Source organism: Lolium perenne, chromosome 2 (assembly GCF_019359855.2).
Source record: "Lolium perenne isolate Kyuss_39 chromosome 2, Kyuss_2.0, whole genome shotgun sequence".
NCBI classification, from domain to species: Eukaryota; Viridiplantae; Streptophyta; class Magnoliopsida; order Poales; family Poaceae; genus Lolium; species Lolium perenne.
In genome coordinates, this window is record NC_067245.2 from 81,340,608 (window position 1) to 81,412,696 (window position 72,089).

A 72,089-nucleotide genomic window follows, 5' to 3' on the forward strand; every position below is an offset into this window, starting at 1 on the left:
TTGTCGAAAATTTGTTTACGACAAAGTTCAAAGAGTTGACTACGATAAGATTAGATCTTCCGTAGCAATGCTTATAGTCTATGTGGATTATTCTAGTAATCACTATATATTTCTTTTATGAGATATGCTAGTAGGATGGCAAAATACACTACTTAACAGAAGTGTGTATTAAAGGTGTATACAAGATACAACAAATTGTTTTGCTAGTCCGTGGAATACTAGATAGGTATACGAACTTCATTTGGATGAAATGAGTATCACGGAGTTGGAATCTTCACCAGATGAAATAGTCAAAGAGTTTTTTGATTTCATCAGAGACGATGAAGAGGCTTGCATTTGCAAGAAATTAAGTGGGAGCGCTGAGACATATTTATAATACTTTATGTAGATGAGATATAGTTGGTTATAAATGATGTAATTATATACTTGATTAAGAGGTTTCATTGAGAAATTAACTTCAATGAAAGGATATGGACTGGAAAAAATTTAGTGTCAAGATCTATGAAGATAGATTGAAACACATAACAAGTTTAAGTCAAAGTACATAGAATGGATATTGAAGTAGTTCAATATAGAAATATTAAGAAAATGTTCTTGTCATGTGAAGTTTTAACAAGACTTGAGTGTATCTGACACTCAATGAGTAAAAACACATGAGTGATTATAGATCACAAATAATATGTACACAATCAGATGTCATATGCTCTTAAAAATGTTATGAGCATGTACCAGAATGATTCATGTGATGATCATTGAAAAACAGTAAGAAAATTCTTGAGTACTTGAGAAGAACCAAGGATATATATATAGTTTTGTATGGAGAAATGACAAAACAAATCGCTGCAAGGTGTTGCACCGATATTAGTTTTGTCATATATGAAAATAAAATTTCAATCTCAAATTAGACTAAGTGTTGTTTAAAAGGTAGCACAATGAGCTAGAAGTTGTCTATGCTAGATTTAGAAGAGTTCTAAATATTGTGACGGATTCTACAAAAGAAGGCAAAGTATGTCATTGTTTTGACAATGACAAAGGATGTTAAAGTCAAGAGGTTCTTTGAGAACTTGGTGTAGTTCCGACAGAATCAGAACTTTGAAGCTATATTGTGTGTGACAATATTAGTGACATATTTCAGACCGCGGAATTAAGGTTCCACCAGAAGAGCAAACATATTTAATGCCGACTCATTTGGAAATGAGTGATGCGTTGAGACGAAAATGAATTACAAAATACATACGTTTCTGAGCATGTCAGATCTGTTGACTAAAACCTCTCCCGTGAGCAAAAACATGATAAAGCACCGGAAGGCCAAGGTGTTATATCTTTACAAATGTAAACTAGATTATTGACTCTAGTGCAAGTGGGAGACTGTTGGAGATATGCCCAAGAGGCAATAACAAAATGGTTATTATAATATATCTTTGTGTTTATGATAATGTTTACATACCATGCTATAATTGTATTAACCGAAACATTGATACATGTGTGTTATGTGAACAACAAGGAGTCCCTAGTAAGCCTTTTGTATAACTAGCTTGTTGATTAATAGATGATCATGGTTTCGTGATCATGAACATTGGATGTTATTAATAACAAGGTTATGTCATTATATGAATGATGTAATGGACACACCCAATTAAGCGTAGCATAAGATCATGTCATTAAGTTATTTGCTATAAGCTTTCGATACATAGTTACCTAGTCCTTTCGACCATGAGATCATGTAAATCACTTATACCGGAAAGGTACTTTGATTACATCAAACGCCACTACGTAAATGGGTGGTTATAAAGGTGGGATTAAGTATCCGGAAAGTATGAGTTGAGGCATATGGATCAACAGTGGGATTTGTCCATCCCGATGACGGATAGATATACTCTGGGCCCTCTCGGTGGAATGTCATCTAATGTCTTGCAAGCATATGAATAAGTTCATAAGAGACCACATACCACGGTACGAGTAAAGAGTACTTGTCAGGAGACGAGGTTGAACAAGGTATAGAGTGATACCGATGATCAAACCTCGGACAAGTAAAATATCGCGTGACAAAGGGAATTGGTATCATATGTGAATGGTTCATTCGATCACTAAGTCATCGTTGAATATGTGGGAGCCATTATGGATCTCCAGATCCCGCTATTGGTTATTGGTCGGAGAGAAGTCTCAACCATGTCTACATAGTTCACGAACCGTAGGGTGACACACTTAAGGTTTGATGTCGTTTAAGTAGATATGGAATATGAAATGGAGTTCGAAGTTTTGTTCGGAGTCTCGGATGGGATCCAGGACATCACGAGGAGTTCCGGAATGGTCCGGAGAATAAGATTCATATATAGGAAGTCACTTTCCAAGTTTGGAAATGATCCGGTGAATTTATGGAAGGTGGTTTCTAGAATTATCCGGAATAAATCACTATGGAAGGAGGAGTCCCGGAGGGACTCCACAAACCCTAACCAGCCAACCAAGTGGGAGGGTGGAGTCCATGGTGGACTCCACCTCCTTGGCCGGCCAAGAAAAGGGGAAAGGGGAGAGTCCATGTCCCTCTTGGTTTCGTCCATAAGGCAGTTTTTCTGTTGGGGTCTTATTCGAAGAATTTGGGCAAACCCTTGGGGTTCCACCTATATAATGAGGAGGAGAGGGAGGGGGCAGCCCATGGCTTGGCCGCACCACCCCTGCCCCCTTGAGGCCGGCGCCCATGGCACCCCCTCTCCCCAAACCCTAGCACCCCTCCTCCACTACTTCTCCCGCATATGCTTAGCGAAGCTCCGCCGGAGATCTCCATCGACACCGCCACCACGCCGTCGTGCTGCCGGGATTCCGAGGAGGATCTACTACTTCCGCTGCCCGCTGGAACGGGGAGAAGGACGTCGTCATCAACACCGAACGTGTGACCGAGTACGGAGGTGCTGCCCGATTGTGGCACCGTCAAGATCTTCTACGCGCTTTTGCAAGCGGCAAGTGATCGTCTACCGCAGCAATAAGAGCCTACTCTTATAGGCTGTGGAAATCTTCAAGGGTTAGTCTCGTTCATCCCCTCGTTGCTCCCATCTTCTAGATTGCATCTTGGCTTGGATTGCGTTCTCGCGGTAGGAAATTTTTTGTTTTCTATGCAACGAATCCCTACAGGAGGTTAACATTGGCATGCTCCATCATGGAGCTTGACATTGGGATGCTCCATCATGGACTTGACATTGTCAAGTCCATGACATTGCTTGACATTGGCATGCTCCAACATGGACTTGACATTGGCATGATCCAACATGGACTTGACATTGGCATGCTCCAACATGGACTTGACATTGGCATGCTCCATCATGGACTTGATCTTGTCATTGCCACTGAAGCTCACAATGCAAGTATTGCTAACTCTTTTGCATCTCATTGCATCTGCAGAACTGGCTCTTCCTGGGAACCTTCCCGGACGGGCCCATTCTGGACGCAAGGGACATAGCCGTCCGGGTGCAGCTTCGTGACCCCAATGAAGGGTTCATGGAAGCCCACCGATAGATCACCGCGCCAAGGGTTCACGCCATCCGTCTTGCGGACTTGGGGCACGCTCCCAGGCATCGAGTGCTAGCGTTCTTCGTGCAGCTAGAGAGCCCGGACCTACTGCTTGCCCTCTTCGTGCCGCCCTCCATGGAGCGGCATCTGATCAACAAGTACAAGTTGAAGAACAATGGCCCGTCGGTGAAGGTGTGCTTGTACACGGGAGAGCGCTGCGAGAGGAAGGTGCAGCTCAAGTGGAGGGTCGAGCGCATCGGCTTCATCAAGTCCTGGAGTGAGTTTGCCGCCAGGCTTGGCCTCCGCATCGACTACACGATCGTCTTCACCCCTAAGGACGACGGCTTCAAGGTCGACGTCTTCAGGAAGGAGATTCCGTGCTTGTCGTCGTGGTGAACGAGCAGATGCCATAGGATGGCTTAGATTGGGGCCGAATGGACGCAAGAGGATTCGGGGGAGGGTTTGTGATCAGGTGGGACGAACTTCCGGATGGTTTCCTCAGGAACTTGGCCAAGGCCAGAGGTTGAAGAAGAAAGACACAAGGAAGAACTCGCTCTAGATCACCATGTTCATTGATTCACACAAGTTACAGGCTCTGCCTACCTACATACACGCGTGCCCGTGAAGAAGGGCTGCCCCCTCTCCTTTTATAGGGGAGAGGGTGGCTTACAGTGCAAGAAACCCTAATGGCATCTTTGACTGGACAAACTACTTTACAAGGCTACTGTACAAAGCTACTTTAATCATAGATGACACCGGGGTCTTCTTTAATCAGGGAGGCTGACGTCCTCCGGCTTCTTTCTCCGTCATCTTCTTCTTTATCGTCAGCCCTTCGTTTAAAGCTACTTTGCTTAGCTCATCCTTGTCTTCTAGCTCTGGAGAGGATCTTTGACCAGCTTTGCCGACAAGCCCTTCCTTCCGGTGGCCCGGTACCTTTTCTATCCGGTTCCGGTATCCCTCTTATGAGGATACCGGCTTAGCCTGTCCAGCCAAACGCCTATCTTAGACTCCGGCATGAACATCTAACCGGTATCCTGATGGCTCAAACCATCCGGTTTGGCATGCCTTTGGCATACCGGGGGTCATCCCCCCAACATTAGTCCCCGAAGCTGGTATAGTCTGGCGGATCTTATCCAACAGACCATGCCAGGTTCTTACATCTTTGGATACCGGTTTGATCCATCCGGCGTCACGCTCGGATCCGGCATCTTTGCCCGGATCCTTCTTATCTCTTCTTCGTAAGTCATTCCCCGGTATCTTGTCTTCCGGTATCTTAACCATTAAACGCCTCCTCGGCGAAGTCGAGAATATCTCGGGCCCCGCGCCTGACAAACATGCGCACTGTAACTGACGCGCCAGTGTCAGTTGTCATTTCGCTTCGACTCCCGCGCGCCCATTTAATGCACCGCTGCGGATCCCACTAGCCGTTCCAGATCTCTGTGTGCCCCCGTGTGGCCTCCTGTTTTTTCGCGTGTATCTCTTCGACACGTGGCGGCCCATGGTGCGAACCGCCGCGGGCCGCGAGGCGAACCGCCACGGCCCAGCGGTTTCCAGCCCACTTCCCTTCTTCCTCTTCTTCGCATTCTCCACTTCCCTGCGCGCAGAGCTCTTCGCCTCTGTGCCTTCGCCGTTCTTCGTCCGCCGTCGCTCGCTCAAGCTCCGGCGCCCGGCGAACTCACGCCTTCGCTCCGCCGGACCTCCTCGTGTGGGAACCTTCTGCAGCGCGCTCACCGCGTCCGCTGCATTCGTGTTTCCTCAAGGACTTTCTCGCCTCGCCGTCGACGGACTCCCTCGCCGGCCGCAGGCTCACCATTCCTCCAGTGAACCTCTTCCTCCGCGACTCCGCCGCCTCAGGTTAGGCCCGATGCGCCTTTACCCCTTTCTTTCTTGCACTTCGGATCTTGGGGGCGGTAGAGTATTTATCCGTTCTTTGTTTTGCTTTTCCTCTTACTCGTAGATCTTCGCGTGAGGGTCCATTTGGGGAAAACTGTTTCTTGGTAGATTCCGGCGTCCCTAGATCCTCATGTCTAGCGAAGGGTCTCTCCCTGCTGCCACCTCTAGCAACCAAGATAGTAGCGCTTCCGACGGGTTAACCGACGACCTCGCCCGGATGGATCTGGCATCTAGCCGGAAACAAGAGGCCGGCACATCTAGCCGGGCCTCCGGAAAGGACAAGACACGCGGAGCCTGGAGAGGTTCCGACGTGACCCAGTTTGAGATCGACTGGCTTTACCGGTCTAGGAGGATTCCGGAAGGAGTCATCTGCCGGCTTCCAGGCGACGAGATCCAACCGGTGCTCGAACCCGGTGAGGCCGTTGTTTTCCTTGCTCACTTTGAGCGTGGCTTCGGCCTTCCTGCTTCTGATTTCTTTCGCCAATTCCTCAACTTCTATCGTCTCCAACCTCATCACCTCCCCGGCAACGCCGTTTTTTATCTTTCTTGTTTTGTGGCCTTCATGGAGGGCTACATTGGCATCCGTCCCGCTCGCGAGACGTTTGCCCGCTTTTTCTCCCTTCGGATCAATTCGGTCCAGGGCAAGGACATTCCTGCGCCCAAACCCCCCGTTCAATGCGGGTCTTGCATCATCGGCTCCCGCCAAGGGAGCCCCTTTTTTAAGTTCAACGGCCTCGAGTCCTGCCGGTTGTGGCAGACGACGTTCTTCTATGTGAAGAACACGGGCGACGACGACCTCATCAACTTGCCGGCGTTCAACCCGGCGCCGCCCGCCAAGACTAATTGGCAGTACAACCCCGGAACGGATCATGCCGAGACGAACCGGGTTGTGCGCTTCATGCTGAGGTTGATGAAGGATACCGATATCTGCTCCGACGATATCATCCGCACCTTCATCTGCCGCCGGGTGCTTCCCCTTCAACAGCGTGCTCACAAGATTAGTGAGATGTACGGCCCCGGTGATCCTACCAAGATCACCGGCTTGCCCTTGAGCAAGGCTGACGTGGTCCTGAAGGCTAGCCAAATTTGCCAAACGGACATGCCGGATGACTGGGAGTGGGGCCTTTGCCCTCTCAGCTCCAGAAATCCTCCGTCCCAAGATGTAAGAAACTGCGCGGCTCAGGTCGTATTACCGGTAGCTTTTGTACTTGCGTCTAATCTTTCTTTTTTCCTTTGTTTCCAGGCCAAGGCCCGCTTCCCCCGGATTGATTCTGACCGGCGAGGCCCTTGCCGGAAGAGGCCTCTGGACAAGTACGATCCGGATCCCGTCATCCATTGGCTAGATCTGAGGATGGGCCGGACTGCATCTTCTCGCCTCGGCAAGTCTCCGCCGGAACCAGCTGGTTCGTCTGATGACTTGACCATACTTGAGGTAGCTTTTCTGTTCGTTTTCTTATACTCTTTTTGCTACTTCCATTCTGTAGACATTCCCTCAGCCAGCAGCAACCCACAGGTCCATGAGCACGAGCCCCCCCTACAGGCCGAGGTTGGCAACGAGTTCCTGGATAAGCTCATGGCCGAGGGCCAGAAGAGCGATCCTCCTGCTGCTGGCGCCGGCCCCAGCCATGCTCCCTCTGGCAAACGTCCTCGGACTGAAGTCATTGGAGGGAAGCAGGTTAGCACCAAGCGCTACAAGCAGAAGCGGATGCCGATGTCTTCCGGGTAAGTTTTTATCTCTCTTTATGCTCTTTTTGTTTCCACCGAGTTCTTCTTCGGTTGCTTTTTTCCAATTTGCTCTCCTTTTCCCTTCTTTCAGCCCTGCGCTTGAGCTTGGCTCTGCCGGCTCCGCGAGGACCTCAACTCCTCCTCCTCACTCAAGTCTGGTACCATCTGGTGCCGGCAACAGCTCTGCCTCCCTCTCGGGAGGCACTACAAGTTCGGGGCGCGCGGCCCCAACACCTCCAGATCACCGCGCGGAGGAGGACTTCACCTCCCCTCCAGAGACCCAAGACACCGGCGCCAGCAACATCGGCGCCGGCCAGACTGATGCCGGGCAGGCGGAACCTCTGGTTCCTCCTCCCCCGAAGAAGAAGAAGAAACAGCCAAGCTCTTCCCCTACCGCGCCGGATACTTCCGTGCCGGTACCTTCTCCTCCTCCTGAGGCCACGCCGACACCGCCGCCCAGCCAAGGACCTTCCGCGGCCAAGCAACCGGCGCCGTCCGAGACCCCCAAGATCACCAAGTTCCTCAAGCCCGGGGCTTCCCGCGGCAAGGCTGTGGAGGGCGCCGCCTCAAGCGGCTCGGGGGACGTGGTGCTGCACGTCGGCCCCGCTGCCATTGCTGCACAGGACAAGCCTACCGGCCTCCTGGGCCGGATTGTTGACCTGAAGCGCGCGGGCAAGGACCTGGGGCACCTTCTCCCCCTATGCCCAGAAGTGGAATGAGGCGGATATCTCCGCTTCTACCCGCGGCCTGGGGAAGGATCGCCTTCCGGCACCAGATCCTGCCGGGGCTCGGTCCACTGAAGAACATTTCACGCGGCTTAAACGCGCCGTGAAAGAGTTCGACAGTGCCTGGTATGATGCTACCAACAACGTGGTGGTAAGTTCTGCTAAACCCCCTGTATTTTTGTTGATGCCGGTTTCTTTTCTTTCCGGATCTAATCTATTCTCCCAGTCCCCGAGTTTCGTGGTGAAAACGCAGTTTTCAGCGCGAAACTTTAACTAGAGGCATGTGAAACCGGCATAGCCAGTCCCCGAGTTTCGGGTTGAAACCTTGTTTCTTTCTTTCTCACACCCATCTTCCTTTGAACAGAGCACTGCTGACGCCCGGAAGCAACTCTTTGAGGAGCTTCTGTGGGAGCATCGGGACCTTGCTGAGGCCCACAGCCACTGCCAAGGTTTGTTTCTTTTTCCTCCGGCATCTTTTCACCGGAATGTTTCCTTCTTTAATACTTACGCATTCTTTTGCTTAACAGTTGTTCCGGAGGCTACCATCGAGGCCCTGAAGGCCCAGGTCACCAAGCTTCAAGGTACCATCCTTTCTTTTTCTGCTAACCCGTTCCTTTTTTCATTTCATCTATTGTTGCTTGCTAAGACTTTTCTTTCCGGTACTTAGGCGAGAAGGAGCAGCTCCTCAAGGAGCATAACGAGGCACTGGAGGCCCAGAAGACCGCCTTGGGGGAGCTTAAGGAACAGGCTATTCAAGCCGCGCTCCGGCATGAGCAAGCCTTGAAGGACGCCCGGGTTGCAGCGGAGGCCAGGCTGGCGGAGGTTGTGGAGGATTCCACGAACTCCAACACCGTCTTAACGGCAGAGCTGGAGGAGGAGAGGAAGTCGCGGAAGGCAGCGGAGCGCCTTATTGAAACCATGACCACCGATCACCGGGAATACGATCGGCTGGTTATGAAGATAGACGCGCTGGCTCTCCGTAAGTTCCTGCCTTGCCCCTTCTTTCGCTTATAAGCTTTCTCCTTTTGAAGATGTATTTTTGTTTCTTGCTTTTTTCCGACATGCTTTTTCCGGTGTCTCGTTTTTATGCTTTTTTCTTCTTTCTGTAGAGCATTTCCCGGAATCCCAGGTCTATGCCTTGAAGAAGGTGAGGGAGGATCGGATTGCGCGGGAATTTCCCAATCTGGACGCGCACTGGGATGGGTACGACTATCTTGTCGCCCTTTCCGCGCGTGTCCAACATATGCGCTCTGTCGACCGGCTTCTTGCTGACCTGCCAGCCGCCGCCATCCAAGTCTTCAAGGTCCTGTGGCCTGAGGAGGAGCTGCCAGGGAACATCACCCTGACTGCCGCGTGGCTCAATGATGCCGGGCACCGGATTCGCGAGTGGCAATGCTCCGCGGCTCGTGCCGGAGCTGACACGGCGCTGCGCTCCGTGTGCTCGTGGTACCCTGCTCTTGATCTGGATGCTCTCCAGGGCGTGCGCGCAGATGCTCCCACGGACACAGATCCGGCGCTCACCGCGAAGCGGCAGGACCGGGCATACCGGCTTGCTGAGTATGCCGAGGTCCGCACCTTCATCCCTCCCCCTCCTGGCGTCAAGGACTACCTCAGCGATGAGGAAGAAGAAGACGAGGGAGATGAAGATGAGGCTGCCGAGGACGTGCCGCCGGAAGCTCCCGAGGCCGGCGTTGCTCCTCCTGAAGATGCTGAAGCTGGTGACGCTCCACCCGATGCTCCTGCTGCTTGATGACCCTTTGTCAAACGTTTGCCTGTGATCTATCTGTTGGCCCTGTTTGCTCTAAAACAATGTCTGTTAAATTCTGCCCCGGTATGCCGGGGCTTATGATGTAAAACCTTAAGTTTGCTTGTGGTTGCCGTACAACATTTTCTGCCGGTAAGTTATACCGGTAGCTAAGTATTTCTAAGTTTGCCTTAGCATATTTGCTTTTGGTTCTGCTTTTATCCTGCACTGCAAAGATTTCCCAATTGTTTCCGCATCCAATTTGATGCACACTTGGTTCTTTTGCCTTGGCTCTGCCTGCCTTCTCTGGGCGTTCTTTGGCGTATGAGCACAAGGTTCTTTCACCAAACAAGCATCTTCTTGAACTTAGAAATAACTTTGAAATTTTGCAAAAAACCGGTTTAACCGGGGTTAGTTAAATTTTTCGGATTGTTCTTTCCTGCTCTCCCTCTTCGCAGTTCATGTGCTTATCTCCTACCGGTTTATCTTGCTTGCCATGAAGCCGGTCTGCGGACAGCAGCAGAGTCGAAGACTCTGGTAGGATTTAGCACACTACTAAACCGGAAAGAAAAAACATTCAATAAGCAACCGGTAAACTGAAAAAATAGACAGGTTACATGCAACTTAAGTTGGGGTAGTCCCCAAGATTCATTCAAGGTTCCGGCATCTTTTATTCATAGCATATAAGGTACAAAAAGGAACTTCTTACACCACCACTTCAAGAGTAGAAAGGACGCAACAGAGCTACGTTCCATGGACGCTTGCTCTCCTCTCTGGACTTGTCCGCCTTTCCTTTCTTCCATTCCTGTGCATCGATTAAGTAGTATGCATCATTGTGAAGCACCTTGCTTACAATGAAGGGACCTTCCCATGGTGGCAAAAGTTTATGCCGGCCTTCAGTGCGCTGCACTAGGCGAAGCACAAGATCTCCTTCCCGGAAAACTCTCGGTTTAACCTTCCGGTTATGATAGCGTCTTAGGTTTTGCTGATAAATGGCTGTTCTTGCCAACGCTAGCTCTCTTGCTTCTTCTAGCAAGTCCACATCATTTTCTCTGGCCTCTTTGACCTCTTGCTCAGTATAGAGCTGTACCCTTGGTGAATCATGAATGATGTCAGTTGGTATGACCGCTTCTGCTCCATAAACCATGAAGAAAGGAGTGTATCCGGTAGACCGGTTTGGAGTTGTTCTTATACTCCACAGTACTGATGGTAGCTCATCAAGCCAACATCCCGGTGATTTCTCCACTGCATCAATGAGTCTAGGCTTGATACCGGAAAGCACCAAAGCATTCATTCTTTCCACTTGGCCATTGCCTTGTGGGTGTGCCACTGAGCACAAATCCAACCGGATGTTGTTGTCCTCACAGAACCTTTTGAACTCGCCTTGAGCAAAGTTGGTTCCATTATCAGTGATGATGCTGTGCGGGTATCCATACCGCAGAATGACATCTTTCAAGAATTTCACAGCTGTATGCCCATCACACTTTGCGATAGGTTTCACTTCTAGCCATTTGGTGAACTTATCCACCATAACCAAGATATGGGTCATGCTGCTTCTTGCTGTTTTGAATGGGCCAACCATGTCAAGGCACCAAATGGCGAATGGCCATGTTAACGGTATTGTCTTTAAACCGGATGCTGGGGTATGATTTTGCTTGGCGTACCTCTGGCAGCCGTTGCATTTTCTTACCAAATCCTCAGCGTTCTCCAAAGCAGTGGGCCAATAAAACCCATGCCGGAATACTTTTGCTACTAGCGCCCTTGATGAAGCATGGTGCCCACACTCTCCTTGGTGAATTTCCTCAAGCATTTCTTTCCCTTCCTCCGGTTCCACACATCTTTGAAGGACACCGGTAACGCTTCTCTTGTACACCTCACCATTGATGAATGTGTAAGCTTTGGACCTTCTTTGTATCCTCCTTGACTCATTTTCATCAGCCGGCAAGGTGCCGTTGATCAGGAATTCCTTAATAGGTTTAACCCATGACGGTATCTCTCGAACCAGGAACACTGGTGCATCTATCTCCATGCTATCCACCAGCATCATTTCTTCCGGTATGGGTACAGCAGTCCCCGAGCTTACCGGAGCAGTCCCCGAGCTTGCCGGAGCAGTCCCCGAGCTTGCCGGAGCAGTCCCCGGGTTCCCTTCATCGATATCCATGGGTACTACATGCGATTCCGGTACGAAAATTGATTCCGATTCCGGGCTTGGTTTGATCGATGGTACTCTTAAGTGAGCCAAAGCTATTCCGGGAGGAATTTCTTGCCTAGATGAGCCCAGCTTGGACAAAGCATCCGCGGCTTCATTTTCCGCGCGTGGCACATGGTGAAACTCACAACCTTCGAAGAATCCGGCAATCTTTTGCACGTGAAACCGGTACGAGGCCATATTGGCATCTTTTGCATCCCAATCTCCGGAACACTGCTGTACCACAAGATCTGAATCTCCATAGCAAATGATCCGGTGCGCACCGATTTCTCTTGCGACCTTAAGCCCATGGATCAAAGCTTCATATTCAGCGACATTATTCGATGCCCTGAAATGTACTTGCAAAACATACCGGAGGTGGTCTCCTTTTGGTGAAGTAAGCACCACACCGGCACCTAGACCCTCCTTGAGCTTAGATCCATCAAAGTGCATCTTCCAGTACTCTATCCTTTGATCTGGCGGTTTGTATTGCATCTCCGCCCAATCAACGAGGAAATCAGCCAAAGCCTGTGATTTTATGGCATCTCTTCTTTCATACACCGGCACGTATGGTGATATCTGGATCGCCCATTTTGCAATCCGGCCGCTGGCGTCTTTGTTGCACATGATGTCGGAGATTGGTGCTTCACTCACCACTTTCATGGGGTGCTCCTCAAAGTAATGCTTGAGTTTTGTGGCGGCCATGTACACGCCATAAGTCATTTTCTGGAAGTGAGGGTAGTTTTGTTTTGAGAGGGAGAGCACCTCGCTCAGGTAGTATACCGGCCTCTGGACGGTTTTTCCTTCCTCTTCTCTTTCAACTACAACCACTACACTCACAACCCGGTTTGTTGCCGCTATGTATAACAGCATAGGCTCCCTTTCTAGAGGTGAAGCCAGTATAGGCGCTGTGGCTAGCATTGTTTTTAGCTCTTTAAACGCTGCGTCTGCCTGAGGGGTCCAGACGAACGTGTCTGATTTTTTCATCAGAGCATATAGTGGTAGAGCTTTTTCTCCCAACCTGCTTACGAACCGGCTTAGCGATGCCAAGCTTCCGGTAAACTTTTGCACATCTTTTAACTCTCGAGGGATAGCCATTCTTTCTATCGCCCGGATTTTTACCGGATTAACTTCTATGCCCCGGCTTGATACCAGGAAACCGAGCAGCTTGCCGGCAGGGACACCGAAGGTGCATTTTGCCGGATTGAGTTTCATCCGGAACCGTCTTAGGTTATCGAATGTTTGCCGGATGTCATCGATTAAGGTGTTCTTTTCCTTAGTTTTTATCACAATGTCATCCACATAGACTTGCACATTCTTTCCGATTTGATCAAACAAGCATTTTTGCATACAGCACTGGTACGTTGCACCAGCGTTGCGCAAACCAAAAGGCATAGTGACATAGCAATAAGCCCCGTGCGGGGTAATGAACGCAGTTTTTATTTGATCTTCCTTTTTCAAGGGAATTTGGTGGAAACCGGAATAGGCATCCAGAAAAGACAACAACTCACACCCAGCGGTTGAATCAATCACTTGATCGATTCGTGGCAAAGGAAAAGGATCTCTTGGGCAAACCTTGTTTAGGTTGGTGTAGTCGATGCACATGCGCCACACCTTCGGAGCTTTTGCCTCCAGGTTCTCATCTTTCTTCTTTTCAACCATTACCTGATTGGCCAGCCACTCTGTGTGCGTGACCTCCACAATGAATCCGGCAACAAGCAGTTTGGTTACCTCTTCTCCTATGATCTTTCTTCTATCTTCAGCGAACCGGCGCAGTGGTTGCCGCACCGGCTTGGCATCTTTCCGGACGTTTAAGGAGTGCTCAGCCAGCTCCCTCGGAACACCTACCAAATCATCAGTTGACCAGGCAAAGATATTCCGATTCTCACAGAGGAAGCTGACGAGCGCGCTTTCCTATGCTTGGTCCAGTCCGGCTCCGATACGAACGGTGCGCTCTGGGTAGGCCGGATCCAGCACGATGTCATTTGTTTCATTGGTTGGCTTGAATGCCGGTGAGCCCATGTTTTCACTCATTGCCGCTAAGCTCAATTGTGAGGACTGAGCCAGCGCAACAGCTGTTTGCATTCTTTTCTTTTCCTCCGCGATCACCAGCGATTCCGCTAGGTTCGATCCGGCAGATGCAGTTTCCAGCGAGACTTTATAGTTTCCCACAACAGTCAATGGTCCACGAGGTGCCGGCATCTTCATCTTGAGGTAAGCCGTATGAGTTGTGGCCATGAAAGCTGCCAACGCCGGTCTCCCCAGCAATGCATGGTAGGGACTGTCTAGATCCACCACCTCAAACTCAACATTTTCAACCCGGCAATTGTCACGTCCTCCAAATGCCACGTCCACCCGAACTTTTCCTATCGGGGCGCAGGACAAGCCCGGAACGATTCCGTGGAACGTTGTGCGCGTTGGCTGAAGCATGTTTTCTGTTATGCCCAACGTACGCATGGTGTGCTTGTACATGATGTTGATGCTGCTGCCATTGTCTATCAGCACCTTGCTGAATTTTACTCGAGCTTGCGGCCCCTTCATGATTGGGTCCACAACAAGAGCATATCCACCCGGATTCGGCATGATCTTAGGGTGATCCTTGAATGACCAGGTAATTTCCTGATTGGACCACTGCATGTACTTGGGGACTGCCGGCATCACAGCATTGACCTCCATGGAGCGGCGGTGCAGGCTTTGCCTGTCTGTTGGCTCAGTGACAAAGACAACACAGCACAGATGCGGGTCTTCGTAAACATTCCGGCCTAAAGGTGCCGGTGGAGGTGGTTGATCATCTTGCTCCACCCGGTTAACTTGCTGGTACTGCTGCCGGTTTGGCTGCACCGGTAAGGCGTTTGCCCCGGTAAGTGGCGGTGGTGGCGGTAGCTGTTGCTGCCGCGGCATGTCTTGTGGCGGTTGGGCATCTTTTACCGTTCCTTTCTGCATCAAGTACTTTGTCCAGGTACAATCCTTCGTCAGGTGGTTTGACGGGTGTGCCGGATTCGGTGTGTGCCACCGGCAAGGTTGATCCATGGCAGCTTCCATGGTGTATTTTGCGGGTTCTTGCCAGTTTCTTTTCTGGACCCAGGGTTTCTTTTCCACCCATTGTTTCTTAGGACCCGCGCATGGCTGCGATCCGGTTTTTTGCCTCGATCGCGCTGGCCTCGAGTTTTCCTCGCACAAAGAAGCAACTTGCTGCGGACCATACCTTCGATCCGGAAAATCTTCCCTTCTTTTGTTATTCCGGTTATCCCGGTGTTGTTCGTGGCGCAGCTGTTCCGGCTCAGGTTGCACTGCCGACTGCGTTGGGTCTCCCAACGCATAGCTATCCGCCACACGTATCATCTCTGCCAACGTTGTCGGCATGTTCCGCTGCAATTTTTGCCATAGCGGTGAACCTCTTCTGCATCCACTGCTAAACCAAGCAATGGCTTGTGCCTCGATTACCCCTTCACAGGAGTTCCTTGTAGTGTTCCACCGGGCCAGATAATCCCGGTCTGTTTCGTTCGGGCGCTGCACGCCTGAGAGCAAAGTTCTTTGCGGCTTTGTTTGGCCTCTGATAGGTGCTGCTGAAATTGCTCATAAAAGCCTCCTCAAAATCCAGCCAGCCATTTATGCTTCCTGCCGGCAAGTTGTTTAGCCAGATTCTTGCCGATCCAACCAAAAACGATGGTATGATCCTCACGGCCCAACGCCGGTTTCCTCCTCCTGCTACGGTTCCTCCACCGCCTGCAACGTATACCGCGGTCACGTAATCCGCGAGCCAATCTTCCGGCTTTGTGGTGCCATCGTATGTTTTTGTGTCACGGGGCAACATAAAGTTGCGAACTGGTGGTTTTTCTTTCATGATCCTTGGGCCAAAGCACTTTGGACCTGGAGGACCTTCCTCCTCGATCATTTCTGACAAGTATACTCTATCCAGACGGTGCATCGCATCCCGTTCCGGTAGGTATCTCTCTCCCAGGCGTTCTCCCAATGGGTTCCGGTATGCTGCCGGTCTTGCAGAATCAGCTTCATCGTAACATTCCGGTACCGCGGCCCTTGCCTGCCGGTACCTTGGGGGATCTATTTCCTCCTCATCGTACGCTGCCCTTGCAGCTCGATAGTTTTGCCCGGTCTCATATCTACCGGCATGATTGTTTCCGGCATAGCCTCCTCTGGCGTAGCCTCGCTCTGCCCCTTGGCTTTTTCTACCGGCATCATGTTGCCCGGCTTGTTGCTTTCCGGCAAGAACCGGATCATACACAGTCATCTGCTGCGCATTCACATCTTTTTCTCTTCTTCTATCCGGATGGGGGGACGATGCCTGCCCATGGGACTTGCTACCGGCATTCTTTGTTGAACGCGCGGATTTTGAGGCCGCTGCCTTGTTCAGCTTAGCCAGCTGCTCAGCATTTTGCTGCTCAATAGTTTCCAGCAGCTCTCTAACACGCTCTTGCTGTTTTGCCAAAGCTTCTCCGGAAAGCGACTCGCATAGCTCTACAGCAGCTTTAGCAGCTTTTATAGTTTTATCCGGGCTGCTATACTTAGGTTTTTCCACGATGCTAACAGATGCAGAGGCACTCTTGCCGGTAAGAATCTCTTTGCGCAAATCTTGATCTAGGTTGCGAGCCTTTAGCCGGTTTTCCGGCATCCTAGCAGCATGCGCGCTAACAGAAGCAAAGCCATGGGCAGCGTTATACTCACATACGGTTAGGTTCAGCTCGCGCTGCGCCCTGACGATGTCCTTGCCGCTCTCGAGCATCTTCTGGCGCTGCGCCTCCAGCTCCGCCTGAGCCGCTGCCGGGTCGATGTTCTGCGCGATGGGGGTGGCGAGGACGTTCATCGCCGCCTGGAGCGGTGTCTCCGGTGGCGCAGATGATGCTCCCGCTGCGCCTGCGCCGCGCTCCAGCGGCGGCTTGGCCGCACGGGTCGAAACCGCGCGACCGGCACCTTCAGCCGCAACCTCCTTTCCTGCACCAGCCACACCGGTCATCATTACCTCGACGCTGCCGGCGGCGCGACCAGCACAGAGCCATCTTGGCGGGTCCGGTGCCACCAGCACCGGCGAGAGGCGCTGGCGCACGGGGACGGTGCCGAAGTAGACGCGGTGGCTGCCGAACTCGATGATGCGGCCGTTCTTGGGGAAGACGCCGCCGTTGGCGAAGCAGCCCGCGTTGTCGTTGATGAAGTCCATGGCGTAGATGCGCTGCACCAACGCGGACACCGTGCGCTCGCCGGAGATCTCGAGGACGCCCGCCCGAATGTGAACTCCATCATACGCCACTTCTCGCCCCACGGTGGGCGCCAACTGTCGTCGTGGTGAACGAGCAGATGCCATAGGATGGCTTAGATTGGGGCCGAATGGACGCAAGAGGATTCGGGGGAGGGTTTGTGATCAGGTGGGACGAACTTCCGGATGGTTTCCTCAGGAACTTGGCCAAGGCCAGAGGTTGAAGAAGAAAGACACAAGGAAGAACTCGCTCTAGATCACCATGTTCATTGATTCACACAAGTTACAGGCTCTGCCTACCTACATACACGCGTGCCCGTGAAGAAGGGCTGCCCCCTCTCCTTTTATAGGGGAGAGGGTGGCTTACAGTGCAAGAAACCCTAATGGCATCTTTGACTGGACAAACTACTTTACAAGGCTACTGTACAAAGCTACTTTAATCATAGATGACATCGGGGTCTTCTTTAATCAGGGAGGCTGACGTCCTCCGGCTTCTTTCTCCGTCATCTTCTTCTTTATCGTCAGCCCTTCGTTTAAAGCTACTTTGCTTAGCTCATCCTTGTCTTCTAGCTCTGGAGAGGATCTTTGACCAGCTTTGCCGACAAGCCCTTCCTTCCGGTGGCCCGGTACCTTTTCTATCCGGTTCCGGTATCCCTCTTATGAGGATACCGGCTTAGCCTGTCCAGCCAAACGCCTATCTTAGACTCCGGCATGAACATCTAACCGGTATCCTGATGGCTCAAACCATCCGGTTTGGCATGCCTTTGGCATACCGGGGGTCATCCCCCCAACAGTGCTCTAGCATCTTCAGCTGCAAGAAGCATCGCAAGGGTCCTTATGCTGATCATGGCTGTTAAGGTTATGTGCTTGATCCCTGTCTCTAGTGTTGTTTGATCGTCGTTGTTAGTAGTTGTGCTAGCCTCCAGGAGGTTGTTAAACACTTCCTTTTGTGCATATGTGATTCTAATGTTGGTGAGGAGAAGCACAACCGGAGTGCCCAAAATAGCAACTAAACACATGTGCTAAACAGAGATGGAACACTTTATCCAGGCATCTAAACAATCTGCACTTCTGTTCGGACCGATGCAATACAAGATACCAAACACTAGGAAAAATCTGTTAGATGTATCATAAACAGTTACAACTAGCTATGACCTAGATGTACCTCTTTGCATGAAGTTCTAGGAGGAGCATTCTTCACGAGGCTCATCCAGGTGTGGTGAGGGGTGTGTCGACGTAGCTGACAAGAGGGGAAAGTTGGAGGTAGATCGTCTACCCTAACGGGTGAAGAACGAACATAGTAACATGTATGTTTGTATTTTTTCTAGAGATATCTACTTATGATATTTGTTAGACACATTCACCATAGGATGCTATCACTGGTAGAAAAACAGGCTTCCGTCCAGCCCCATAAGTCGCGAAGCTATAGGAACCGCGACTAATGGGACCTTTAGTCGCGGTTCGGGAGGCGAACCGCGACCAAAGGCCTGGGCCCAGGGCGCTCGGTGGCCAGCTGGTGCACGTGGGGCGATTTCCGCGCGGTGGGCGTGGCCAACCGCGACTAAAGGTGCCCGAAGGCCTTTAATCACGGTTGGCCAGGCCAACCGGGACTAAAGCCCCTCCCCTATATATACCCGTCCAGCAGCCAACACTTAGCCATTTGGAGCCATTCTCTCCACAAACTTCACAAGTGGGTGTTAGGTTTGCTTTTGGTTCCTCTTATGCACATAAGGTGTTTGATGAAATGCCCCAAGAGCATGAAACAAACATGATATGAAGTGTTGGAGCCACACTTGAGCTTTCTCATTTATTTTTTCCTCCTCGATCACGGTTAGCAACTTGAACCTTTGATGTGTCATTGATAAAATATGCATGTGTGTAGTTCATTGTTTAATTTATATTGTTTGTAGCTAGTTAGTTTAACAAATGCATGATGGTTAATTATATATTTTATATTATAATAATGCAGATGAATCGGCAATGGATGTACGGTAACCGACTCTCCAAGCGAGTTCAAGACGGGTTTGAAAGATTTCCTCGTAGTGGCTAATGCGAACAAGCGAGGGGTTTTGTTATCTCATTCCATGTGTTAACTGTAAGAATCAGAAGGGTTACTCTTCCTCAAGAGATGTTCACATGCACCTGCTTCGGCACGGTTTCATGCCAAGCTATAATTGTTGGACCAAGCATGGAGAAAGGGGGGTTATAATGGAAGAAGATGAAGAAGGGGATGATTTCATCGATGAAAGCTATCTTGCTCATTTCGGTGATACTTTCATGGAGGATGCTGAAGGTGAAGGGGAAGGTGAAGGGGAAGGTGAAGAAGAGGCACGTGATGATCCCATTGATGATCTTGGTCGGACCATTGCTGATGCACGGAGACGCTGCGAAACTGAAAAGGAGAGGGAGAATTTGGATCGCATGTTAGAGGATCACAGGAAGGCGCTGTACTCGGATGCGATGATGGTCTGAAAAAGCTGGGCTGCACACTGGATTTGCTGAAATGGAAGGCACGAGCAGGTGTAGCTGACTCGGCATTTGAAAACTTGCTGAAAATGTTGAAGAATATGTTTCCAAAGAATAACGAGTTGCCCGCCAATGCACGTACGAAGCAAAGAAGGTTGTCTGCCCTCTAGGTTTAGAGGTTCGAAGATACATGCATGCATCAACGATCGCATCCTCTACCGCGGTGAATACGAGAATTTGAATGAATGCCCGGTATGCACCGCATTGCGTTATAAGATCGGAGGTGATGACCCTGGTGACGATGTTGAGGGCCGTAAACCCAGGAAGAGGGTTCCCGCCAAGGTGATGTGGTATGCTCCTATAATACCACGGTTGAAACGTCTGTTCAGGAACAAAGAGCATGCCAAGTTGTTGCGATGGCACAAAGAGGACCGTAAGTCGGACGGGAGTTGAGACACCCGCAGATGGAACGCAATGGAGAAAGATCGACAGAGAGTTCAAAGATTTTGTAGCCGACGCAAGGAACATAAGATTTGGTCTAAGTACGGATGGCATGAATCCTTTTGGCGAGCGAGCTCCAGCCATAGTACCTGGCCCGTGACTCTATGCATCTACAACCTTCCTCCTTGGTTGTGCATGAAGCGGAAGTTCATTATGATGCCGTGCTCATCCAAGGTCCGAAGCAACCCGGCAACGACATCGATGTGTACCTAAGGCCATTAGTTGATGAACTTTTACAGCTGTGGGTCAGACCTGGTGTCCGTGTGTGGGCTGAGCACAAAGAAGAGGAATTTGACCTACGAGCGTTGCTTTTCGTAACCATCAACGATTGGCCTGCTCTTAGTAACCTTTCGGGACTGTCAAATAAGGGATACAATGCATGCACGCACCGCTTACATGAGACCGAAAGTGTACATTTGCCAAATTGTAAGAAGAACGTGTACCTTGGGCATCGTCGATTTCTTCCGAAAGGTCATCCAAGAAGAAAGAAAGGCAAGCATTACAACGGCAAGGCAGATCACCGGCCGAAGCACTGCGGAACACACCGGTGCCGAGGTATTTGATATGGTCAAGGATTTGAAAGTCATCTTTGGAAAGGGTCCTGGCGGACAATCGGTTCCGAAGGAGCTGACGGCACGCAGCCATGTGGAAGAAGAAATCTATATTCGGGAGCTAGAATATTGGAAAGTCCTAGAAGTCCGCTCTGCAATCGACGTGATGCACGTTACGAAGAATATTTGCGTGAACATCCTAAGCTTCTTGGGCGTGTATGGGAAGTCAAATGATACAAAGGAAGCACGGCAGACCAGCAAAGTTTGAAAGACCACGATGACCGGCATCCGAACGGTTTCAAGGTCGTGCCGGCCTACGCTACGACCAAAGAAGAGAAGGTCATCTTTTTTGAATGCTCGAGCAGTATGAAGGTCCCGTCGTGATTCTCGTCCAATATAAAGGGAATAATAAACATGGCGGAGAAAAAGTTCCAAAACCTGAAGTCTCACGGCGCCACGTGATTATGACGCAATTGCTTCCGATTGCTTTGAGGGGCTCTGTAGGAAAATGTTCGAGTAGCCATTGTGAAGCTATGTGCATTCCTCAATGCAATCTCTCGAGAAGGTAATCAATCCAGAAGTTCTACCACGGTTACAGAACGATGTGATCAAATGTCTTGTCAGTTTCGAGTTGGTGTTCCCGCCATCCTTCTTCAATATTATGACGCACCTCCTGGTTCACCTAGTCGATGAGATTTCCATTCTCGGTCCTGTATTTCTACACAATATGTTCCCCTTCGAGAGGTTCATGGGAATATTAAAGAAATATGTTCGTAACCGTGCTAGGCCAGAAGGAAGCATCGCCAAGGGCTATGGAAATGAGGAGGTAATTGAGTTTTGTGTTGACTTTGTTCCTGACCTTAAGCCGATTGGTCTTCCTCGATCGCGGCACGAGGGGAGACTAAGTGGAAAAGGCACGATCGGAAGGAAATCAACGATATGTATGGACGGCCATTCTCCAGAAGCACACCACACAGTTCTGACCAATTCCAGCTTGGTGGCTCCGTACTTTGAGAAACACAAGAATATTTTACGCTCGGACAACCCTGGGAAGCCTGAATCTTGGATTAGGAAGGCCCACATGGAGACTTTCGGCAGTTGGTTGAGAAAACATTTAATGAGTGACGATCATGTTGTAGATCAGTTGTACATGTTGGCCAAGACACCATCTTCGACTATAACGACTTTCCAAGGGTACGAGATAAATGGGAATACATTTTACACGATCGCCCAAGATAAAAAGAGCACCAACCAAAACAGTGGTGTCCGCTTTGATGCAGCAACCGAGAATGGGCAAAAGGTCACATATTATGGTTACATAGAGGAGATATGGGAACTTGACTATGGACCCTCCTTTAGGGTCCCTTTGTTCCGGTGCAAATGGTTCAAGCTAACAGGAGGTGGGGTAAAGGTGAACCAGCAATACGGAATGACAATGGTGGATTTCAACAATCTTGGTTACCTTGACGAACCATTCGTCCTAGCGAAAGATGTCACTCAGGTTTTCTATGTGAAGGACATGAGTAGCAAACCGAGGAAACGGAAAGATAAGAAAACGATCAGTACATCATGCGATGATCCAAAGCGCCACATTGTTCTTTCAGGGAAAAGAAACATCGTGGGAGTGGAGGACAAGACAGACATGTCAGAAGATTATAATATGTTTGCTGAAATTCCGCCCTTCAAAGTGAACACCGACCCAAGCATTAAGTTAAATGATGAGGATGCTCCATGGATACGGCACAATCGTAAGCAAGCAGGGACACAAGGGAAGAAATGATGTGTAATAATTTATTGTACCAAACTTTGTTGAATGAATCATGTGAATTATATTACCCGTGATGTGTTTGGTGTCCATTTTCGAATGATTCAATTGACTCGAGATAGTACTGATGATACATGAAATTTGGAGTGATTCAGTCATACTCCTGCATACAGGAAATTTGGAGTGACTAAGTCATACTCCTGCATACATGAAATTTGGAGTGACTAAGTCATACTCCTGCATACAGGAAATTTGGAGTGACTAAGTCATGCTCCTGCATACATGAAATTTGGAGTGATTTAGTCATACTCCTGCCTAGGCGTATAATATGCATACTCGTAGTCTTCATAGCCGCCATTGTTGTCTTGTAGTCGTCGCCTTCTAAGTTGCCGGCGTCGTCGTCGCCTGCTGTCGTCGGCTCGTCGGGCGGCGCTCGTGGCTCGAATCGAGGGTAGCGCAGCGGGTGATATCGCCGGCCGTGATGTAGTCCATGACGCTCTGCAGAGTCCGGCCGTACCACCATAGCCGACGGCCGGCCTCGTGGAAGTTTCCAGGAGGCAGACCGTCCTCCTCATACCTGGCGAGCGCCCTCTCACGCCGATTGATGAAGAAGGCGTCCCAAGTATGCTGGTTATCGGGATGCCAGCGGGGATTCATCCGCTGCTCCGGCGTGAGGTCGAGGTAGTAGTGGTTCGTGATGGCCGCCCGGCGCGCAGCACTCGAGGACGGGAGGGACCGGCACGCCGCCGGCGCTTAGGCTCCGGCCAGGCGGACGCGGTAGCCCGGTGGGCACGGATAGATCGAGGCGCAACGCTCCTCCACCTGCCGGTAGGTTAGAGTGGGTGCGGTGGAAGCCATGAGAGAGTGATGAGAGATTGTAGAGATGTGATAATGCTGGCCAAGCCGGGCTACCTATATGTAGTGACAAATGGCGGGAAAAATGGGAGCGGGAAGACAGGAGGCGGGAAGAAAGAGGCGGGAAGAAAGTGGCGGGAAGAAAGAGGCGGGAAGAAAGTGGCGGGAAGAAAGAATTTTTTGATATATTATTTTTCTGATTTTTTTGATATATTATTTGTATTTTTAAGAATTTGAATTGAATTAGTTTTATTTTTCTGAATTTTTTGATATATTATTTGTATTTTTAAGAATTTGAATTGAATTAGTTTTATTTTTCTGATTTTTTTGATATATTATTTGTATTTTTAAGAATTTGAATTGTATTAGTTTTATTTTTCTGATTTTTTTGATATATTATTTGTATTTTTAAGAATTTGAATTGAATTAGTTTTATTTTTCTGATTTTTTTGATATATTATTTGTATTTTTAAGAATTTGAATTGAATAAGTTTTATTTTTCTGATTTTTTTGATATATTATTTGTATTTTTAAGAATTTGAATTTTATTAGTTTTATTTTTCTGATTTTTTTGATATATTATTTGTATTTTTAAGAATTTGAATTGAATTAGTTTTATTTTTCTGATTTTGAAAAAGAAAAATATTTTCAAAAATACCTTTAGTCGCGGTTGGCCAGGCCAACCGCGACTAAAGGTGTGAGGCTGAAAAAAACCTGCTGAAATACCCTTTAGTCGCGGTTGGTATGGCCAACCGCGACTAAAAGTACCCTTTAGTCGCGGGTTGCCTCCCCAACCGCGACTAAAGGGGGGGCTATAAATCGGCGCGGCGCGAACCGCCGCGCAGTTCTTCTTCTCCTCGTCGCGTCCGCTCGTCTCTGCGCGCCGAACGCCGTCAGCTGCTCGCCGCCGCCGACCATCGCCGCGCCTCACGCCGAAGACCGCCGCCGCGCTCACGCCGAAGACCACCGCCGCGCCTCACGCCGCTCACGCCGAAGACCGCCGACCGTCGCCGCCCTCGCCCGCACCGCCGACCACCGCACGCGCGCGGCAGAGTGCGTAACCGCCGCCGCCGCCGCGGCCAAGAAGACACCGCGCGCCGCCGCCGCCATGCACACCGCGCGCGCCCGCAACCCCGCTGCCGTTCGCCGCGCGCGCGTGGTTCGCCGCCATGCGCGCGGGCGCCGCGCATACTGGCCGCGCGCGCCGCCGGGAAAGAGAGAGAGGAAGAGAGGAGAGAGAGAGCAGAGGATCTCCGGCCCGGCCGTTTTTTTTTGTTTTTTTAACTAATTAATTGACTTAATTTGTAACTTAATTTGTAACTAAGTTTTTTAACTAATTAATTGACTAATTAAATTGTAACTTAATTTGTAACTAAGTTTTTTAATTTGTAACTAAGTTTTTTAGTTAAAAATGTAACTTAATTAAATTGTAAACGTGTATTATGTGACTAATTTGTAACTAAGTTTTTTTAATTAACTTAACAAAAAAATTAATCGCCGTCGATTATGTGACTAAACGTGTATTATGTGACTAATTATGTGTATTATGTGACTTAGTACATGCGGCGCCGCCCCCGGCCCCCCCCCCTTTCTCATCTTTTTTTAATTAACTTAACAAAAAAATTAATCACCGCCGACGCGCTGAACAACGTCGCCTCAATGCAACCGCCGCGCCCCGTACGTCGCCGCCCTCGCCGCAGCCGCCGCCACTCACAGGCGCCGCGCCGCCGCCAGCCAGTGTACACGAGAGAGAAGGGGCGCCACGCCGTCGGCCAAGAGAAGGGGCGCCGCGCTAGCTTTAATTGGTGCGCCACGGAAAACGGATCCATCGCCACGTCTCCGGCCCGCTCCCTTCCGTTTATTCTCCTTCTTCTTTCTTATAAAAAAAATGAAAGAAAAACGCATGCACAAGTTTCTTTTTCGCCCTGTTGGCCCATCGTCTTGATTCGGCCATCCATCCACCGCGACACCCTCTCCCACCCCTTCCTCGCCCCCTCCTTTTGCCACCGCCCTTTCGCCACCGCCACCGCCCCCGGCGTCCCTTAATTAATTTGTTTTTTCTTCATGTTTTCAGATCGACATATGGCGGACGATAGAGCTGACCCGATTCTGGACAACTATGATCCGGACCTTGAAGACCATATGTTCGGCATCATAAAAGGCGATATTCTATATGTGCCGACCGGACAAGAAGAAGATGATATCTCTTCTTATCTGAACCTTGAGGGTGAAGATGAAGGGCGCCGTCAGCAAGATGATGCCAGAGAAACGTCGATAAACGACGATCTTCAATTGGAAGTAGCAACCACCTCCGGCGCCGAGGTATATATATACATTGAGCCTCTGGTGATACAAACTAACTGATTTGAATAAATATATGTGTACTAACGCGCGCGACTCTCTTTCTTATTTTAGCCCTCGGCCGGATCGTCGAAAAAATTGAGTACGTCGTCAAAGCGTGGCGCAACCAAGACGATGAAACCAGGAGAAACATGCACCATCGAGGTTGTCGAGGAAGCAACCGGCAGGCCGCTGGAGCCCAGCAAAAACGCCACCAAGTTTATCAGCCAATGCGGAGCCGTTGTTAGAGACAACGTCTCGATCACCGTCCAGGAGTGGAATGAGCCAAAGAAGGCACGTCTTGGTTTCACTTTTGTCGATAAGAGAACAAAAAAAGATTGCTTCAACAAGCTTATGGAACATTTCGTTCTACCTCCGGAATACCGCAAATACGATGAGAAGGGTAACAAGATTCAGGAAAACAAGGAGAGGTGCAAGCTAGTCAAACAGTTCGCTCTTTCTAAGATGTCCAACGCATTTCGGAAATACAAGCAAAATCTAGCCCATGACTTTGTCAAGCAGGGCAAGACTCCGGATTTCAAAGGACAATATGAGAAACTGCAACATGATTGGCCAGAATTTGTGAAGCAAAAGAAATCGGAGCAGTTCCTTGAAATATCGAAAAAAAATAAGGATAATGCGGCCAAGAAGGAGTACAATCATATTATGGGGCCAGGAGGGTATCGCTTTTGGCAGCCTAGGTGGGAGAAGATGGAGAACGAGCTGAGGCGCGAGGAATCCGTCCGGTGCACGGAGGGATGGGACCCAAGGGCCAAAAGCTGGTGGTACGGGCATGGGGGATCGCTGAACCCGGAGACAGGGGAGTGTGTTTATCAGGGCAAAATAATTAAACCCACCCAAAAGCTTATTGAGGCAATGAGGGATGCTCAAGAGGGGAGGATCAAGTTCAACAGAGAGAACGACGCCCTGACAAAAGCCCTCGGGAATCCTGAACACGGAGGACGTGTACGAGGCATGGGGCACATTCCGTGGAAAGTAGGGTTCCCCCAGAACGATGACCCGTACGGTTACAGAAGCCGTAAGAGAAAGATGGATCGGGAAGCAGATGTTGTGGCGCGGTTGGCATCGGAAATGGATGTCATGAAGAAAACTGTGAGTGTACTAGTAGCCGAAAGAGATGCAGCTCGGGCGCAGCATGAAGATCATCCATTGGATCTCGGAAGCCAGCAGCGGAGAAGCAGCGTGGCTTCCACGGAGGCCCCACCGGCTGGTGCACCGACGATCGAAATTACTGCACCGGAGCCTTTGGTGGTCGAAATTACTGCACCGGAGCCTCCTCGCTACCCCGTGGACGATATAAAGGAGATGAAAGCATGTCATCTGTATTATCCTATCGGGAACATGTCCATGAAGGTAGCCATCGGCAGTGCTTTACCACCTGGAGCACTCCACCACAACAACCCCATTCAAGATGGCTATGCTCGTGTCACGGTGGAGGAGATAGTCCAAGGGTTTGAGGACCTGGACATTGACATTGCTACACCTGAAGGGGCGAAAAGACTTGGAGATGTCAAGCGCCAGTTCATTCTATGGCAGAAGAAGTTTATCAAGTTTCCAGGCGAGGCGCCAACAAGTCCACCCCCCTACGGTGGTGGTGGTGGCGGCGGTGGCGGTGGTGGTGGTGGTGCTTCACCTACACCTCCTTCACGTCAGCCGACGCCGCCCCCCAATTCACCTCCGGCGGGTAAGCAGCCGCCTCCCCCTAGTCCGCCCCGGGCGGGTGCGTACGCCGCCCCCAATCCACCTCCGGCGAAGAAGCGAAGCGGCAGTCCTGGATTATTAACCCGGACCCTTACGTACCTAAGAGAACACAGCTACCGGAGCCATCACGCAAGCCTCTCCCCACGAGGCATTGGGAACTTACTGCCGAGGAAGTCGAGGCGGCCGCGATCGCTGATTTAGAGAAATGGAAGGCGGCCTGCAAGAAGAAAAGAGAGCCCGAGCCAAGCCGCATTTTCTGATGAGCAAAAGAAGTGGGCTAAGTCATTTTTGAACGCACTGTCCCAAGCCGCGAAGAATCTGCCTGACGACTATGCACGTGAACTAAAGAATCAGGCACGCATATTCAAGGAGAAGAATGAGGAGGCCGATAAAGCGGAATTACAAAGTGCACAAAGCGGGAAACGAGTTGTTGCCCAGCTCGGGGAACAAAGTAAACAATCGATTGCCCCGCTTATAGTGACAGCCGCCGGTCCGGATGCCCCCGAAATCATAGAAGCTGCGGCAGACAGGATTGACCGTAACGAGTGCCAGAGAACAAGCGGCCAACTTAGGTATTACTCTTCGTGAACTGTTAGGCCTTGATGAGGCACCAGTGAAGGAGGTAGTACTTACATATGTGAAGAATGGGCCTCTCGTCGAGCCTGCGCAGGAAGAGGATCTACCTCCACAAATGAAAGGTCTGCTGAACTGGTACAAGGGTTACATAAAACATAAAAACGCCAAAGATTATATTTATGCGGAAGTTGGATATGAGCATCACTTCAAACAATACTGTGTACAAATTCATCTGAGTGAATTGTTCCAGCTTTTCAATCTACGCGAGCTCGACAAATCTATCATCAGTTGCTACGTTCTGTAAGTGATTTATTTCTACCCCATCTCGTTCATATTGCCTGCACTATATATATATATATATATGTCCTAACTATATTGTTGTGTCCGCTATTATACATGCAGATTGAAGATTAAGGAATGCAGAGTAAGGAGCATCCATGATGTTGGGTTCATTGACCCACACATCGTTAATGGATATACGTTAAAGCATCACCCCGCCGACGTGGAGAAAGACCTGTGGCGGTTTCTTGATAAGCAGGAACTCAAAAGTGATATTCTATTTCCTTACCATTTTGGGTGAGTGTTTATGTCTTGAGCACATTCTCTTTTGTTTACTCCATGCATGGTATATGGCCGGCTAATCGATGAGTTATGCATGACGTACTGTGCATGTATCGTGTCCGCTGGTTCCACTGGATTCTGGTAGTAATTAAAATTGACAAATCAGAATGTCTCATCCACGACTCTCTGGATATGGATAAGGCGGAGTGGGCCGACATAAGACAAATGATTCAAAAGTAATTGTTTTCATTCATTTGCGCTCTATATCGATCGGCCTATTTCGTTCATTTCCTAATTAAGCTTCAAGTAATTAACTAATAACTCTCTTGTTCATTTAATTTTCTTTGCCTCGTATGGTTTGGAGACGGTTCGCAGATACAAAGGTCGGTGAATTCAAGAAAGAGCTAAATTTCATGCGGTCAAAGGCTAAGAATGGTAGTGATATGCAGCCACCGGGAACCAATCTGTGTGGATACTATGTATGTGAGATGATCCGGAGATACACCTCTGAGCGCGTTCCGAGTGATCTCAATGCTCAGAGGAATAACCTCCGGATGATGCTTAGTCCAGAAGCTCGCTTCCGACCACTTCAAGAGGAACTAGCTGGATGGTTCAGGAGGGAAGTCCTCCATCCTAAAGGAGAACACCATTGCGACGACGTAGAACTATACATGCATTAAATTATGTATGGAAACTTGTTCAAACTTGTATATGGTCATCCGATGATATTGAATATATATTGTATATTCCTCTTGAATTTTTTTGGTTCTAATTTCAAATTTGTTTGAAATTGTACATTCATATGCATGTATATATGTAGTACCGTAGAATATGTGAAACTCCTTCAAAATTACAATAAAGCACAAAAGAAATAAAACAATATACAAATTAAACAGAAAATATGTTTAGGGGGGGGCAGGTTTAGGGGGGGCCTAAAACCCTAAACCTGCGGCGGCCTTTAGTCGCGGTTGGGCAGAAGAACCGCGACTAAAGGTCCTCCGCCTTGACGGCCGCCTGGCGCCCACGTGGACGGGCCTTTAGTCGTGGTTCGTAAGGAACCACGACTAAAGGGGGGGGCCTTTAGTCGCGCTACTTTGGTCGCGGTTGCGCAACCGCGACTAATGGCAGTTGCGAACCGCGACCGAAGGCCCTTTTTCCACCAGTGTATATTAAATTATCAATATACATATAAATATAATTAAATAGATGCAAACGCAAACAAATACATTGAGGTTACACATATTATATTTAGAGTAATGCTATGTTTGTGATAGACACGTAAGGAAGGTTAACTAAAAATGTCTCGAATTTTTTTCTCAAGAAAAATATATTTTCCATGGAAATCTAATTAAGCAAGGGTGCACACTAAAGATAAGCATTTGAATTGCATAACCATGTTAAGAAATAATAATTCTGATAAGAAGTAGTTAAAGTTAGTAAATTATCCAAGGTAAAGTAAAAATATTTAGTATAAAGGAGCCAACATTTCTTAAGTATATATACCACGGAAGTGGATGAGGATTTTGGCGCAGATCTCGTCTTTGCCATGCTTGCTGCCGAAGTGCATGAGCAGGAAGGAATCTAGAACAATTGAGCTACTACCTGCCGCGCCAAATGTTACTTGTGGGAACACGAACACTAGGAGTATAAATACCCCATTGGCGGTGGCCTAGTCAAGGAGAAGACTGCGATCCATATTTGGGATTGGATCTGAATCAGAAAATCCCTTTTGCACTCCGGCCGCGGTTGTCCTCTGACATGTCCCTTCCCTGGTCCGGAAGGAGCACGTCACCGCTGACATGTCCCTTCCCTGGTCCGGAAGGAGCACGTCACCGCTGACATCTCCTTCCTCGGGGAAAAGGGGGCTCGACGGGACATGCCGAAAACCACGCTGGATTCCTCGGCGGGGAGCTGCTTGCTTCGGCTAACACCATCATAATCCTTAGCCCATCCTAGGGAGGTCAAGTTACCTTGTCGGTGCGCGGGGCGCATTGGATGACACTTAATGGATCTAGGATACCCTGGTTTTCCCGGAGACATAGCCAAAAATACAATGTAGTCTCTTGTTAGTCCCTTAAGGAGTCGGTTAATTTGATACGAGCTGTTCTTGTAGTTTTGATTTTTTTATTTTATGAGAAAAAAAAAGATAGCACATGTGCTCATAGTCAGATTCAAGATTTTGCCTTTTTAACAAGCTAAACCGAAGCCCTGTAATATCGGGCTAGAATCTGCCTCAAACAATTTGCGCCTGATGCCTCGGCCAACACTACGATTAAGTAGCAGTCGGCAAAAAGCAGATTTGGCTCCTTTGATCTCGTCATTCGGCTCGTACTACAGAAATGATTCGGTTTTATTTTTAGAAGAATGATTCGGTTAACTCTCGATAGGAGCTCGATTTCATGTTTGTTGTTATTGAGGAGGAAATGATTTTTTTTAGAGATCCACCGCCTTTATTAAATCACAAACATCGGGATACAAACGCCATTAGGTGGCGATAACAACCAGACTTGTCACTTGACAAGGAAATGATTGATTTGAAATGAGTTGAGCAAGTCATGTTGGCATCGGCCCATAAGGCCGTCGCTTTTGGGAAAAATGGGCCTGATATAACCTACAGAGGCCGCCATCGTTTTTTTGTGAAATTATGGGCCAAGGTTAGCCTAGAACGGCCACCAAAGTTTTCGGAACAGTGACCCTAAATGTTTCTTTTTTCCTTTTGCGAACAGCCTTGACACTTAGGGTGTGTTTGTTAGCCTAACTCAGAAAATCTGTCCTCATCCCACTTTTCTCACCAGAGACCGTGTTTGTTAGGTCGGATGAACTCACAGGGCTAAGCCCACTTCATACGGAAAATGGCTCCGGGCCTGGCCAGGTTGAGAAGTAGAAAACGAGCTTCGCATGTGAGCCTGGCCGAGTTGACCCGAAAAATTGCGTCGCGCGCGTCCGCGAAAGACCTCCCGCTCGGCCCCGCGTTAGGGCAACTTCCACGCCCTAGTTCTTTTCCTCCCCTTTCCTCCCACCGAGCCGCCACTCCTCCTTGACGCCGCCTCTCTGCAATCCAACCGCCGGCAAGCATGGGGGCCAGGGCGTGGTCGTGAGCAGCAGCCGCCTCTCTGCTTCTCGTTCGACGCCCCGCCGGCCAGCAGCCCCGCCGCCCCGCCGCTCCTCGTTGGCGCCGCCGACGGCCAGCAGCCCCGCCGCTCGTCGTTGACGCCGCCGTCGGCCAGCAGCCCCGTCGCCCCGCCGCTCCTCGTTGACGCCGCCGACGGCCAGCAGCCCCGCCGCTCCTCGTTGACGCGGCCGACGGCCAGCCGCCCCACCGGACCAGGTCGACCACCGCCCGTCCCGCCGGCAGCAAGCCATCCTCCGCGTCGTTCGGCCCGCCACCACGCCGGCAACGCTGCACCGCCAGGACCCGATCTGCACGGCCACCACGCCGTTCTCTTCTACCGCCGGCACCACCCCGTCCCCTTCTCCAACCGAGGCATCTGAGGTAGTTCTCTCCCTCTGTTTCTTTGCAAAAAACTGTGGGTTACATTGATATGTTCAGATTTTAATGTTGTGGACAGTAGGGGTAAGGTTGTATGCAATTGTATGATGATGAATACATGCTATGTGCTGTTTGTTTCATTCTAGTGTGTGAAAATGAGTTGTTTTTGTTTCTTTAGATGGATGATTTGGCCAAAAAACGACGTCAACTAATCGTGCAAGCAGCCAGCCTTGCAGCTGCATTGGGAGCTTACATGATTTTTATCTCAAGGAGAGCTAGAAACCAAACTCCAATGTTATTAGGTCGTAGGATTGATATGGATATAGCTAGGGAATCAAACTTGAGATATATCTATCATTCTACCGACATAAATTGCTCAAATCAGCTTAGAATGAAAAGAGCTCCCTTTTTTCGCTTGTGCAATTTGTTTAGAGAGAGAGAATTATTGAAAGATAGTATTCATACTTCCATTGAGGAACAAGTAGCCATGTTTCTCCTTGTAGTTGGCCACAACACAAGGTTTCGAGCTCTTCAACCGATTTTTAGAAGATCTATTGAAGTAATAAGTAGGTATTTTAAGGCTGTGTTGTATGCTGTTGGAGAGTTGCGAGGTGAGATGATCCGTCCTCCCTCCAATAATATACACCCTAAAATTCAGGAAAACACCCGCTTCAATCCTTACTTCAAGGTAATCTACTTTTATTTGGAAAACTCTATATATTCATCTTGTCCTCCGTCCACTCATACTTACATATTTATGAACTAGGATTGTATTGGAGAAATTGATGGAACACATGTCATGGCTAGAGTCCCAACAAATATCTCAGCCGCCTTTAGAGGTAGAAAAGATGGTACTACCCAAAATGTTATGGCTGCAGTAGACTTCGATTTAAGGTTTACCTATATACTTGCTGGTTGGGAGGGGTCAGCCCATGATGCTCTCATACTTGCGGATGCTGTGGAGAGGGATGATGGGTTGTCATTACCTCCAGGTAACAATATAAACCTAGCAGCCACATATTTTTCAGTAGTTTTAAATGTACCTAATAGTTGGAATTTCGTAGGAAAATTCTATCTTGTTGACGCTGGGTATGCCGTGAGACCGGGTTTCCTTCCACCATACCGTAAGACAAGATACCACTTGAAGGAGTATGGTGCAGGGAATCATCCTGAAAACTATAAAGAATTGTTCAACTTGAGACACTCTTCTCTAAGGATGACAGTAGAAAGAGCTTTTGCTGCGTATAAGAATCGGTGGAAATTTGTTTACAACAAGCCATTCCATCCTTACAAGACCCAAGTTAAAGTAGTAATAGCTTGTGCCATTCTCCATAATTGGATCCTTCAATTTGGGGAGGATGAATATTTCCCACCGGAGGAGACATGGGAACCCGAACCCAACAATGAAGACCACCACGACATTGCTTATGATAATGCATCTTGGCAAGCAAAGAGGAATGAATTTGCCGAAGCGATGTGGGCGAATAGGGGGGCAGCACACATTTGATTTATCATGTTGTAACATCAGCGCTGGAACTACTATATTATTGCTAGAACTTGCTGGAACTTGCATTTTGGTGCTGTAATATATGAATATGGTGCTTAAATGTGTAACTATTTGCTGGAATATGCATACTATTTGCTGGAATATGCATACTATTTGCTGAAATTACTCATTTTGGTGCTGAAATGTCTATATATGCTGCTGGAATATGCATAGTATTGCTGGAATTACTCATTTTGGTGCTGAAATGTGTATATATGCTGCTGGAATATGCATAGTATTGCTGGAATTACTCATTTGGGTGCTGAAATGTGTATATATGCTGCTGGAATATGCATAGTATTGCTGGAATTACTCATTTTGGTGCTGAAATGTGTATATATACTGCTGGAATATGCATAGTATTGCTGGAATTACTCATTTTGGTGCTGAAATGTGTATATATGCTGCTGGAATATGCATAGTATTGCTGGAATTACTCATTTTGGTGCTGAAATGTGTATATATGCTGCTGGAATATGCATAGTATTGCTGGAATTACTCATTTTGGTGCTGAAATGTGTATATATGCTGCTGGAATATGCATACTATTGCTGGAATTACTCATTTTGGTGCTGAAATGTGTATATATGCTGCTGGAATATGCATACTATTGCTGGAATTACTCATTTTGGTGCTGAATTTTGGTGTAGATGGCTGAAATTGAGCATGAAGTTCCAGAAGTAGGTGCTACAAAAAAGAAGGCTCCGAAGGTTATGACTTGGACCCCTATGATGTCAGCATGCATGATGCGATGTCTCGCCGACATTGCAGCAAAAGGTGTCAAGACTGACAAAGGATTCAAAGAGATCCATATTGGACAAGCAGCAAAAGCTTTGACCCAACTCGTCGGTTACGATGTGACAACTACCCAAGTAACCAATCATCTCCGCAAGTGGAAGATCAGGTACCAAAGAATCGAGAAACTGAGGCTTCTAAGCGGGGCACTTTGGGATGATGATCAGAAGATGATTGTTTTAGAAGACCAACATTACTTGGGACATACCCAGGTATATCCAAATAACCATTGTTTCATTGCTGAAATCTGTTGTTGCTATGTTTTTATAGTGCTGAAATGTATTTTTATTGATGATATATGTAGGATACTCCTAAAGATGCTGAATTTTTAAACACACCACTTGTGAACTATGAATACATGGAAGCTTGCTTTGCCAATAAGCTAGCCACCGGAAGGTTTGCAATGGGATCTAATGAGCCTTTGGGGAAACCCATCGACGTTGAGGGTCTAGAAAAAACTATTGATTTGGAGGGTGGAGAAACCAATGGTCAAGGTTCCGCGCAAGGAGAAATCCCCTTCGACTTTGGAGCTCAAGGCCTCGGAGCAACTACTCCTTCACCTTCTGCCTCAACAAATAGTAAAAAGAGGAAGCGGGTTTTACATGATGAAGATGCAATTCAGGTAACCAACATGTCTGATGCATTGCGTGATGTTGCTGGTGCTATCAATAACACTTGCCATACTGAAACACACCCTGATTTGTGCAAAACGGTTATGGACCTTACCAATTTCGACATGGATAAACGGTTGGCTGTTTTGGATTATTTGACGGAGCATAAGGGAAAAGGCCTTAATTTCATCAAAATGGAAGCTGCTGTTCGTGAAGCCTCGTTCAAGCGTATCATAGCGAAAAATCCGGATCTAGTTTGAGATGGTGTGAGTTGATGCAACATCAAAATCTATATCTTTTGTAATGCCTAGCATATTATATGATGCAGACTTAGTAATATTTGGACGTATTTTCTATGTTAGCTTTTGCTGCTCAAGACATGTTAAATTATGTACTGAAGTGAGCCTTGGTAATGTATCATTTTGGATATTTTCGTGCTGCATACTTGGTTCTGTTTTGAATTTATGATGTTATGGATGAAATTTTACAACGTTTGTGTGCTGATCTCACCAAGCCAGGTAATCACATCTTACTAACAAGTCACGGTAATCACATGTTACTCACATGCATTCTACCAAACAAACTCTGAGTTCAGCATGGGTAAACAGACCCAGCCCACCAAATAACATCTCAACTCATCATATCTCAACACATACAGACTGTCAAACACAGCTGAAAATCTCAGCTCACCCTAGCTAGGGTCAGCTTGTATGGGATGGGATGGGAATTCTGGATTCACCCGGGCTAACAAACACACCCTTAGTTGCTGAACATGTGTGGTTTTCAAAAAAAAAAAGTTGCTGAACATGTGTGCAGGGCATTTAGAGTACGAAAGCCATTCTTGCCCCTCCCGAGAAAAAAACGGATGTCTCCTGCCTCGGGAGATTGGAGAGATCTGGACTCTTCTCGACCCAGCCACAGCCCACATGCAACGTTGCGCCTCTGCATTCTGCAAGGCGTCCGCATCCGCGCCGACCGGCCTGTCTCTTCCACGCTACTGTACCAGAGAGCTCAAACACTGAACCTGGCTACGCGGCGGCGGCGGGCGGCCGGTGGGCGCGCATCTGGACAGGATGGTCGGGAAACCACCACGTGGTAATCGCCGGTACGCCCTACGGCGTGGGAGTGTGTCCGGCCTCGTCGGGGCAACAAAATAATGCCAGGCAGAGGCGATCCGGCTCGGTGAAATCCTGGCCGCGGGATGATGGCGGAAGCTGCGAACACACGGGTCTGTTGGGCTAGTACTAGATCGTTGGACGAGGAGGAGACGCGCGCAGTGGGACCGAGTCAACCCAAAACCGGCGACCATGAGCTTGCAGCAGCCGCCAACCGCGCACGGAGTGGAGTTTTTGTTTTTGAAAAACACAGTACAAACGCAGGCGCTCACATACACGCGCATATACTCACCCCTATGAACGCACACACGCACACCCTACCCCTATGAGCATCTCCGGAAGACTGAGCCGACGGATTGGATCTTGAAATTGACGAAGTCACCACAGGCGCCTCGCTGTCGACGGGAACGTCGCCTCCCACTGAATGAATATTCCGCCTTTATGAGACACACAGATGTCAAATCTGGAATTTGAACTCTGCTGGGCTGAGGGTACAACCACCCTTCTAACCACCCAACCTCAGAACTCCACTTGGGTGGAGTGGAGTTGGTCAGACAATTCTATGGAGGACGCACCAACAAAGGGTTAACTAGCTCCACTTGGAACTCTTCTTCCTAATGCAGACAGACTTGTTCAAACACGGACGGAGACCAAGAGGACGAGCCGCCCCCTCACGACTTTCCTTCACAACATTATTAGCCATGGCTTGCTCCTTGTTTAAATGAGTTTAGCTAGTACTCCATCCATACCGGTTTACAAGCAACTACTACGTTTTTTGAGAAAAAACTTTGACTAACAATTTGGTCAATAAGATATGGGATATATATTACAAAAATTATACCATTTGAAACTTATTTTCAATATTAATCCAACGGTATTATTTTTGTGGCATATATCTTATTATTAGCCATGGCTTGCTCCTTGTTTAAATGAGTTTACCTAGTAGTTTATCTTCATCTCTCTGTTCAAACACGAACGCTAAAAAAAATCTAAGTACTCCCTCATCTGAAAAAAGATGTCTCAACTTTGTTTGAATTTAGTTGTATCTAGACTTACGCTAATGAACATTAGGATCGAATCTCGTAATTAGAACATCTGGTTATAAATATGTGAAAACGTTAGGAGATGCCATTTGGAGGATACCCCACGGTAAGTGTTTTTGTCATTCTTCTTTTGCCAACAGCCTTGAGCGTGTAAGTTGCTGAACATTTGTGCAGGGCACGACGCATGCTGTTACGGAACCATCGTCTAATTTGCTCCTCCCGAGAACGGAGCGGATGTGTGGAAAAGCTAGGCAGAGTGCCTGCCTAGCACGGGAGAATCTGGACTCTTCTCGACCCAGCCACATGCAACGTCGCGCCTCTCCGATTCTGGGCACACGGGGGTAGAGCTACGCGTCGGCATTCGCGCCGACCGTCCGCCACCAGAGCTCAAACACTGAACCTGGCTACGCGGCGGCGGCCGGTGGGCACCTCCGCGCGTGGAGGCAAAAGGATGGTCGGGAACCCCACCACGTGGTGATCACCGGTATGGCGTGGGACTGTGTCCGGCCTCCTCGAGACAACAAAATAATGCCAGGCAAAGGAGATCCGGCTCATCCAAATCCTGGCCGCGGGATGGCTGAAGCTGCCAACACACGGTTGCGCTGGGCTAGATCATTGGACCCAGTCAATCCGGAAACCGGCGATCATGAGCCGCTGATTCTTGTTAAAGAAAACTATAGCAGGAGCCACTTTGCAGCAGCCGCCGACCGTGCACGAAGCGGAGCTGGTCAAACAATTGCATGCCCACCAACAAAGAGTTTGCTCCACTTCGAACCAAACTCTCTTTTTTTTGTTGTAAATTGTAGTGCAGACCTATTCAAATGCCACGCTAAAAAGAAACATACATGTAGCAGTTCCCAGAAAATAACCTTAACAAACTTTCAAACTGAAGAATTGAAAATGCTCTGACACACTAAATATTAGAGGCTCGCGTGTGGCTCCACGGGGGGCACTGGAGATGATAACATGCGTTACCGCCAGTCCCCGTTGCATCTACCGATGGCCTCTTCCGCGGCGGCAGCCGCCTGATGCCAAAGGTTAAGAAGGGTGGTTTAGTTGTTTAGAGCATACTCATCGTGTTGGTGCTAATCCGACTCGGCTTGGGGTGGAGGTCGGGTCGCTGGCATGCGAAAGTCGGGGCGGCGGGCCCTGGATCTCGATGGCGGTGGTGGCTGTCGTCTCTCTCATCCACTCAACACAGATGGGTGCGGTTCGGCCCATATCTAAGATGGCGCGCAACGGCTGAGCCTTTGGACTTGGTTTTCGTCGGCGTCCGTCGTGGGGAGTGCGCATTCGGGGTGACTGTGGGGCTATGGGACTCATGCAGAGTGGAGGATAGGACACCGTCCCTAGATTGTGTGCGGTGAGTGGAGGTTTTGGCCTGGGCATGGTGCGGTAGGGGGTGTCACGGCCGGTGTGGAGTGTCCTCCTCGTGGGGATGTCGGAACGGCGACTCCGGGAGTGTGGTGGTGGTAACTCCCTGCCTTTGGCCATGTGGGCGGCAGAATATGGTGCGGTAGGGGGTGTCGCTTCCCTCGTTGGAGGCATCGTCGAGGATCTCCTTCACCTCCCTCGTCATCTTGAGTCTCGAAATTTGCAAGTGAAAAACTAACCTTTGCCCCTTCAGGACGGGCATCGGCGCTTCCTTGTTGGGGTGTTTCCTTGGATCGAGGTCCCATTATCCGCCAGGTAGCGCTACATTCCCTTGATTGGCAGCTTCATCATCGACCAAGCATGTGTGCGGTTTCGGGATTGACGTGGACGTAGGAGCGGTAGGTACGGGCTTCGGCATTGCGTTGCTTGTGTGGCTTTCGTGGTCGTGTTGTCAGGCGTAAGCTTTGGATGCTTGGTTGAAGTGTCATGAGCCTCGTCGGGGAGTGAGCTTGGAACCGGTGTGTGTGGGTTGCAGAAGTTTTGATGTGAGAGCTGTGGCTCCCGAAGCGGTTGTCAATGTGTAGGTGTCGTCTTTTGCTGCTTAGGAGGGAGAGTCGTCCACTCGTGTGGTGCGCGGTCTTGGGAGCGGCGTGTTGCGTTGTGTTGTCCAGTTTTCGTTATTAACAAGCCATTAAGCGCGCGTCACTTTTTGTCGGAGTTTTTTAATATTTTAAAAGTAAATTTTAAAATCAAGAGCATATGTCCGTAGAGCGAAAAATGCCACATCCCCTCGCACCGGTTGCTGTAGAAAAAACTGAAGCCTTTGTTTCTTTTACAAATAAACATAGTTGGAACGATTGGAAGAGACATGCTCCCTCCATTTTAAAATATAGCCATAACTTTTGTTCTGAAATAGTATATATTGTAGATTTTAGTTAACAACTGAAAATAAAAGTAATTTTGTTGTTTTTGTTGGTTGTTGATATTTTCAATGTAGATTAATAAATGCAACACTAATTGATTTCATTTTCCTTTGTTGATTACTTTTTTCGTCCTCAAATAAGTGTATGCTCAGTCCTCAAATAATACGTTAATACATGTTTTAAGATCAGCCCTATTAACTTTGACCAACTCTTTAAAAAAAGTGGTTGCATTTATAACACTAAATTAATATTGCTAAATTCATCATGACATTTGTGTAAACATTTAGTTAAATCTTTTTTAAAAAAATCGCTTTTCAAAAGAGGGAGGAAGTAAATAAGAACAAAGGAGTATTACACCGCGTTTCAACCTTGATATTCCAACTTGGCTCGTGACGAAATACAAAGATTTCAAATCACGAGAGAACAAGCGAACCGAATGTCTGCAGAGCGTGCAATCTCATGCTTACAGTTTCCTTGTCCACGAAGGTTCGTAGTACCAATCCTTCTTTCCCACATCTTTTTTTTTGGGTAGAAGCAACGAAAACCACAAGAAAAACAAACCCCAATAAAATAGTGTAGCTGGTTCCCCGACCGACTTCCACCGACTTTCCAGCGGCCAATACCGATCCCAGCCGCAGCCGCCACGTCACCAACCCCAGCCGCCCACAACGGCTAGTTTTCGCATCAACACGATCGCGCCACGTACCCCGATCCGCCACGCGTATGGCCGCGTAACCACCGTCCGATCCACGCGTTCAATGCGCCACGCGGGTTGGGCGCCAACCCACCTCGATTTCGAAAATAATATCTCCGCACATTCCCACCTATCCTCACCCATTCGTCTAACACCCACGCACACCGACAGGTGGACCACACCCCATGCCTGTCCCACGTATCAGTGAGACTTCGTACGTTGCAGCGGCCGGGGCGCGCAGATGACGCATGCGAGCACGACCACCCAGCATAGGATTCCGGCGGTTCCGCCACATTTCTAGAAACGCCCCCGGAGAAGAGTGTTCCAGTTCCAGGTAGCTTCCCTGCCCTGCAGCCGAGCTGGTATAAATTCAGAAACAGGGGAGGTCAAGCTGTTTCCATAGTTGTTACCTCGCCGCCGCCATTACTTAGCAGATAGGTTTCGCTTAGCGTCGTCTACGCACTAGTTTCATTTCACCACCAAGGTTTCCTCATCCGCCAAGGCCAATCGAGTTAGGGAAGTGTATCCGGAGTGACGGATAGTAGGAGGCTTCAGTCCAGAGCGAAGAGAGAAAGGTATGTTATCCACTCGCGTTCCTCTGTTTGTTTGCGGTCCAGTCGTGGGATCTGGTTTCCTTCTATTCTGTTTCGAATTTGGGTCTCTGCTATGCTGTGCTCCGGGCCAGTACCTCTGAACTTTTTATTTTATGTTGTTTTGTTCGATTTGTTTGAGACTGCTTGGGCTGGAAGTTGCGGTTTGAACTTCCGTGAAGTCGGGATTCTGTTCCGTTGAAAGTTTCTCAAAGGGGAATTTGTTTTGAAAATCCGTTGAACTTTTTTTCCGAACCTTTCTAGCGGAATAGCTGCTATGTCTGAGCATTTTCCAATCTCGATCTCCAGCAAAATGCGACTGGTAGTTCGAATTACTGTGGCGAACTGCCCATTCTGATGGGGATTCCCTTCAACCTGAACTCCAATAGTTTTGACTAACCATATTTCTTCGATTCTATGCAGGCCGATTTCATCGCAAGACTTGCGAGCAGTAGGGTTCAGTAAGCGAAAGGGGAAAATGGCAATTGGACAGACCATGCCGAAGGGGACTCTCGCCACCAGCCTGAGCTTCCCAAGCAGCGGCAGCACGAGGATTCTGGGGAGGAAGAGGGTCGCCGTTTCGCCGGCGCCGAGCCCCTCGGGTCCGCACTCGCCGGTGCGGGCTCTGCGCAAGCAGCGCAGCATCAGGTTCCACATGGACGACGCCGTCTGCCTCCTTGAGTCGCTGCCTCAAGATGTCCTGGTAAGTGCTACTGCTTACCCACTGTTGTTCCTTTCGAACTTGTTCAGCTGTTCTCGTTTCTAGATGTGTTTGTTGCTTACCCAAATTGATCAAAATCTTTCAGATTAAAGTCCTGTGCAAGGTGAACCACAGCGACCTGAGGCAGCTCCTGCTAGTGTCCAAGCCAGTCAGCGAAGCGGTACGTATTTTTCTTCCTGACCCCTAAAACCCAAATCGTGCAGCCAAATTTGAAACCCAGTTAGACTAACATTGCCTTGCTCAATTCGATCTCTGCAGACTGTAGTTGCGAAAGAGCTGCATTTCGCCTTCGCGACGCCGTCGAAGGCCGCCGCCGCTGGAGACGGCGAGGATGACGACGACGAAGGCCCCGGCGCGCCCAAGCAACGCAGGGTTGCACGGTCGCGCTACGGGGGCAAGAACTTGGCGAGCGTCACCGTCAATCTGTCTGAATCCTTCAGCAGCCTGCTCTCTGACCCGGATGTGGAGATGTAAATACCACGGCGAAACGATTTTCCCCTTGTGTACTTGCCCGTCTTAGTTTCTTTTTCTCATAGCTCACGTCGAACAGAGACTTTAGTTAGTGATATATGTAGTCATCAGTAGAGTAAGTTATATATATGGTCATTCTTCAATGCTGCGATTGAAGAGGACACACGATGTTTTACTTCTGTGTATGTATTACTGTAAGTTATAAGCGTCAGAGTGTTGGAACTCTGAAGAGTAGTAGTGTAAGTTGTATAAGCATCAGTGTTGGAAGTTGGAACTCAGCGAGAAGGGAATGTTTGTATGCTGTAGTGTACGATCTCTGTATACTCGTGTACATTTGGAATGTACTCTAGGAAATGCAATAATAAATCAGTTTGTTTGGTTATTTTACTTCACCCTGTTCATCTTACCATACCTGATTAGTGGTGTGTCTATGTGTGGTTCAAGATCGCTGTGCAACCGACCACCGTGTCGTGCTATTATTCAGAACTCCGAAAAATGTGCGACGCCTCTGTCCACCTATGATTAACGAGCAGTTACGTCAGATATAAATCTGGAAATTGGCAGTCCACTTCTTATTAAAGAGATCTTGTCACCATTTCCATGGCGGTGAGTTCTGAAAGTGAGTTTCGGCAGAAAAAGTTCTGAAAGTGAACTAACTGCCGTGCCGAACCGGGCTGAGCTCGGGTTCAGCCTAGGCACCTCGAAAATATTCAGAAAGTAAAGTTATATAAGCGTCAGTGCTGGAACTCTCAAGAGTATGTCTGTATGCTGTAGTGTAAGAGCTCTGTATACTACTCCCTCCGTCTCAAGGCACAAGGCGCAAATTTTCTGGCGCGCTGATTAAGGAAGATTGCAGCGAAAAAATCAGTGGTTCACTGGCGCGCCTTACCATACTTGTTGAGAGGTACACTGGTGTCGATGTTGGTTTAAGAATGTTGTGTCACCTCATATATGTGTGGTTCATGATTGCAGCACGACAGACTGTGTCGTGTTACTTTCACAACTCTGAAAGGTATGTGATGCCTCTGTCTGTGCTTGATGTTCTGATGGAGGTTCTTATGAAAATTGATAGCACGAGAAGATTTTTTTTGGAGGTATCCTGTGATAAGGCCTCGGGTGGTTAATACAAAGGCAATTAGACTGCCGTTTGCAAGCTCAATGATAGTGGAGCCCTTGGTATCTTCAACCTCACAAAATCCGTTTCGTCTGTCCACATGAGATGGCTTTGTCATGAAGGGGATGACAAGCCTAAATCTTGGCTTGGAATTGTCCCCTCGCATTCCTCATGATCATGATCTTTCCGCAGTGGCTACAAAGTAACAATTGGTGATGGGAAGAAAGCGCTTCTTTGGGAAGCATCTTGCCTTAATGGATGGTATGCAGTCTAAAGACATTGCTCCTTGTTATATTTGAACACTCAAGAAAAATAAGCTTTCTTAGCAAAGCTCCTTATATTGACTTTTGGGTGTCCCAAATTAACACCCAATAAGGCGTGGTCGTAGAACACATTGTCCAATTCTCCAAGCTTTGGGAAATGACTCACACCATTCACACAGACAACAACCCTATGAACGAGAGAACATGGAAGCTCATGAACGATGAGTGCTGCTCGGCTAGATCGACATATGAGATCGCGACAAAAAATGCCTATAAGATGTATTTTTTGGGTCTCGCGACCTTCTTCATGACATCCTTACTATGGAAGCCTTGGGCCTCCTCAAAGTGCAACTTTTTTGCTTGGTTAATCCTTCAAAATAAAGTTCCGATGGTGGATAGGCTTGAAAAAAGAGGGTGGGAAAATAGTGAACTATGCAATCTATGTAACCAATCTCAATGGTCGGGCATCCATTGATGGGAGTCGTAGCATAGAAAACAAAAAATTTCCTATCGCGAGAACGCAATCCAAGCCAAGATGCAATCTAGAAGATGGTAGCAACGAGGGGATGAACGAGACTAACCGTTGAAGATTTCCAAAGCCTACGAGATTAGATCTCGTTGTTGAAGAAGATGATCACTTGCCGCTTTCGAAAGCGCGTAGAAGATCTTGACGGTGCCACAATCGGGCAGCACCTCCGTACTCGGTCACACGTTCGGTGTTGATGAAGACGACGTCCTTCTCCCCGTTCCAGCGGACAGCGGAAGTAGTAGATCCTCCTCGGAGTCCTGGCAGCACGACGGCGTGGTGGCGGTGGTGGTGGAGATCTCCGACAGAGCTTTGCCTAAGCTATGTGGGAGAGAGAGGGAGGAGGGAACCGCTAGGGTTTCTGGGAGAGGGGGCTCTTGGGGGGTGCGGCCAAGGTGGTGATTGGTGTGACCGGCCAGCCCCTCCCCTCTTTATATAGGTGGAAAACCCCAAAGATTAGGTCAAAAGTCTCCGAATAAGACCCCAACACAAAACCTTCCATATGACCAAACCTAGGGGGAGTGGGACTCCCCCCTTTCCTTTGGTGGGGTGGCCGGCCACCATGGGGAGGAGTCCACCTGGGACTCCTCCTCCCTTAGGCTGGCCGGCCAAGGTGGGTGGAGTCCCTCCTTCCATGCTGGTTTCTTCCGGACTCTTCTAGAACCTTCCAGAAAAAAGACCGGATCATTTTCAAACCTAGAAAATGACTTCCTATATATGAATCTTATTCTCCGGACCATTCCGGACCTCCTCGTGATGTCCTGGATCCCATCCGAGACTCTGAACAAAACTTCGAACTCCATTCCATATTCCATATCTACTTAAACGACATCAATCCTTAAGTGTGTCACCCTACGGTTCGCGAACTATGCAGACATGGTTGAGACCTCTCTCTGACCAATAACCAATAGTGGGATCTGGAGATCCGTAATGGGTCCCACATATTCAACGATGACTTTAGTGATCGACTGAATCATTTACATACGATAACGATTCCCTTTATCACGCGATATTTTACTTGTCCGAGGTTTGATCATCGGTATCTCCATACCTTGTTCAACCTCGTCTCCTGACAAGTACTCTTACTCGTACCGTGGTATGTGGTCTCTTATGAACCATTCATATGCTTGCAAGCTATTTAGACGACATTCCACCAAGAGGGCCCAGAGTATATCTATCCGTCATCGGGATGGACAAATCCCACTGTTGATCCATATGCCTCAACTCATACTTTCCAGATATTTAATCCCACCTTTATAACCACCCATTTACGCAGTGGCGTTTGATGTAATCAAAGTAGCTTTCCGGTATAAGTGATTTACATGATCTCATGGTCGAAAGGACTAGGTAACTATGTATCGAAAGCTTATAGCAAATAACTTAATGACGTGATCTTATGCTACGCTTAATTGGGTGTGTCCATTACATCATTCACATAATGACATAACCTTGTTATTAATAACATCCAATGTTCATGATCATGAAACTATGATCATCTATTAATCAACAAGCTAGTTATACAAGAGGCTTACTAGGGACTCATTGTTGTTTACATAACACACATGTATCAATGTTTCGGTTAATACAATTATAGCATGGTATGTAAATATTATCATAAACACAAAGATATATAATAATAACCATTTTATTATTGCCTCTTGGGCATATCTCCAACAGTCTCCCACTTGCACTAGAGTCAATAATCTAGTTTACATTTGTAAAGATATAACACCTTGGCCTTCCGGTGTTTTATCATGTTTTGCTCATGGGAGAGGTTTTAGTCAACGGATCTGACATGCTCATAAACGTATGTATTTTGTAATTCATTTGCGTCTCAACGCATCACTTATTTCTAAATAAGTCGGCATTAAATATATTTGGTCTTCTGGTGGAACCTTAATTCCGCGGTCTGAAATATGTCACTAATATTGTCATACACAATATAGCTTCAAAGTTCTGACACTATCGGAACTACACCAAGTTCTCAAAGAACCTCTTGACTTAACATCCTCAGTCATTGTCAAAACAATGACATATTCTGCCTTCGTTTGTAGAATCCGTCACAATATTTAGAACTCTTCTAAATCTAGCATAGACAACTTCTAGCTCATTGTGCTACCTTTTAAATAACATTTAGCCTAATTGAGATTTGAATTTCATTTTTATATGTGACCAAACAAATATCAGTGCAACACCTTACAACGATTTGTTTGTCATTACCCCATATAAAACTATATATGTATCCTTGGTTCTTCTATAGCACACATGGATATTCTTACTGTTTGTCCAATGATCATCTCATGAATCATTCTGGTATATGCTCCTAACTTTTAGAGCATAGGACACCTGATTTTTTACATATTATTCGCGATCTAAAATCACTCATGTGTTTTTACTCATCGAGTGTCAGTTACACTTAAGTCTTGTTAAACCTTTGCATGAAAAGAACACCTTCTTAATATTTCTATATTGAACTTACTTCAATATCCATTTTATGTACTTTGACTTAAACTTATTATGTGTTTCAATCTATCTTCATAGATCTTGACACTAAATATGTTTCAGTCCATATCCTTTCATTAAAGTTAATTCTCAATGAAACCTTTTAATCAAGTATATAATTACATCATTTATAACCAACTATATGTCATCTACATAAAGTATTATAAATATTTCTTAGCGCTCCCACGTAATTTCTTGCAAATGCAAGTGTCTTCATCGTTTCTGATGAAATCAAAAACTCTTTGACTATTTCATCTGGTGAAGATTCCAACTCCGCGATACTCACTTCATCCAATTGAAGTTTGTATACCAATTTAGTATTCCACGGACCAGCAAAACTCTTGGTTGTATCTTGTATACACCTTTAATACACACTTTTGATAATTAATGTATTTTTCCATCCTACTACCATATCTCATAAAAGAAATATGTAGTGATTACTAGAATAATCCACATAGACTATAAGCATTGCTACGGAAGATCTAATCTTATCGTAGTCAACTCTTTGAACTTTGTCGTAAACAACTTTTCGACAAGTTGAGATTCTTCAAGGATATTTCATCCAAGTCCATCTATTTATAGATCCATTTACTTTCAAAAAGTATTCATCTATCTTGGATTTCATGGCGTATAGCCATTTTAACGGAGTCAGGGCCCATCATAACTTCTTTGTTTGTAGTTGGTTTATCATTGCTCAAAATCAATACTTTGTCCACAAATCATTTACTTGATCACAAAGTGAACCATACCTACAAGGTTCAATATGTATTTCGATCTCCATGGCTAAAACACTTTGTAGTCATGGGAGCCATGATCGTTGTGGCCGCTTCCGGAACCATTTCCGATGTTGCGCTACTCTGATCATTTTGCTCAGGTTCATAAACCTTATCAAGTTCTATTGTCCTCCCACTCAAATACTTCGCTAGAAAACAATTTCTTGGAAATAAGCAAGTAACATTAACAAACACTTTTGTCTTTTACTTCATAGTGGAAAGAATTCCCAATCAATTCTTTGGGATAACCAACAAAGACATTCATCCTATGTTGGTTGTAAACTTATTTACATATGCTATGCATACCAAAATTTACTAAATGACTATTAGGGTTCATACCCATGCCATAACTCGTATGGTGTCATTTCAACGGATCATGATGATGCTCTATTCAGTGTAAAAATGGTAGTCTCTAAAGCATAATCCATAAAAATATAATGGCATCAATATTTTATCTCATCATTGATCCAACAAGGTTTGGATACATCTCTCGGATACTCCATCATCACTATGATACTCCAAGAAACGTGAGTTTGTAGAACAATTTCATAACTCTCTTAGATGTTCGCTAAAACTCGTAATTCAAATATTTCCACCATGATCCAATCATAGATATTTGATTTTTCTATTACGATGATTTCCACTTCATGCTGAAATTTATTTGAATCCATTCAAATGTTTCAAACTTCTTCCTTATTGAATATATCCACACATATATACTCAATTCATTGTTGGAAATTTTCATGAAGTAGAAGAATCTCCCGCACACAACTATGCCCAGTGAACCACATACATCATCATGTATTTTTTCACTAAGTTAGTTGCCCGTTCAACTCTTGGCCTATGAACAGTATTTTAGTCATTCTCTTTAGAAAAGATTTGATAAAGCGTCAAACGATTCAAAAATCAAATGACTCCAAAAATCAAATGAAATTTAAAGACAACCATAAGGCTCCTGCCGGTTGCCACAATACAATAATGATCATCTCATACATATTCATCATCACATCATGGCCATATCACATCACCAAACCCTGCAAAAACAAGTTAGGCGTCTCTAATTTGGTTTGCATATTTTACGTGGTTTAGGGTTTTCGAGTGAGATCCAATCTACCTACGAACATGAACCACAACGGTGATACTAGTGTTGTCAACAGAAAGAGTAAATTGAATCTTCACTATGGTGGGAGAGACAGACACCCGCAAAGCCACTTATGCAATACAAGTTGCATCTCGAACGTGGAGCAAGTCTCATGAACGCGGTCATGTAAAGTTAGCCCGAGCCGCTTCATCCCACCATGCCACAAAGATGCAAAGTACTCGAACTAAAGACAACAAAGCATCAACGCCCACAAAACAATTGTGTTCTACTCGTGCAACCATCTATGCATAGACACGGCTCTGATACCACTGATGGGATTCGTAGCATAGAAAACAAAAAATTTCCTACCGCGAGAACGCAATCCAAGCCAAGATGCAATCTAGAAGATGGTAGCAACGAGGGGATGAACGAGACTAACCCTTGAAGATTTCCAAAGCCTACGAGATTAGATCTCGTTGTTGCAGAAGATGATCACTTGCCGCTTTCAAAAGCACGTAGAAGATCTTGACGGTGCCACAATCGAGCAGCACCTCCGTACTCGGTCACACGTTCGGTGTTGATGAAGACGACGTCCTTCTCCCCGTTCCAGCGGGCAGCGGAAGTAGTAGATCCTCCTCGGAGTCCCGGCAGCACGACGGCGTGGTGGCGGTGGTGGTGGAGATCTCCGACAGAGCTTAGCCTAAGCTATGTGGGAGAGAGAGGGAGGAGGGAACCGCTAGGGTTTCTAGGAGAGGGGGCTCTTGGGGGGTGCGGCCAAGGTGGTGATTGGTGTGACCGGCCAGCCCCTCCCCTCCCCTCTTTATATAGGTGGAAAACCCCAAAGATTAGGTCAAAAGTCTTCGAATAAGACCCCAACACAAAACTTTCCATATGACCAAACCTAGGGGGAGTGGGACTCCCCCCTTTCCTTTGGTGGGGTGGCCGGCCACCATGGGGAGGAGTCCACCTGGGACTCCTCCTCCCTTAGGCTGGCCGGCCAAGGTGGGTGTGGGACTCCACCTTCCATGCTGATTTCTTCCGGACTCTTCTATAACCTTCTAGAACCTTCCAGAAAAAATACCAGATCATTTTCAAACCTAGAAAATGACTTCCTATATATGAATCTTATTCTCCGGACCATTCCGGACCTCCTCGTGATGTCCTGGATCCCATCCGAGACTCCGAACAAAACTTCGAACTCCATTCCATATTCCATATCTACTTAACCGACATCAATCCTTAAGTGTGTCACCCTACGGTTCGCGAACTATGCAGACATGGTTGAGACCTCTCCCTGACCAATAACCAATAGCGGGATCTGGAGATCCATAATGGCTCCCACATATTCAACGATGACTTTAGTGATCGACTGAACCATTTACATACGATACCGATTCCCATTGTCACGCGATATTTTACTTGTCTGAGGTTTGATCATCGGTATCTCTATACCTTGTTCAACCTCGTCTCCTGACAAGTACTCTTTACTCATACCGTGGTATGTGGTCTCTTATGAACCATTCATATGCTTGCAAGCTATTTAGACGACATTCCACCGAGAGGGCCCAGAGTATATCTATCCGTCATCGGGATGGACAAATCCCACTGTTGATCCATATGCCTCAACTCATACTTTCCGGATACTTAATCCCACCTTTATAACCACCCATTTACGCAGTGGCGTTCGATGTAATAAAAGTACCTTTCCAGTATAAGTGATTTACATGATCTCATGATCGAAAGGACTAGGTAACTATGTATCGAAAGCTTATAGCAAATAACTTAATGACATGATCTTATGCTACGCTTAATTGGGTGTGTTGATACGTCTCAAACGTATCTATAATTTCTTATGTTCCATGCTACTTTATTGATGATACTCACATGTTTTATACACACTTTATGTCATGTTTATGCATTTTCCGGCACTAACCTATTGACAAGATGCCGAAGAGCCGATTCTTTGTTTTTGCTGTTTTTGGTTTCAGAAATCCTACAAAGGAAATATTCTCGGAATTGGACGAAATCAACGCCCAGGGTCTTATTTTTCCACGAAGCTTCCAGAAGACCGAAGGAGATATGTAGTGGGGCCACGAGGTGGCGACACGCCAGGGCCGCGCGGCCAGGGCTGGGGCCGCGCCGCCCTGTTGTGTGGGCGCCTCGTGACGCCCCTAAACCTACCCTTCCGCCTACTTAAAGCCTTCGTCGCGAATACCCCAGTACCGAGAGCCACGATACGGAAAACCTTCCAGGGACGCCGCCGCCAATCCCATCTCGGGGGATTCAGGAGATCGCCTCCGGCACCCTGCCGGAGAGGGGAATCACCTCCCGGAGGACTCTTCATCGCCATGATCGCCTCCGGAGTGATGTGTGAGTAGTTCACCCCTGGACTATGGGTCCATAGCAGTAGCTAGATGGTTGTCTTCTCCTCATGTGCTATCATTGTTAGATCTTGTGAGCTGCCTAACATGATCAAGATCATCTATTTGTAATGCTACATGTTGCGTTTGTTGGGATCCGATGAATATGGAATACTATGTTATGTTGATTATCAATCTATCATATATGTATTGTTTAAGATCTTGCATGCTCTCCATTGCTAGTAGAGGCTCTGGCCAAGTTGATACTTGTAACTCCAAGAGGGAATATTTATGCTCGATAGTGGGTTCATGCCTCCATTAAATCTGGGACAGTGACAGAAAGTTCTAAGGTTGTGGATGTGCTGTTGCCACTAGGGATAAAACATCAATGGTATGTCTAAGGATATTTGTGTTGATTACATTACGCACCATACTTAATGCAATTGTCTGTTGTTTGCAACTTAATACTGGAAGGGGTGCGGATGCTAACCCGAAGGTGGACTTTTTAGGCATAGATGAATGCTGGATAGCGGTTTATGTACTTTGTCGTAATGCACAATTGAATTTCACACTACTCATTGATGTCTACGCACGCTTCTTTTCCTGTAGACAGTGTTGGGCCTCCAAGAGCAGAGGTTTGTAGAACAACAGCAAGTTTTCCCTTAAGTGGATCACCCAAGGTTTATCGAACTCAGGGAGGAAGAGGTCAAAGATATCCCTCTCAAGCAACCCTGCGATCACGATACAAGAAGTCTCTGGTGTCCCCAACACACCTAATACACTTGTCAGATGTATAGGTGCACTAGTTCGGCGAAGATATAGTGAAATACAAGTAATATGGATGAATATGAGTGGCAATAGCAATCTGAAATAAATATGGCAGCAAGTAAACATGTAGTAGAACAGTAAATAAACGGAGATTCGATATTCGGAAACAAGGCCTAGGGATCATACTTTCACTAGTGGACACTCTCAACATTGATCACATAACTGAAACTACTCTACACTCTCTTGTTGGATGACAAACACCATTAATTGTGTAGGGCTACAAGAGCACCTCAATGCCGGAGTTAACAAGCTCCACAACATTCCATGTTCATATTTAAATAACCTTAGAGTGCATGATAGACCAACACAATTATACCGAGTACTAACATAGCATGCACACCGTCACCGATAGGCTATGAAAGGGGGAATAGATCACATCAATACTATCATAGTAATAGTTAACTTCATAATCTACAAGAGATCACAATCATAAACTACGCCAAGTACTACATGATGCACACACTGTCAACATTACATCATGGAGGAGGAATAGACTACTTTAATAACATCACTAGAGTAGCACATAGATGATATTCAACTAGATCAAAAAGAGAGAGATGAACCACATAGCTACGGTAGAGCCCTCAGCCTCGGGGGTGAACTACTCCCTCCTCATCATGGGAAGCAGCGATGGCGATGAAGATGGCGGTGGTGTCGATGGAGATGACTCCGGGGGCAATTCCCCGTCCCGGCAGGGTGCCGGAACAGAGACTTCTGTCCCCCGAATTGGAGTTTCGCGATGGCGGCGGCTCTGGAAGGTTTTCTGGAGTTTCGTCAATCTGTGTCGATGTTTTAGGTCAGGAGGCAACTTATAGGCGAAGATGCGGAGTCGGAGGGGCCACGGGGCCTCCTCACACTAGGGGGCGCGCCCCCCTTGGGTCGCGCCGCCCACATGTGTGGGGCCCCCAGGGCTCCCCTCTGTTCCCTCTCCGGTGTTCTGGAAGCTTCGTGGAATTATAAGATGCTGGGCGTTGATTTCGTCCAATTCTGAGAATATTTCCTTACTAGGATTTCTGAAACCAAAAACAGCAGAAAACAGGAACTGGCACTTCGGCATCTCGTCAATAGGTTAGTTCCGGAAAATGCATCAAAACGATATAAAGTGTGAACAAAACATGTAGGTATTGTCATAAAACAAGCATGGAACATCAGAAATTATAGATACGTTGGAGACGTATCAGCATCCCCAAGCTTAGTTCCTACTCGTCCTCGAGTAGGTAAATGATAACAAAGATAATTTCTGAAGTGACATGCTACCAACATAATCTTGATCATACTATTGTAAAGCATGTGAGATGAATGCAGCGATTCAAAGCAATGGTAAAGACAATGATTAAACAACTAAATCATATAGCAAAGACTTTTCATGAATAGTACTTTCAAGACAAGCATCAATAAGTCTTGCATAAGAGTTAACTCATAAAGCAATAGATTCAAAGTAAAGGCATTGCAGCAACACAAAGGAAGATATAAGTTTTAGCGGTTGCTTTCAACTTCAACATGCATATCTCATGGATAATTGTCAACATAAAGTAAAATAATAAGTGCAATAAGCAAGCATGTAAGAATCAATGCACAGTTGACACAAGTGTTTGCTTCTAAGATAGAAGGAAGTAGGTAAACTGACTCAACATAAAAGTAGAAGAATGGCCCTTCGAAGAGGGAAGCATGGATTGCTATATTTGTGCTAGAGCTTTTATTTTGAAAACAATAAGAGAGCATAAAAGTAAAGTTTTGAGAGGTGTTTGTTGTTGTCAACGAATGGTAGTGGGCACTCTAACCCCCTTGCCAGACAGACTTTCAAAGAGTGGCTCCCATGAAAGATTTTTATTTTTGGGTGGCACTCCTTCCAACCTTTACTTTCACAAACCATGACTAACCGAATCATCGGGTGCCTGCCAACAATCTCATACCATGAAGGAGTGTCTTTTATTTTAGTTTTTATTTAGATGACACTCCTCCCCACCTTTGCTTTCTCAAGCCATGGCTAACCGAATCCTCGGGTGCCGTCCAACAATCACATACCATGGAGGAGTGTCTATTTGTAAAATTATGAAAGTTGATTAATTGGGACTGGGAACCCCATTGCCAGCTCTTTTTACAAAATTATTGGATAAGCGGATGAAGCCACTAGTCCATTGGTGAAAGTTGCCCAACAAGATTGAAAGATAAACACCACATACTTCCTCATGAGCTATAAAACATTGACACAAATAAGAGGTAATAACTTTTGAAGTGTTTAAAGATAGTACAAACAATTTACTTTGGAATGGCAGAAAATACCATGTAGTAGGTAGGTATGGTGGACACAAATGGCATAGTTATTGGCTCAAGGATTTTGGATGCATGAGAAGTATTCCCTCTCGATACAAGGCTTAGGCTAGCAAGGTTATTTGAAGCAAACACAAGTATGAACCGGTACAGCAAAACTCACATAAAAACATATTGCAAGCATTATAAGACTCTACACTGTCTTCCTTGTTGCTCAAACCCTTACTAGAAAATATCTAGACTTTAGAGAGACCAATCATGCAAACCAAATTTTAGCAAGCTCTATGTATTTCTTCACTAATAGGTGCAAAGTATATGATGCAAGAGCTTAAACATGATCTATATGAGCACAATAATTGCCAAGTATCAAATCATTGAAGACATCATACCATTTACCACATGTAGCATTTTCTGTTTCCAACCATATAACAATTAACGAAGCAGTTTCAACCTTCGCCATGAACATTAAAAGCTAAGAACACATGTGTTCATATGAACCAGCGGAGCGTGTCTCTCTCCCACACAAGCATTTATTCAGAGAATGAAAATAAAAAAACTAAAATAAAAGCACATAGACTCTCCAAGTAAAGTACATAAGATGTGATGGAATAAATATATAGTTTCACTAGAGGAACCTGATAATGTTGTCGATGAAGAAGGGGATGCCTTGGGCATCCCCAAGCTTAGATGCTTGAGTCTTCTTGAAATATGCAGGGATGAACCACGGGGGCATCCCCAAGCTTAGACTTTTCACTCTTCTTAATCATATATCATCCTCCTCTCTTGACCCTTGAAAACTTCCTCAACACCAAACTCAAAACAAACTCATTAGAGGGTTAGTGCATAATCAAAAATTCACATGTTCAGAGGTGACACAATCTTTCTTAACACTTCTGGACATTGCCCAAAGCTACTGTAAGTCAATGGAACAAAGAAATCCATCCAACATAGCAAAAGAAGCAATGCGAAATAAAAGGTAGAATCTGTCAAAACAGAACAGTCCGTAAAGACGAATTTTTTAGAGGCACCGGACTTGCTCAGATGAGAAAACTCAAATTGAATGAAAGTTGCGTACATATATGAGGATCACACACGTAAATTGGTAGATTTTTCTGAGTTACCTACAGAGAACGCTGCCCAAATTCGTGACAGCAAGAAATCTGTTTCTGCGCAGTAATCCAAATCTAGTATCAACCCTACTATCAAAGACTTCACTTGGCACAACAATGCAATAAAGTAAGATAAGGAGAGGTTTCTACAGTAGTAACAACTTCCAAGACTCAAATATAAAACAAAAGTGTTGTAGTAAAATAAAAACATGGGTTATCTCCCAAGAAGTGCTTTCTTTATAGCCATTAAGATGGGCTCAGTAATTTTAATGATGCACTCCCAAGAAATAAGGGTTGAAGCAAAAGAGAGCATCAAGAAGCAAATTCAAAACACATTTAAGTCTAACCCACTTCCTATGCAAAGGAATCTTGTACACAAATGAATTCATGAAGAACAAAGTGACAAGCATAGGAAGATAAAGCACGAGTAACTTCAAGATTCTCAACATAAAGAGGGGAAACTTAATATTATTAAGATGCATATAACCATGTTTCCCTCTCTCATAATAACTTTCAGTAGCATCATTGATGAAATCTACAATATACCCATCACTTAAAACATTCTTATCATGGTTCATATGCATAGAAGTATCATTAATTTTGGCATAAGAAGAGTTCTTCTCATTAATAGTGATTGGAGCAAGATTATTATCAAGAATTTGAACATGGTAAACAAGTTGCATATTAAGGGAATTGTTTTTGGCAATCCAATCACAACTATGACAAGTTTCATAAGGATAGTTATAACCTATATCATAGCATTCTTTATAATAATCATCAAAGATTGGAGGCATAGTGTCATCATAAGAAATAGAATAGTTATCTTTCACAGTATGTTCATCTGTGACCATACCATCATTGTTACTAGAAGGAGATGTATCAAACATATAATGATCAGTAGCAAAAGGATTTTCAAACACCTCATCCCCAAGCTTAGAGCTTTCTATATCATTATGGGAGGAAGCATGGATAGTACTGATACTATGGCAATTATTAACATCATCATTTTCAGAATTAGTTTCCCAGAGATTTGCAATATCAAAAGTAGTGTGCTCTTTCAAATCATGATCACTAATGTAGGTAAAGGGCATAGGAAGATCATTGTACTCAGATTCATTATCATAATAATCATTAGGAGCAACATACTTACGGTTACCTAGCGTTATCTCATACACGCGGGGATATGCCGTTACCTCTTTCTCTTTATTCCCCTTCTTCTTCTTCTTCGTTCCCTTCTTCTTCTTCTTCTTCTTCTTTTTCTCTTCCTTCTCCTCGTTCTCTTCTTTAGGAGGAAGAGGCTTGAAGGGAGGCTTCGCCACATAACCTGATTTATTTCCAGAAACAATAGAAGAAACTTGGGAGGATTCCTCCTTTTCATTAATAAGTTCAAAACACACAGCGGTCCTATCATATTTTGGCAAAGTGTCATCTTCTAAAATATTTTGTATGTAAGTATTTGTATGGCAATTATTAATGCAATAAGAAAAACACTCATGCAGGGCATCATCAATATCAAGATCGTTAATATCTAACAAATAAATTTTCCTTGATAACTCTTCACACCACAAAAATAAAGTAAGTTCATCATGCTGATTAGGAGTAATTTCATCATCAGAATGCAAATTTGCAGCACTCATGGGGTTCAAATTATCATTGGAGGAGCATTGAAAATTAAAATGACCCACTCTATGGCAAAGTTCACAAATAAAAGGATAGAGGGCACAAACTTTTTTACCAAGATCATCTAGAGCCCTAGACCACTTTCTAGTTTTTTCATTAATATGATGGATACAATATTCATCTTCGATTTGATTAATTCCACGGGGTCTATGCATTCCACAAAAATTAACATGCTTATAAGAAATAGCATTTTCAGAAGTTTGGGCATGTTTATTGCAATCATTAATAACAGTTTCATCCTTCATGCAAGCCTCTTTAAAAGGTTCATGATACTTATCAAAATTCTTCCTAGGCAATTCAAAATGAGAGGCAAAAGCTTTATAAAGATTTGCAGCAACTTGAGAGTCAAGACCATAGGTAGCACTCATATTTTGAAATTTACCAGTATCCATAAAAGTTTCAATGCATTCATAATCATAATTTATACCTGACTCTCTACCTTTGTCGTTCTCCCAATCTTCAGCGTTCTCCTCAATCCGATCAAGAAGATCCCACCTAGCTTCAACCTCCTTGCTTGTGAAAGATCCCTCCAAACAGGCATCTAGATAGTCCTTGTGATGTCCTGAAAGCCTTGCATAAAAATTATTAATAATAATATTACGGGGAGCTCATGAATGGGACATTTGAGCATTAGTGACTTCAATCTCCCCCATTCTTGGGAAATACTCTCTCCATCACGAGGATAAAAGTTATAAATGTAATTCCTATCAATATGCACTTCATGAGGAGGATAAAATTTAGAATAAAAGAGAGATACAATTTCCTCCCAACCAAGAGAATGACTATTCTTCAGCAATTTATACCAATGCGCCGCTTTACCTGCATAAATAGAGAATAGTTTCTTCCTCACTTCATCCATAGAGATACCTGCACACTTGAATAACCCGCATAATTCATGCAAAAACAGTAAATGATCTCCAGGATGGACAGTTCCATCCCCTTCATAGTGGTTTTCCATAACACGTTCAATAATTTTCATGGGTATCTTGAAAGTAGTACTTCCAGTAGGTGGATTTAAAATATCACAAGCATCATTAGAGTTATCGCATATGGGAGATAAAGTATTATCAGAGCAAATTTTCTCCCCTAAAGATGGGAAGCTAAAAAGATCATAAAAACTAGCTTCCCCAAGCTTAGACTTCTCCATAGCATTAGCAGTGATTGAGTTCATACTAATAACATTTCTACTAGCATGCAAATAAGGTTCCATAGGTTTTTCAATTTTCGCATCACACAATTCATGTCTTAACTTAGGAAATAAATTAAAAAGCTCACAGTTGTTTTCCATTATGCCTTACTAGTGTAAAACAAGAAACAAAAAGATGCAATTGCAGGATCTAAAGGAAATAGCTTCGAGCACTTACAACGGCACCAGAAAATAACTTAGTTACCTGGGACCAGAGTGTGAGTGCCTTTTACCTTTCCTCCTCGGCAACGGCGCCAGAAAATAGCTTGATGTCTACGCACGCTTCTTTTCCTGTAGACAATATTGGGCTTCCAAGAGCAGAGGTTTGTAGATCAGCATCAAGTTTTCCCTTAAGTGGATCACCCAAGGTTTATCGAACTCAGGGAGGAAGAGGTCAAAGATATGCCTCTTAAGCAACCCTGCGATCACGATACAAGAAGTCTCTTGTGTCCCCAACACACCTAATACACTTGTCAGATGTATAGGTGCACTAGTTCGGCGAAGAGATAGTGAAATACAAGTAATATGGATGAATATGAGTGGCAATAGCAATCTGAAATAAATATGGCAGCAAGTAAACATGTAGTAGAACAGTAAATAAACGGAGATTCGATATTCGGAAACAAGGCCTAGGGATCATACTTTCACTAGTGGACACTCTCAACATTGATCACATAACTGAAACTACTCTACACTCTCTTGTTGGATGACAAACACCATTAATTGTGTAGGGCTACAAGAGCACCTCAATGCCGGAGTTAACAAGCTCCACAACATTCCATGTTCATATTTAAATAACCTTAGAGTGCATGATAGACCAACGCAATTATACCGAGTACTAACATAGCATGCACACCGTCACCGATAGGCTATGAAAGGGGGAATAGATCACATCAATACTATCATAGTAATAGTTAACTTCATAATCTACAAGAGATCACAATCATAAACTACGCCAAGTACTACATGATGCACACATTGTCAACATTACATCATGGAGGAGGAATAGACTACTTTAATAACATCACTAGAGTAGCACATAGATGATATTCAACTAGATCACAAAGAGAGAGATGAACCACATAGCTACGGTAGAGCCCTCAGCCTCGGGGGTGAACTACTCCCTCCACATCATGGGAAGCAGCGATGGCGATGAAGATGGCGGTGGTGTCGATGGAGATGACTCCGAGGGCAATTCCCCGTCCCGGCAGGGTGCCGGAACAGAGACTTCTATCCCCCGAATTGGAGTTTCGCGATGGCGGCGGCTCTGGAAGGTTTTCTGGAGTTTCGTCAATCCGTGTCGATGTTTTAGGTTAGGAGGCAACTTATAGGCGAAGAGGCGGAGTCGGAGGGGCCACGGGGCCTCCTCACACTAGGGGGGCGCGCCCCCCCTTGGGCCGCGCCGCCCACATGTGTGGGGCCCCCAGGGCTCCCCTCTGGTCCCTCTCCGGTGTTCTGGAAGCTTCGTGGAATTATAAGATACTGGGCGTTAATTTCGTCCGATTCCGAGAATATTTCCTTACTAGGATTTCTGAAACCAAAAACAGCAGAAAACAGGAACTGGCACTTCGGCATCTCGTCAATAGGTTAGTTCCGGAAAATGCATCAAAACGATATAAAGTGTGAACAAAACATGTAGGTATTGTTATAAAACAAGCATGGAACATCAGAAATTATAGATACGTTGGAGACGTATCACTCATCATAATATGTATGTGCATTGTCATGCCCTCTTTATTTGTCAATTGCCCAACTGTAATTTGTTCACCCAACATGCTTTATCTTATTGGAGAGACACCACTAGTGAACTGTGGACCCCGGTCCATTCTTTTACATCGAATACAATCTACTGCAATACTTGTTCTTACTGTTCTTTGCAAACATCATCTTCCACACTATACATCTAATCCTTTGTTACAGCAAGCCGGTGAGATTGACAACCTCACTGTTACGTTGGGGTAAAGTATTTTGGTTGTGTTGTGCAGGTTCCACGTTGGCGCAGGAATCCCTGGTGTTGCGCCGCCCTACACTCCGCCACCATCAACCTTCAACGTGCTTCTTGACTCCTACTGGTTCGATAACCTTGGTTTCTTACTGAGGGAAAACTTGCCGCTGCACGCATCATACCTTCCTCTTGGGGTTCCCAACGGACGCGTGCTGTATGCGTATCAAGCAACGTTTTCTGGCGCCGTTGCCGGGGAGATCAAGACACGCTGCAAGGGGAGTCTTCCACTTCCAATCTCTTTACTTTGTTTTTTTGTCTTGCTTTGTTTGCTTTCTTATATCAAAATACAAAAAATTTAGTTACTTGTTTTACTTTATTTACTATCTTGTTTGCGTTCTCCATATTAAAAACACACAAAAAATTAGTTACTTGCATTTACTTTATTTAGTTTGCTTTATTTACTATTGCTAAAATGGGTACTCCTGAAAATAATAAGTTGTGTGACTTCACTAGCACAAATAATAATGATTTCTTATGCACACCTATTGCTCCACCTGCTACTACAGCAGAATTCTTTGAAATTAAACCTGCTTTACTAAATCTTGTTACGAGAGAGCAATTTTCTGGTGTTAGTTCTGATGATGCTGCTGCCCATCTTAATAATTTTGTTGAACTTTGTGAAATGCAAAAGTATAAGGATGTAGATGGTGATATTATAAAATTAAAATTGTTCCCTTTCTCCTTAAGAGGAAGAGCTAAAGATTGGTTGCTATCTTTGCCTAAGAATAGTATTGATTCATGGACTAAATGTAAGGATGCTTTCATTGGTAGATATTATCCTCCTGCTAAAATTATATCTTTGAGAAGTAGCATAATGAATTTTAAGAAATTGGATAATGAGCATGTTGCTAAAGCATGGGAAAGAATGAAATCTTTGGTAAAGAATTGCCCTACCAATGGACTGACTACTTGGATGATCATCCAAACCTTTTATGCAGGGTTGAATTTTTCTTCGCGGAACTTATTGGATTCAGCTGCTGGAGGTACTTTTATGTCCATCACTTTAGGCGCCGCAACAAAGCTTCTTGATGATATGATGATTAATTACTCTGAATGGCACACGGAAAGAGCTCCACAAGGTAAGAAGGTAAATTCTGTTGAAGAGACCTCCTCGTTGAATGATAAGATTGATGCTATTATGTCTATGCTTGTGAATGGTAGATCTAATGTTGATCCTAATAATGTTCCGTTAGCTTCATTGGTTGCTCAAGAAGAACATGTTGATGTGAACTTCATTAAAAATAATAATTTCAACAACAATGCTTATAGGAATAATTCTAGTAACAACTATAGGCCATATCCTTCTAATAATGGTAATGGTAATGGTAATTCTTATGGTAATTCTTACAACAATAATAGGAGTGTACCCTCTGGTCTTGAAGCCATGCTTAAAGAATTTATTAGTACACAAACCGCTTTTAATAAATCTGTTGAAGAAAAGCTTGGTAAAATTGATATTCTTGCTTCTAAAGTTGATAGTCTTGCTGCTGATGTTGATCTTTTGAAATTGAAAGTTATGCCTAATGAAAATAAAGATATTAAGTCATTTCCTACAGCAAACACCATCCAAGTTCGAATTAATGAAAATATTAGATTGATGGCCGAATTGCGTGCTAGGTGGGAAAGAGAAGAAAATGCTAAAGAGAATAATGTAGCTAAAGTTTGGACTATTACCACCACTAGTAATGAAAATGATTCACATGTTGCTACACGTCCTACTATCAATGGTAAAATAATTGGTGTTGGCAATGTTTCTACTCCAAATGCAAAGTGTGCAAAACTGCCTGAAACTGCTAAAACTGCTGAAACTGCTTGTGATAAAACTACTGAAATTTTTCAAAATATTGGGGACAATGATCCCATTGCTTTAGATCATAATGGTTTAGATTTTGATGATTGTCACATCTCTGAAGTTATAAAGTTCTTACAAAAACTTGCTAAAAGTCCCAATGCTAGTGCTATAAATTTGGCCTTTACAAAACATATTACAAACGCTCTCATAAAAGCTAGAGAAGAGAAATTAAATTGTGAGACTTCTATTCCTAGGAAGTTAGAATATGGTTGGGAGCCTGACCCACAAGTATAGGGGATTGCAACAGTCTTCGAGGGAAGTAAAACCCAATTTATTGATTCGACACAAGGGGAGACAAAGAACACTTGGAAGCCTTAACAGCGGAGTTGTCAATTCAGCTGCACCTGGAAACAGACTTGCTCGCAAGAGTTTATCAGTAGTAACAGTTTTATAGCGAAAGATAGTGAAATAACAGCAGCAGTGTAACAAAGACAGCAGTAGTGATTTTAGTAAACAGCAGGATTAAAATACTGTAGGCACGGGGACAGATGACGGGCGTTGCATGGATGAGAGAAACTCATGTAACAATCATAGCAGGGCATTTGCAGATAATAATAAAACGGTGTCCAAGTACAAAGCAATCAATAGGCATGTGTTCCATATATAGTCGTGTGTGCTCGCAATGAGAAACTTGCACAACATCTTTTGTCCTACCAGCCGGTGGCAGCCGGGCCTCAAGGGAAACTACTGGATATTAAGGTACTCCTTTTAATAGAGTACCGGAGCAAAGCATTAACACTCCGTGAACACATGTGATCCTCACATCGCTACCATTCCCTCCGGTTGTCCCGATTTCTGTCACTTCGGGGCCATCGGTTCCGGACAGCGACATGTGTATGCAACTTATAGGTAAGACCATAAACAATGATTATCTTGATGAAACAATAACATGTTCAGATCTGAGATCATGGCACTCGGGCCCTAGTGACAAGCATTAAGCATAACAAGTTGCAACAATATCATCAAAGTACCAATTACGGACACTAGGCACTATGCCCTAACAATCTTATGCTATTACATGACCAATCTCATCCAATCCCTACCATCCCCTTCGGCCTACAGCGGGGGAATTACTCACACATGAATGGGGGAAACATGGCTGGTTGATGTAGAGGTGATGGCGGTGATGGCGGCGATGATCTCCTCCAATTCCCCGTCCCGGCGGAGTGCCAGAACGGAGACTTCTGGCTCCCGCGACGGAGTTTCGCGATGTGGCGGCGTTCTGGAGGGTTTCGCGACTTCGACTTCTCTCCGTGCGTTTTTAGGTCGAGGCCAATAAATAGTCCGAAGGAGGGCGTCGGAGGCCGGCCGAGGGGGCCACACCACAGGGCCGCGCGGGCCCCCCCTGGGCCGCGCCGCCCTATGGTGTCGGGCCCTCGGGCCTCCACCTGACTTCTCCTTCTGGCTCCGTTAGTTTCCTGAGAAAATAGGGCCTTCTGCATAAATTCCGAGGATTTTCCCGAAAGTTGGATTTCTACACAGAAACGAGACACTGTAACGTTCTGCTGAAAACAGCGTTAGTCCGTGTTAGTTGTATCCAAAATACACAAATTAGAGGCAAAACAATAGCAAAAGTGTTCGGGAAAGTAGATACGTTTTGGACGTATCAACTCCCCCCAAGCTTAGCTTATTGCTTGTCCTCAAGCAATTCAGTTAACAACTGAGCGATAAAAGAACTTTCTCGAACACATTTGCTCATATGATGTATATATTCTCATGCAATGGCTAATACTTAAGCAGTTCATAATGAGATACATGCAAATAAGATCATCTAACAGCTATGTCAATCATGGAGAGGTACCAACAATTAATAAGAAGCATCATGAATCATGTATATAAGCAAGATTGCAATGTTCATAAGAGAGTATGATAAAGTGGTATCTCGCTTGCCTGTATTTGATTGGCAAAACATAAATGCCCGGGCACCTCTGGAGTTCATAGAAAGACTAGAAGTAGTGATTGTCAAATGATAAATGCATCAAAGTTATACCACAATCAATCATATTTTGAGACAAGCATATTATACTAAGAATGACAGTTGTGCTCTCAAGATAGTGCTCAAAGAAATAATGGAGACACAACATAAAAGTAAGAGATTGACCCTTCGCAGAGGGAAGCAGGGATTAACATGCGCTAGAGCTTTTTATTTTTATAAAGACAGGAGTAAAATTATTTTGAGAGGTGTTTGTTGTTGTCAACGAATGGTAATGGGTACACTAACTACCTCGCCAACCGGACTTTCAAGAGCGGCTCCCATGAATTATTGCATATTTATTTGGCACTCCTTCCAACCTTTCTTGCACAAACCATGGCTAACCGAATCCTCGGGTGCCTGCCAACAATCTCATACCATGAAGGAGTGCCTTTTTATTTTAGTTTTATTATGATGATGACACTCCCCCCAACCTTTGCTTACACAAGCCATGGCTAACCGAATCCTTCGGGTGCCGTCCAACAATCACAAACCATGGAGGAGTGTCTATCTAAGTTAATTAATTCGGGACTGGGAATCCCATTGCCAGCTCTTTTTGCAAAATTATTGGATAAGCGGATGTGCCACTAGTCCATATGAGAGTCCGCCAAAAGTAAATGACAAGTTTGAAAGCTAAACACCACAAACTTCCTCATGAGCTATGAAACATAAACACAAATTGAGAAGCATTTTGAAGGTTTTAAAGGTAGCGCATGAGAATTTACTTGGAATGGTTTGAAATGCCATGCATAGGTATTTATGGTGGACACTTTGGAATAACTTGGTTTTCATGTGTTTGGAAGCACGAGCAGCATTCCCGCTCAGTACAAGTGAAGGCTAGCAATAGACTAGGGAGCGACAAATCAAGAGAGCAGTAACTGTCATAATCATGCTTGCGGCAAAATAAATTAACGGAGGCATAAAAGTGATAGAAGAACTCTGAAGCAATATAGATCATCGAGGCTTAATTGACTTTTTGTTCAGTCATATGCATGCGTGAGCATGTGCCAAGTCGATATAAATGAATTATTCAGAGGAGGATACCACAATGCCATACTTACTTATGAATAAAACAATGCAAGCAAACATCTATGACATGCTACTCATATTAATAGATTGGAACTAAACATGAGAGATCATGAACTACTAGACTTTCTCAAATATCATATACCTCACATGAACCAACTAAGCATGCTCACATGGATGAGTATATGTACAAAAATGAAAACAAATAGAGTTCATACCAGCCTCTCACCACAATCCAATTGTCGTAAATCGTCATTATTGCCTTTTCACTTGTGCAGCTCGGATAATATGAAATGAAAACCACGCTCCAGCCACCAAAGACCATTGAACTCAAGATGAACTTTATAAAACCAAAGAAGAACAGCAAATATTTTTGGTGTTTTCGAATTTGAGAACAAGAACAAGAGGAAACAAACAAACAAAGCAAAATCTTTTTGGGTTTTCTTATAACAAACTAGCAACAACAAATAAAGCGAAACAAATGCAAGAAACCAAAGCAAACAAATGGTGAAGAGAAATAACAGAAATATTTTTGGTCTTTTTGTGTTTTGGGAAAGAAACAAAGCAAAAGCAAGAAATAGCAAACTAAAAGAAACACAGAAAAGCGAGATGGCAGAAATCTGCCAAAACCTGACAGCAGTACAGAAATCGATTTTTACAAAAATCTTACGTTGCTCAGCTCGAAAAGTGTTCAACTAATGAAAGTTAGATAACAACCTGGGGAACCTGCACAAAAATTGGCAGCTCAAAATAACGCTCTGGCTGTGCGCACGAATTTTTCTAGTAACAGTCCAGAATCTGTTTTCAGGCAGCACTTCCCCAAATATCATCTCCCTCTCATTAGAAAACCACTCAAACGAACAAAACAAATATGTACAAGTATCCAGCAATCATAATATGCAAAGAATGAGTGATGCCGGTATACCTCCCCCCGAGCTTAGGCTTTTGGCCTAAGTGGAGTTCAACCCCAACGAGGGTCGTTGTTCCTCGCCGGTGGGTAGTCCATGGAGTAGTCATAGTAAAGCTCCTGTGCAGAAGAAAAGCGTGGAGGCTCCGCATATCCACCATGTTGATGCGAGGAGCTTGCTGCATCGGATGATGAGTCGAGGTGCTCCTCGACCTCCGTGTCGTCTCTTGCATGTTGACCTCCTCTCTCTATATGTGCATCCAGTGCACCTTCTGTGACCGACCAATCTCCCCTGGAATAAAGGTTAGACAAAACAGGCGCAGGCAATCTTACTAGTTTCTCAGTTTTCTTAGTTATTCTCCAGACTTTCTTATAAAATACCATCTTGTAATACAGGTTACCCAAGTTGGAGGAATCAGAAACAAATTCATGTTTAATCATAGAGGCTATGTCAAGTCTTTCTATGGAGAATGGAATATCAAAATGATGAGGTTCTACATTATGAAAAGATAGTAAACGAGAGGCGATGAGACCTCCACAAATTCCACCTTTCTCACGGTTAGTAGCAAGTCTATAGGCTATCAATGCCCCCAAATTATAAGTCCTACTATTTTGCAGTGCCGCAGCTAGAAAAGCCAAATCCGGGATAGAAAGTTTACCACCAATCCTTTTAGCAAGAACGCATTTGGTAATAAAATAGGCAAAGTAGCGGATAGCCGGGAGCTGAATACTAGTGATTTTACCACTATCACCTGAGAAACTCCTTCCATCGCAAATCATCTTGTAGAGATCCGAGAGTTCTTGCGGCGATCCCCTTATCTTCTCGCATGACCCCCATTGCGGTACTCTAATTGCTGCACAAAAAGCATTAAATGGCAAGTTGACAGCTTTATTGTAAATTTTATACTGGACTGTGGGGTTAGATCGCAACCAATTGAACTTGAAGTCCTGCACAAAAGACATAGTTAATTTTACATATTGTCTTGGCTCTCCTTCAACAAAGTCACTCAGCCCTGCACGAGAAATTAGAGTTTGAACATCTTCAAATATCCCCGCGCTTCTCATGAAATCCGCGCACAGGTAGTAAGAGGGGTATACTCCCTCTTCACGATTGACTATCATAACTTGTTGGACTTGCAATTCTTGCTGGTTCAAGTGATATCTATTCCACTCCATTTTCTGAAATTTCAACAAACAATATAAAAATTTGATTTGGTGACATATAATTGAGGGAAACTACCATAGGAACTTGCTAGAGTACTAATCATGCATCAAAACTAGTTTCTACCACTTAGAACAAGCATGCAAGCTCACTAAACATGTTACCTACAGCAGCAAAATATTCAAGATATACTCAACCAAACAAAATTCTACTTGGATGGGTGGAGGAGTCACATACCGAAGAGCAAATGTGCCAAATTTCAGACAGAAATCTGGGCTGAGCAAAGAGATCGAGAAATATGGAGCTCTGGAGCAAAAACGCGAAAGAGAGGAACTTGGTACGAGTTTTTTCGGGAGAGAGAAGGTGCTGGGAGAAAGAGATGACAAAGTGGGGCAAAGGGGGGCCCACACCACATGGTGGCGCGGCCACCTCCTTGGCCGCGCCGGCCTGTGGTTTGGCGCCCTCTGGTGCCCCACAGGTCATCCTCTGGTGCTCCCAGGTGCCTCGTCGAAAAATAGGACCAACGGTATAATTTTTGTGAATTTTTGAAAACTTTGAAAAACGCACATTTCTGGGTATTTAGTTTATTATTACTGGCCAGGAAAAATTTTGAAATCTTCAAATAACTAAGGAACTTTTGCAAATTAAAAGTGCTACAGCAACTAGAGCAAGTGGAGGAAGAAAGATATGTTGTTTACCTCCTCTATGCATATAAAAAGTATCCGTTAACAAGGTTGATCAAGTCTTGTCACCAAATAACTTTTTCATAGCATAAGAAGAAATAAACCTCAAATCAATCATGTTACCTTGAATTGTATTGATATGGATCCAATCACGAGAGTTTGATATTCTTCTTTAGGCTCATATATAGGACAATCAATAGTTCCCACTTTGATAGTTCTCACATTAGAAATAGTATTAACTCCGCACGCTTTTTCAATCCTCTTGGGAAAATAAATGGTATGCTCCCTATCATCAACATTGAAAGTAACTTTTCCTTTATTGCAATCAATAACAGCCCCTGCGGTGTTAAGAAAAGGTCTCCCAAGAATAATAGACATATTATCATCTTCAGGCATTTCCAACACAACAAAATCAGTTAATATCAAGCAGTTAGTCGTAACTTGAACAGGAACATTCTCACATATACCAACAGGAATAGCAGTAGATTTATCAGCCATTTGCAAAGATATATCAGTAGGTATCAACTTATCTAAGTAAAGTCTCTTATAAAGAGAAAAAGGCATAACACTAACACCGGCTCCCAAGTCACATAGAGCAGTTTTAACATAATTATTCTTAATAGAACACGGAATAGTAGGTATACCTGGGTCGCCCAACTTCTTTGGTATTTTGCCATTGAAAGAGTAATTAGCAAGCATAGTGGAAATTTCCTCATTGGGGATTTTCCTTTTGTTAGTAACAATATCTTTCATATACTTTGAATAAGGAGGCAATTTAATAGCATCAGTCAAAGGGATTTGCAAGAATAAAGGTTTCATCCAATCGCAAAATTTATTATAGTGTTCTTCTTCCTTTGATTTTAGTTTCTTAGCAGGAAAAGGCATTTGCTTTTGCACCCAAGGTTCTCTTTCATTACCATGTTTCTCAGCAATAAAGTCTTCTTTAGTGTACTTTTTATTTTTAGCATGCTTTTCAGGTTCTTCTTCAACCTCTTCTTTATCAGGAGTATCATTCTTATCATTATCTTTATCATTATCATGTTCATTACCACTTTCAGTTTCAGCATCAGAAATAGAAATACTATTAGGATCATTAACAGGTTCAGAGGATTCTACAACATTTTTATGCTTCTTCTTCTTTTTCTTCCTAGAATGAGCACTAGGTTCAATGCGTTGAGAATCTTGTTCAATTCTTTTGGGATGCCCTTCAGGATATAGAGGATCCTGGGTAGAGACACCACCTCTAGTTGTTACTTCATAAGCATGTTTCTCTTTAGAATTATTCCCTAACAAGTCATTTTGCACTTTAGTGAGTTGATCAATTTGAGTTTGAATCATATGAAAATGTTTGACGAGCATCTTAACATCATTGGAGGTTCTCTCCACAATATCATGCAATTCACTAATAGCTCGAGAATTTTCCATTAAGTGATTCTCTACTCTCATATTAAAATTTTCTTGCTTAACAATATAATTATCAAACTCATCTAAGCATTGTGCAGGAGGTTTCGAATACGGAATATCTTCCCTAGTAAAGCGTTGAAGGGAGTTTACCTCAATCATGGATGAAGGCGGAATTATCTCACATATATCTTCTATAGGAGGTAGATTCTTCACATCTTCAGATTTAATACCTTTCTCCTTGAGAGACTTCTTGGCTTCCCTCATATCTTCATCATTCAATTTAATCATACCCCTCTTCTTCAATATTGGCGTTGGAGTTGGTTCAGGCGTAGTCCAATCATCATGATTCCGGCTTATTTTAGCCAATAATTCTTCAAATATTGCCCTGGAGTTCTTTTCCTGAAAACACAACCAGCACAACTATCCAGGTATGCCCTAGACTCAATGGTTAGTCCACTATAGAATATATCAAGTAAATCATGCTTTTCCAAATCATGCTCAGGCCGAGCTCTAATAAGAGAGCAGAATCTCGCCCAAGCCTCAGGCAATTTCTCTTCATCTCCCTGATCAAAATTATAAATTCTCTGCAAAGCAATATGTTGAGCACTAGCAGGAAAGTATTTGCGGAAGAAAACATCAAGCAATTCTTTTGGACTTCTAATAGAATTTGGTGGCAAATTATTATACCAAGTTTTAGCGTCATCCTTTAATGAGAATGGAAAGATTTTAGCAACAAAGTAAGTACGCATCTTGACATCATCAGAAAACAAGCTACTTAGAGTAGATAACTCAGTCATGTGTTCAACAGCACTTTCTTTTTCAGTACCACAAAAGGGTGTTTTCTCAACAATAGCTATATGAGATAAATCAAGAGAAAAATCATAATCTTTATCCTTAATGTTTATAGGAGATGTGGCAAACTTAGGATCAGGAGACAATTTATATCTAACAGCATGTTCTGCAAGCAACTTTTTAATTTTTCTTGCATCAGTAGTAGCATTGCATTTTTCAATAAAATCATCATTAAGCTCCACATAATCTTCATCAGGATCATCACTAAAATAATCAAGTTCAGGTGAACTAACAGGTGTAGTAGCATTAGGAGTTTCAGTATTTTCAATTTGTCTAGACCTAGCAATTGTAGCATCTAGAAAGGATCCCAAAGAACCACTATTGTCAAGCACAGCAGAAACATTATCAATATTATGAGAGTGTTCAGATTCAGCAGATGTACCCGCATGCGAAGCATGTGGCGGTGAAACAAGTTTATCAATCACAGATGGTGAATCAAGAGCAGCAGAGGTATTCAGAATTGTACCTTTTCTTGTAGTGGATGGTAATATGGCGATCTTAGTATCGCGAGGTTTACCCATGATGGAGAATTTGCAGCGAACAATATTAATCCAAGTGAACTTCCAAATAAAGCTATGCTCCCCGGCAACGGCGCCAGAAAATAGTCTTGATGACCCACAAGTATAGGGGATCGCAACAGTCTTCGAGGGAAGTAAAACCCAATTTATTGATTCGACACAAGGGGAGACAAAGAACACTTGGAAGCCTTAACAGCGGAGTTGTCAATTCAGCTGCACTGAAACAGACTTGCTCGCAAGAGTTTATCAGTAGTAACAGTTTTATAGCAGTAGCAGTAGTGAAATAACAGCAGCAGAGTAACAGAGACAGCAGTAGTGATTTTAGTAAACAGCAGGATTAAAATACTGTAGGCACGGGGACAGATGACGGGCGTTGCATGGATGAGAGAAACTCATGTAACAATCATAGCAGGGCATTTGCAGATAATAATAAAACGGTGTCCAAGTACAAAGCAATCAATAGGCATGTGTTCCATATATAGTCGTGCGTGCTCGCAATGAGAAACTTGCACAACATCTTTTGTCCTACCAGCCGGTGGCAGCCGGGCCTCAAGGGAAACTACTGGATATTAAGGTACTCCTTTTAATAGAGTACCGGAGCAAAGCATTAACACTCCGTGAACACATGTGATCCTCACATCGCTACCATTCCCTCCGGTTGTCCCGATTTCTGTCACTTCGGGGCCATCGGTTCCGGACAGCGACATGTGTATGCAACTTATAGGTAAGACCATAAACAATGATTATCTTGATGAAACAATAACATGTTCAGATCTGAGATCATGGCACTCGGGCCCTAGTGACAAGCATTAAGCATAACAAGTTGCAACAATATCATCAAAGTACCAATTACGGACACTAGGCACTATGCCCTAACAATCTTATGCTATTACATGACCAATCTCATCCAATCCCTACCATCCCCTTCGGCCTACAGCGGGGGAATTACTCACACATGAATGGGGGAAACATGGCTGGTTGATGTAGAGGTGATGGCGGTGATGGCGGCGATGATCTCCTCCAATTCCCCGTCCCGGCGGAGTGCCAGAACGGAGACTTCTGGCTCCCGCGACGGAGTTTCGCGATGTGGCGGCGTTCTGGAGGGTTTCTGGCGACTTCGACTTCTCTCCGTGCGTTTTTAGGTCGAGGCCGATAAATAGTCCGAAGGAGGGCGTCGGAGGCCGGCCGAGGGGGCCACACCACAGGGCCGCGCGGGCCCCCCTGGGCCGCGCCGCCCTATGGTGTGGGGCCCTCGGGCCTCCACCTGACTTCTCCTTCTGGCTCCGTTAGTTTCCTGAGAAAATAGGGCCTTCTGCATAAATTCCGAGGATTTTCCCGAAAGTTGGATTTCTGCACAGAAACGAGACACCAGAACAGTTCTGCTGAAAACAGCGTTAGTCCGTGTTAGTTGTATCCAAAATACACAAATTAGAGGCAAAACAATAGCAAAAGTGTTCGGGAAAGTAGATACGTTTTGGACGTATCAGAGCCCATAATTAAGTTGAAGGTCAATGATTTTGATTGTAATGCTTTATGTGATCTTGGTGCAAGTATTTCTGTTATGCCTAAGAAAATCTATAATATGCTTGACTTGCCACCATTGAAAAATTGTTATTTGGATGTTAATCTTGCTGATAATTCTACAAAGAAACCTTTGGGGAGGATTGATAATGTTAGCATTACGGTTAACAATAACCTTGTCCCCGTTGATTTTGTTGTCTTGGATATTGAATGCAATGCATCTTGTCCCATTATTTTGGGAAGACCTTTTCTTCGAACTGCTGGTGCTATTATTGATATGAAGGAAGGTAATATTAAATATCAATTTCCTCTCAAGAAAGGTATGGAACACTTCCCTAGAAAGATAATGAAGTTACCTTTTGATTCTATCATTAGAACAAATTATGATGTTGATGCTTCATCTCTTGATGTTACTTGATTCACACTTTCTGCGCCTAGCTAAAAGGCGTTAAAGAAAAGCGCTTATGGGAGACAACCCATGATTTTACTACATCACTTTTGTTTTATATTTGAGTCTTGGAAGTTGTTACTACTGTAGCAACCTCTCCTTATCTTTATTTTATTGCATTTTTGTGTCAAGTAAAGTCTTTGATAGTAAGGTTCATACTAGATTTGGATTACTGCGCAGAAATAGATTTCTTGCTGTCACGAATTTGAGTACTATTCTCTGTAGGTAACTCAGAATAATCTGCCAATTTACGTGAGTGATCCTCAGATATGTACGCAACTTTCATTCAATTTGAGCATTTTCATCTGAGCAAGTTAAGTGCCCCAGAAAAATTCGTCTTTACGGACTGTT

At 45.3% G+C, this 72,089-nt stretch overlaps 2 protein-coding genes across 2 annotated transcripts; both read left to right on the forward strand.

Annotated features, from left to right (window-relative positions):
* The first annotated feature begins 31,990 nt into the window (after positions 1-31,990).
* LOC139835176 (uncharacterized) lies at positions 31,991-32,740 on the forward strand. Its single transcript, XM_071825126.1, has one exon. The coding sequence runs from the start codon at positions 31,991-31,993 to the stop codon at positions 32,576-32,578; it is 588 nt and encodes a 195-aa protein (XP_071681227.1). The 3' UTR covers positions 32,579-32,740.
* Positions 32,741-40,267: 7,527 nt separating this feature from the next.
* Positions 40,268-42,082, forward strand: LOC127333088 (F-box protein At4g05010-like). The gene is made up of 4 exons (XM_051359402.2): positions 40,268-40,488; positions 40,927-41,206; positions 41,310-41,384; positions 41,483-42,082. The coding sequence occupies exons 2-4, from the start codon at positions 40,982-40,984 to the stop codon at positions 41,696-41,698; spliced, it is 516 nt and encodes a 171-aa protein (XP_051215362.1). The 5' UTR covers positions 40,268-40,488; positions 40,927-40,981; the 3' UTR covers positions 41,699-42,082.
* The last annotated feature ends 30,007 nt before the right edge of the window (positions 42,083-72,089 follow it).

Coding starts and splice junctions, on each gene's coding strand:
- LOC139835176 (XM_071825126.1), top strand. CDS start 31,991: ATGGATGATTTGGCCAAAAAACGACGTCAACTAATCGTGCAAGCAGCC.
- LOC127333088 (XM_051359402.2), top strand. CDS start 40,982: ATGGCAATTGGACAGACCATGCCGAAGGGGACTCTCGCCACCAGCCTG. Junction 41,207..41,309: donor CGCTGCCTCAAGATGTCCTG/GTAAGTGCTACT, acceptor AAAATCTTTCAG/ATTAAAGTCCTGTGCAAGGT. Junction 41,385..41,482: donor CCAAGCCAGTCAGCGAAGCG/GTACGTATTTTT, acceptor CGATCTCTGCAG/ACTGTAGTTGCGAAAGAGCT.